Source organism: Erinaceus europaeus, chromosome 17, assembly GCF_950295315.1.
Source record: "Erinaceus europaeus chromosome 17, mEriEur2.1, whole genome shotgun sequence".
In the NCBI taxonomy this organism is placed as follows: Eukaryota; Metazoa; Chordata; class Mammalia; order Eulipotyphla; family Erinaceidae; genus Erinaceus; species Erinaceus europaeus.
The window spans coordinates 80,080,383-80,151,570 of record NC_080178.1 but is presented as its reverse complement, the minus strand read 5'-3'; the positions used below and the strand labels follow the sequence as shown (position 1 = coordinate 80,151,570).

At 47.7% G+C, this 71,188-nt stretch overlaps 1 protein-coding gene, 1 long non-coding RNA gene and 1 pseudogene across 2 annotated transcripts; 2 read left to right on the top strand and 1 right to left on the bottom strand.

The window, feature by feature from the left end:
- Nucleotides 1-24,558: 24,558 nt before the first annotated feature.
- On the bottom strand, nt 24,559-26,109 carry LOC132533687 (uncharacterized). The gene is made up of 2 exons (XR_009545536.1): nt 25,137-26,109; nt 24,559-24,866 (listed from the first exon to the last, which is right to left on the bottom strand). It is a non-coding gene; the product is annotated as an uncharacterized LOC132533687 (long non-coding RNA).
- A 9,741-nt stretch (nt 26,110-35,850) lies between these two features.
- Nucleotides 35,851-36,390, top strand: LOC132533803 (ferritin heavy chain-like; annotated as a pseudogene).
- A 5,368-nt stretch (nt 36,391-41,758) lies between these two features.
- On the top strand, nt 41,759-64,604 carry CTR9 (CTR9 homolog, Paf1/RNA polymerase II complex component). The gene is made up of 25 exons (XM_060177155.1): nt 41,759-41,981; nt 43,278-43,376; nt 45,539-45,778; nt 46,483-46,600; nt 47,225-47,314; nt 48,454-48,602; nt 49,446-49,553; nt 51,785-51,892; nt 52,003-52,239; nt 52,412-52,501; nt 52,611-52,739; nt 52,841-53,024; nt 54,410-54,498; nt 55,447-55,632; nt 55,718-55,805; nt 56,402-56,550; nt 57,461-57,577; nt 58,131-58,276; nt 59,506-59,577; nt 60,069-60,204; nt 60,693-60,839; nt 61,600-61,757; nt 62,856-62,949; nt 63,130-63,245; nt 63,559-64,604. The coding sequence occupies exons 1-25, from the start codon at nt 41,937-41,939 to the stop codon at nt 63,968-63,970; spliced, it is 3,507 nt and encodes a 1,168-aa protein (XP_060033138.1). The 5' UTR covers nt 41,759-41,936; the 3' UTR covers nt 63,971-64,604.
- Nucleotides 64,605-71,188: the final 6,584 nt, after the last annotated feature.

Below are 71,188 nucleotides of genomic sequence, written 5' to 3'. Positions count from 1 at the left end.
GAGCACACACATGACGTGCTCAAGAATGAGTGTTCAGGCCCTCCGTCCCCACCGCAGTTCAAGCTTCACAAATAGAAGTGGAGACTTTGGAAGCAGCAATCACCTGGGAAATCCTGCAGCTCTGACTTGTTGCTGATGCCAGAGGAAGCCATCCCATAGCTATCTGCCTTCCTTTGGCCTCCGGAGTGCATCTCCCAGCACCCTTTATGTTGCTTGGGGACATGTGACCAGCTCTGCCCACAGAGGCAGTACCACCTGTGGGCTGAGACCTGAGAGAGGCTCTTCCTTGCATGAGTCTCATCCTGTGCGGAGGCCCGGTGTCTCGTGACAAAGTACACGTGCCCTCTCCTGCTAGGCCTCACTCCCCACTGGGACCGGGAGTGCATGAGAGGGGAGAATAGCTTAGGCAGGTGTTGACGCAGGGACTCCTGGCCTCTGGACAGCCACTTACTGCTACGTGCTACGTGCCTTTCCCGTGGAGGTTTGTGCTACTAAGCTTCCTGCTGTGGACTGCAGCCTGTGACTCAGGTAGTCCAGGTAGTGCTGGGGACAGTGCGGCAGGCAGGGTGTCTCAGACCTTATTCCAGGTAGTGCTGGGGACAGTGCGGCAGGCAGGGTGTCTCAGACCTTATTCCAGGTAGTGCTGGGGACAGTGCGGCAGGCAGGGTGTCTCAGACCTTACATGCACACAGATCGCCGGGAGTCTGTGACCCACTAACCCACGAGTCTGCGTTTCAGCAAGCTCCCAGGCTATCCCGATTCTAAGGTTCCGTGACCATGCTCTGAACAGCATGGTGACGGGCAGGGATGACCTAGCCACTAAATACAGTAAGAACAGTGCCTATGGGGCTGGGTGGTGGTGCCCCTGGTTGAGCGCACATAAAGCAATATGCAAGGACTCAAGTTCAAGCCCCCAGTCCCCACCTGCTGGGGGAAAGCTTCATAAGTGGTGAAGCAGGGCTGCAGGTGTCTCTCTGCCTCTCCCTTCCTCTCAATTTCTGGCTGCCTCTATCCAATAAATAAATAAAGATAATTTAAAAATTGAAAAGGGGGCTGGGTGATGGCATACCTGGTTGAGCACACATATTGCAATACACAAGGACCCACGTTTAAGTCCCCACTCCCCGCCTGCAGGGGGAAAGCTTCATGAGGGCTGCAGGTGTGTCTCTGTCTCTCCCCCTTGCTATTACCCCCTTCTCTCTCAATTTCTGGCTATCTCTATCCATCAGATAAATAAATACAATAAAAATTAAAAAGAAGAACAGTACCTAGCACCCACAGTGGTATTTTAGTCTTTTTTAAAATCAGGAGAGAAAAAAGAACTTTTAAACAAATGAATTGTTTTTCGCTAGATAACATCAATGCATCCGTGTTTACACCAACAAAGTGAGACGGCGTTAACAGCCCTATGAAGAGCAAAGATGCCTACAGACCACAAAACTGGGTGTGGCCTTCAGGGCAGGGCAGCTGAGGGAGGGTGGGGTTATGCTACCAAGGGTGCATGTGGCCGAGACATTCGGGTGATCGATGAAGAATTACACAGGTAGCATGGCCATCTGGAAGACGCAGTCTGAGAACATAGCGTGTAGGTGATAGGAAGCTACTGCAGCCATTTTCCTGGGTCTCCTCAAGTTTTTCACAACACTTCCCAAGCTTTAGGGAGCTTGGTGAGTTTCCAGTGCCTATTACGCACCCCCACACACACACACACAGACACACACACATGCACACATGAAGGGCATCTGTGTGTCTGTGAAGGGCATCTGTTCTGAAACCCAGGTTCTCTCTTCCTCTTTCTTTATCTCTCTCCCTTTCTTTCTTTCTTTCTTTCTTTCTTTTCTTCTTCCTTTCTTCCTTATTTTGTTCTACCCTCCACCCTGTGGGACACGCCCACCTTCTCCCAGAGCTGGAATGGGGGCAATGAGGGAAGAGAGAGCTGTCTCTAGAGACTTCTTCTGTTAGAAATAAACACAAAACCAGCCTTTATGATCTGAGCAGCAGATATCCAAAGTTGAGTCAAATGCCTTGTTGATAAGAAAAAGAATGAATAGATCTTCCCTTCAGAAGAAAATAAAAGTTTTCTTAAAAACACAGCCTTCCGGGAGTTGGGCGGTAGCACAGCGAGCTAAGTGCACATGGCGCAAAGCACAAGGACCGGCGTAAGAAGCCCGGTTCGAGCCCCTGGCTCCCCACCTGCAGGGGAGTCTCTTCACAGGCGGTGAAGCAGGTCTGCAGGTGTCTGTCTTTCTCTCCCCCTCTGTCTTCCCCTCCTCTCTCTATTTCTCTCTCTCCTATCCAACAACGACGACAACAACAATGACATCAGTAACAACAATAATAACTACAACAATAAAACAACAAGGGCAAAAAAAGGAAATAAATAAATATAAAAATATTAGAAAAAAAAAAACACAGCCTTCCATTTACTTTGGGCCTGATGGTGGTTCTGACTGTCCCCAAAGGCACTGCCTGGGCTTTTGGTAGCTGACTCTCTGATACACCTGCAACTCTCCTGTCCTGTCACAGACTCAGCGCCTGCCAGGCACCAGGACGATAGGGTTCCGCACCTGCTGGCCTTTGAGTGTGAGCCATTCACAGGTGAGAGAGCCAGGCCAAGACCTCATAAGGGAGACGTGATCTGCTCCAGGCCCCGAGCCCGCTGGATAGGCACTGCCTTCACTGCAGCTCTGAGGGTGACCCAGGAGGATTCCTGCCTTCACCCACTCACTCAGTCTCTTCCACGAACTCTAAACTGGCTGTGATACTAGCTTCCCCTAACTCCTTTCTCTACACCCATAGTGACCTGACCTATTTTAAATCATCACTGGCCAGTCTCTGCTCCCTGCTGGCCTAATATCCACAAGCGTGAGATCCTGCCGGCAGACGGTTTGTACCCAAGGCAAGCCGGCCTCATGACCCCGAGTGACCAACGGACCTCACAAAGCCTCAGTGATCTCCTCAGCAAGACAGGTGTCGCAGTGCTGCTTATCTCACAGGCTACTTCAAAATAGGATGTAAAAATAAAATAGGGGTTAATGCCTGCAGCCAGTAATGTTATTCAGTGGCTGGAACACAGGATCCACATGTATGAAGCCCTGGTTCTCAGTAAATGCCAGAGCAGTGCTCTAAGCTCTTGCCGTCTTTCTCATGAAGCAAATAAATCTTAAAAAAAAAAAAAATGTGTGATACTGGCCAGGCTTAACAAGCATGAGGTCCTGAGTTCAATCCCCAGTATCTCATATGTCCTCTCTCTTTCTCTCTCCCCTTTCCCTTCTCCCTCTTCTTCTTCTCTTGTTAATAGATAAGTAAACAAATCTTTAAATATAAATATGAAGTAAAGTATGTAAAGAACAGCTGAGAAGATAGCTGGCTTTCAACAAATGATAGTTGCTGCAGTAATCGCAACAAGTGCGTTGTTACTATTATTATTATTATTATTACTCCCGTTATTGTCAAGTAAAACAAGACCCTGGAGATTTCAGCAAATTTAACTTCCTTTCCAGGACTGAAGTACCTTTAGTGACCTGGAAAAAATGATTATACTAAGATGTCTAGTTTTTGTTTTTTTTTTTTAAGTGACTAGGGCCAGGGAGATAGGTCAGCAGGTGGGGCCCCGTCTTCACCATGTGCATGGCCCCCAGCTCAAGCACAGGAGGTGCTGTGACACCAGAGAAAGCACTAGTGCTTTAATCCTCTCTCTCTCTCTCCCTCTGAGTTAAAAAAAAAGCCCAAGCAGTGGAATTTCACAAGCATGAGACCCCAACTACCCCCACCCTGGTGGGCGAGGGGGAAAGCAGATGAAGGTCAGTAGCCCACTAGCTAGAGTGCACACCTTACTATACACCGGAGCCTTGGGTTTGAGTCCCAGCACTATGTGAGAACACTAGCAGGAGCTCTGCGGATGGTGGACAGGGTCGTGAGGCCCCTGCCTTTCTCTCTGTCTGCTAGACAGGTGCTTCGACCAGCTAAGCTAGGGCACCACACATGCTCTTTTTCTGTCTCAAATTTTAAGATGAAAAGGTCTGGGGCGGGGATAGTGAGCATAATGGTTATGCAAAGAGACTCTCATACCTGAGGCTCCTAAGTCCCAGGTTCAATTTCCCCGCACCTCCATAAGCCAGGGCTAAGCAGTGCTCTGGTTAAAATATATATGTATATATATATTTGACTGCCATTCGGTAGTGGAATATTAGGCGAGTAATATTCCCAAGCGCCACCACCACACATAGATCAAGATGCTCTGTAGTAGGTGATGGGTGATAAGCTGTGGCGATGTGGTCAGCTGGTTCTCTGGAGTCAAGTCTCCATCAGAACCGAAGTCTCCCTGGGCTGTGCAGTAACCTTTGCAAGGCTGCCTCCAGGTGCCCGTCTGAACCACTGACTGAAAATAAATAAATTGTGGTAGAGCTAGAAAATTAAATACTATCCAAAGATTAAGACATGAGCTACTGGGGGCCGGGTGGTGGTACTCCGGGTTAAGCGCACATGGCGCCAAGCATAGGGACCAGCGCAAGAATCCCGATTCGAGACCCTGGCTCCCCACCTGCGGGGATGGGGGGTGGGTCACTTCTCAAGTGGTGAAGCAGGTCTGCAGGTGTCTATCTTTCTTCCCCTCTCTCAATTTCTCTCTGTCCTGACCAACAACAACAACAGAAACAACATAATAACAGCAACAATGAAAAATATATATGTGGGAGGAGCCGTGGATTCCTAGTGTAGTCACCAAGCCCCAGTGATAACCCTGGGGGCAAAAAGAGAGAGAGAGAGAGAGAAATGAGGTATCACTGTGTGAAAAGACACGTGGAAATTTAGATGTATATTATGTGTGGAAGACAGGGAAGATGCCCTCTGTGGGCTGGGTGTCGGTGCACCTTAGAGCACACACACTACAGTGTGCAAGAATCTGGGACTTCAGAGCCTCACGCATGACAGTCTGTTTGCATAACCATTGTGCTATCTACCCCACCCCTGAATGATAAGAATTCTTAGGGTATTTAAAATTACTACAGTGATGGAAATATGACATGACTACACATGTGAGAGTGCAGGGTCATATAGAAACCTTGTACCTTGCTCTCATTTTTTCTATGAACCTAAAACTGCCCTTAAAAATTAAGTCTTTAAAAAATAAAAATGAAGACGACAAAATCACATAGACAGTAAGAATCTATTTGCATAAAATATGGAGAAATGTACAGAGGCATACTGCAGGGCTGAGTGGTGGGAATCAGCGGGGGTGGATTTGTTTCTGAGTTTCTTACACCTATAATATAATTTCTATATTTTCCAAGAAAATTTGGCAAGAAATATACATTGCTTTTAGTACTAGGGAAAAAAGTTGTTGAAAGTGTAAGTGGAAAGGTACCAAGGAGAAAGTAACCGGAACCGACAGTGTTCCCCCTCAGAGCAGGCCGTTCCACATCTGTGGACAGCTAAAGAGAGCTCTTCTGTCCAGCAGAGTGGCCACCACCTGCTCGCCAGCCCTGGAGAGCACCAGGCAGAGACAGCAGGACTCAGTCAAGGTCATGGACCCCTGACTGGACTATCCAGTGAGGCTGCTCTGGGCTGTTGCCTGAATCGGGGGGCCGGCTTCCGAGGCCTATGGGGCCAACTCAGTACCTGTTTTCCCTTTTTAACTCAAGTTTATCATCTTTTGGCCTGTGACACTTGATGGCATCTGGGTGTTTTTATGCAGGAAGTGCTGTTGTGGACCCAGGCTCTCAGCTGGGCCCTGCTCCTGTCCCTAAGAGGCAGCTACGTGCTCTTGGGCAGCTTGTTCCACCCCCACGGGCTACCACATCTTCCTCTGGGACACAAGGAATAAATCCACTCACAGTTCTAGCGCAGATCCTGACACAAGGACTGAATCCACTCACTGTTCTAGCACAGATCCTGACACAGGAATAAATCCACTCACAGTTCTAGCACAGATCCTGGCACAAGGACTGAATCCACTCACTGTTCTAGCACAGATCCTGACACAGGAATAAATCCACTCACTGTTCTAGCACAGATCCTGGCACAGGAATAAATCCACTCACAGTTCTAACACAGATCCTGACACAAGGACTGAATCCACTCACAGTTCTAGCACAGATCCTGACACAGGAATAAATCCACTCACTGTTCTAGCACAGATCCTGACACAGGAATAAATCCACTCACAGTTCTAGCACAGATCCTGGCACAAGGACTGAATCCACTCACTGTTCTAGCACAGATCCTGACACAAGGACTGAATCCACTCACTGTTCTAGCACAGATCCTGGCACAAGGACTGAATCCACTCACTGTTCTAGCAGAGATCCTGACACAGGAATAAATCCACTCACTGTTCTAGCACAGATCCTGACACAGGAATAAATCCACTCACAGTTCTAGCGCAGATCCTGACACAGGAATAAATCCACTCACAGTTCTAGCACAGATCCTGACACAAGGACTGAATCCACTCACTGTTCTAGCACAGATCCTGACACAAGGGCTAAATCCACTCACAGTTCTAGCACAGATCCTGACACAAGGACTGAATCCACTCACAGTTCTAGCACAGATCCTGACACAGGAATAAATACACTCACAGTTCTAATACAGATCCTGACACAGGAATAAATCCACTCACAGTTCTAATACAGATCCTGACACAGGAATAAATCCACTCACAGTTCTAACACAGATCCTGACACAAGGACTGAATCCACTCACAGTTCTAGCACAGATCCTGACACAAGGACTGAATCCACTCACAGTTCTAACACAGATCCTGACACAGGAATAAATCCACTCACAGTTCTAATACAGATCCTGATACAGGAATAAATCCACTCACAGTTTTAGCACAGATCCTGGCACAAGGACTGAATCCACTCACTGTTCTAGCACAGATCCTGACACAGGAATAAATCCACTCACAGTTCTAATACAGATCCTGATACAGGAATAAATCCACTCACAGTTTTAGCACAGATCCTGGCACAAGGACTGAATCCACTCACTGTTCTAGCACAGATCCTGACACAGGAATAAATCCACTCACAGTTCTAATACAGATCCTGACACAGGAATAAATCCACTCACAGTTCTAACACAGATCCTGACACAGGAATAAATCCACTCACTGTTCTAACACAGATCCTGGCACCAGGTAAGAATTCAATATCAATTTTCTCTCCTCTTCTTGATTAGTCACATGAGAGTTCAATTCTCCCTATACCTTCCCTGACCCAAAGGGCTCCCCAAGGGACGGGGACGGGGCAGAATCTGGGGGCGACACGACCTCGCCTACCCTTTCATCTGGTCCTTTGTCCCCCTTTGGTCAGTAAACAGAATCTGCCTGCTGACTGTCACACCACAGTGTGACAGCTAAGGGACAGCCCAGTGGCTCCATGGGCCACTCACAAGAGATGACAGTTTGGGGAGGGGGTAGACATCTTGAGACTCCCACCTTACACCCTTACGTCCTGACTAGAAGGTGATCATTTGGCAAGCGTGCGTCATAACCTAGAGCCGCATCTCACCAGAACTTATCACATGAGCATCCGGTCCTGGTTTCCATTAAAATAAAAAAGGGCCTGAGTACTCGGCATACCCTTGGCATCAATGTGGGCACAGACACACAGCGGCAAGATGAGGGTTCTCTACCGCCACAGGGTCAGCAGAGATCTGGGGTGCATCACCCCGCCTCTTATAAGACTCAAAGGAAAGAGACAGAGACTCTGGGAAAATGGACAGCTTGTATCTGCAGCCCGTCACAGACCCACAGAATCCCTCACCCTGAAGCTATGAGCCCACCCGTTCCCCTGGGAAGTGCTTCAAACAGAAGCTATTGCATGGCCCCAGCTATTCTCGCTCAAGATACTGAATCCACTTCTCTGTCATTTGGCGACTGGTGACTATTTAATACTGCCTGGGCTCACCTGTAAAACTGAGGTAAAGACACATCCTTCACAGCACTGCTGCAAAGAGGATGGAATCATGGGTAGAAAGCCTTGGGCCCAACCTGAGAAGAGAGAGAGCCTGTGCCTCCCCACTGCCCTCTCAGGGGGGCCGACGAGAGGAACAGAGCACGGCCTCCACAGACGGCCACCCAGCGTCAGACACCACACCAACTGTGTGCCACCTTGGTGCTAAAAGTCCCCCGTCTTTGAGGAAAGGGTGGTGGCTGTACCCCTAGCTCACAGGGTGTTACGACTCACAGTAGGGTTCCATGCGTGATGAAAACTGAGTGTTTGCTTCTTTGTATTTTTGTCCAGAAAACTTTTTTTTTTTTTGCCTCCAGGGTTATTGCTGGGACTCGGTGCCTGCACTACAAACCCACTGCTCCTGGAGGCCATTTTTCCCATTTTGTTGCCCTTGTTGTAGTTACTATTGTTGGTATAGCTGTTATTGTTGTTGGATAGGACAGAGAGAAATCGAGAGAGGAGGGGAAGACAGACACCTGCAGACCTGCTTCACCACCTGTGAAGTGACTCCCCTGCAGGTGGGGAGCCGGGGCTCAAACCAGGATCCTTATACCAGTCCTTGTGCTTTATGCCACGTGCGCTTAACCCGCTGCGCTACTGCCCAGCCCCCCAGAAAACGTGTTTACAGGGCTTCTGATCATGCAATTAGTTTGTGGTTATACCTCCCAGGTAATCTTAGAGAGTGTTCAGGAACATCCAGGGAGGCAGGCACGTCAGTCCTGTGTACAAGCAGCATCCACACACACACACACACACATATATATACCACTGACTCCCAGACTGAGAAAACATAATGATAAGAACTATGTTCTTCATCAGGTCAAAAAATGACAAAGCACTAATCAAGGCAAGCGCATACACTGCCCCCTGGAAGCCCTGTTGGGGTCAGGAGTATGGAAGTTGGTCATACAGGGCTGCTTTGAGCCCCAGCGCCGCTCTTTTTCAATAGTATAACTTTAGGCAACTGTTTGGCCTGAGTTTCCTCTGGGCAGTGTTGGGGTAGAGTTGGGGACGTTGCCATGACCACCTGCCTCCCCAGAACATCACTGTCCCCTGGTGGGGACCGCAAAACCCTTAGCAGCTTCTGACTCCCAGAGCTCCAAGTCTGTTCTGGAAAGCTTCCCCTTTTTTCCCCTTAGATAACTCTGCTTAGACAAGGCTGTGGGTTGCTTTTCTCCTAAGTCCCAATGCCACCAAAAAGTTGCCTAGAAAATGTTAAGAGAGGGGCCAGTTGGTGGCGCACCTGGCTGAATGTTACAGTGCTCAAGGACCCAGGTTCAAACCCCCAGCCCCCACCTGCAGGGGGAAAGCCTCACCAGTGGTGAAGCAGGGCTGCAGGTGTCTCTCTGTTCCTCTCTCCCTCTCTATCCCCCCTTCCCTCTGGATTTCTGTCTCTATCCAAGAAACAAAACAATACAGAGTGTTAAGAGAACATCAGGTGCTGAGGTCTGGGAAGCTGGAGCAGTAGTCAGAGACCTCAGACCCCAGCACCCAGTTCACTCAAACTGCAAAGTACTTCCAGATACTGGCCTTTTCTTTGGAGGAAGTCAACCCCGTAGCCATTCAGTCTGACAGCAGCTGAAGTAGGGAACCCAGCATGGGGCACAGGACGCAGAACCCCCTCCGGGAAGGAGAGATTAGTGACAGATGAGATGGGAACAGAGGTGAAAGCAGGAATGGCTGCCACCAGAACACAGGACGGTACCAGCTGGGGCAGAAGCAGAGTACAAGGTCAGGGTCCTGGTGAGTGAGGGGCTTGGCCAGCACAGGGTACAGGCAGCCGGAGCAGGGCTTCTCAGAGTTAGTGAGGGGCTGGGCCAGCACAGGGTACAGGCAGCCGGAGCAGGGCTTCTCAGGGTGAGTGAGGGACTTGTCCAGCACAGGGTACAGGCAGCCAGAGCAGGGCTTCTCAGGGCGAGTGAGGGGCTGGGCCAGCACAGGGTATAGGCAGCCAGAGCAGGGCTTCTCAGGATGAGTGGGGGGCTTGGCCAGCACAGGGTACAGGCAGCCAGAGCAGGGTTTCTCAGAGTTAGTGAGGGGCTGGGCCAGCACAGGGTACAGGCAGCCAGAGCAGGGCTTCACTGGGTGAGTGGGGTGTGGGGGCCAAGAGAGGGACAAGGAAACACAAAGCCAGTTGGGAAGCAGGAGAGCTGATTCTGGAGCCCTGTTTGGAGGGTGTGTGATCTGGAAACTCGGTTAGCCCTAAGAAGCCTACGGGGAATTTGGGGGTGGTCTGTTCAGTCAGACCCCACACTTGCGTCCTACACTGTGTGTGCTTTCCAGCAGCAAGCCAAGGCACTCAGACGCGTTGTCAGGGCTGGCAAAGAGTCACTTACTTAAACATTAGGACAGTAACAATACAAATACTCTGCAGAAATGCCACCCAACAAGGCTACCAGCCCTGGAAAGTTAACGTTAAGTACCCCCATCCCAGCACCCTGTACCTTTAAGGAGGAGAAGTTTCCCTCTTCTTCCCAGCTGAAAAGGCAGGTTATTCTTGGCTGTAAGGATGACTTAGATGACTTACCTAAAACTGAGTTACTCCCCTTCCCTCCGCTGGCCAGGCTCGCTTCACTCTGGGGAGCTTTTACCATTTAAGGTCAATGTTACATCTGGCTCTGGAGCTCCAAGCTGAGAAGCTTCTGGCTGCCTTGCTGCTACCCTCCTCCTCGGTGAGGGGCTGGGCCAGAGGTCCTGGAGGACTCGGGCCCTGCCCAGGGGGCCAACAACGGTCCCACAAACCAGCCTCTCCCACAGACACCCACATAGCAGACATCAGTGCCCGGGGCTCATTGAGCCCTAGCCTGGGCCAGCAAGGACCTAGCAGAGGGCAGATTCCTTCCCAGTCTGGAATCTCCAGCAAGCCTGTGAGCCTGGAGAAGGCCCTGGCCCAGCGCCAGCAGAAATTAAGGACATTTCCTGGTGTTTAGGGGCTTGAGGACGGGGGCTGTTCCCACCTTAAGCCTTTGGCATCTCTGCCTGGGAGAACTGCCAGCCCCAGGACACCAATTCCAGCTCCTCCAGTGAGTGGCCCATGGTCTTCACATCAGCCTCAGCTGTGTATCTGAAGTGGGGACCTGGTGAAAGCCATCACTTAGGGGCCTGTTGGAGGATTACATGAGAGACTTGTCAGAGCGAGTGCTTAACACAGTGCCAGCATCTTACAGTGTCGATTGGCATGAGTTCACTTCTGGCCCTGCCCAGACACAGGCAAGGGAAGCCACATGCCACCCATGCTTGTTCTTCACCCACTTTGGGCACAGAGCCCACTTAGGGCCAAGATCTCAGGGTGCCTGCTCTGGGCAAGTTACATAAGGGTTCTGTCTCTCTCCTGCAGTGAGAGGCAGCCCTGGGGAACCCTGAGTAGGGTGGCCAGATAAACAACAGGGGAACCTCTTACATGTGAATTTCAGAATGACGATACATCAGACTTTAGGAGCAGGCCCCAAATACTGCATGGAACACTTTTATGCTAAAATAATAATAATAAAAATTTAAAAAGCGTACTTTTGTTCTCTGCAACTGTAATCTAACTGCACATCCTGTGTTCTCACGTGCTAAATCAGGCACCCCTCATCCTAAACCCTCACTTGCTGCCCACTGGCCAGTCTTGCTTAGAGCCCTGGGGACCGGCGCATCAAGACCTGGGGCCTCTAGCCCTCCTGGTGGCATCCCATCTACACACACACTCAGCTGCACACCACAGGGCCATGGTTCAGTCACTTCAGTCAGGAAAAGCATTCTCCACTGAATCTGATCCATGCACCTCCATCCCAGCCTCTCCCCCGGGCTTCTCGCCTCTCCTCCCGAGTTGTGAAGAGAGAGACTCCAGATGACTGTGCAAGGCATGTTCTGTTACACCTATAAATCGTTGTGGTTTCACCGCTGAAGCCAGAGAATGCTGCCTGGGAATCTAGTCCTATTTTTCCTCCACTGTCTGTACCAGTCCATCTGCTGGGTCTAGGCTCCCACTGGCAAAGCCATGTGGTGCTAAATACTAGAACTGCAGGTATAGAAGGAGTTTGCCAGACTCTTCAGCACTGTCTGTCAGACTTTTATCTTGCATTAGAACCCCCAAGTGTGATACTCCTTACACCTCTCCCAGATATTCTGATTCCACGCATCTAAAGTAAGACTCAGAAATTGCCAGGATAGCCTGAGGGTGCTTCTTCCCGAGCAAGTGCTCTCTGGGTTGGAGAGAACTCAACTGGAGCCAGCCTAGGCTGCTGCGCGGGAGAGGGATCAGGAACTCGCACCGAGCTAATGTTGCAGGAGAGAGACTCTGGAACTCTCAGAGCCGAAAAGCAATTCCAAGTGTGTTTACTCAGAAAAGCAGCTTGTATATATACTCGCCAAGTAGGGTGGGAACAGGATGTGACGTAGAGAGGGTGGAGTGAAAAGAGATTGGTGCAAATCAGGGTGTGACAAGGAGAGGGGCCTGAGCAAAAAGACATTGTGAACCAGTGGGGATTAAACCAGTGCCCTGCAGGCAGGGTGGTACTTAGTTAACAGTGGTTATGTAAATAGAATACAGTGTTAAGCAGGGGGGATTAAACCAATGAAACAGAAGGGGTTTAGAAGCAGAATTAGAAGCAGAACAACAAAAAAATCTGCATTTTAATTAAGACTCTTGGGTCTTTCTTATGCAATTGGTCTAAGGGCTCCTGTTTGGAGATTGTGTCTCCAAAAGATAATCCTGTGAGTCCAGCAGCAGTTATCACAGAAACAACTAAAAATGAAACCTCGCAGTGGGGGAGACAGCATAATGCTTATGCAAAGAGATTCTCATGCCTGAGGCTCCAAAGTCCAGGTTCAATCCCCCACACCACCAGAAGCCAGATCTGAGCACTGTTCTGGTTATAAATAAATAAATAAATAATTTATACTGAAGCAAATAAATAAAAAGAAATGAAGCCTAAAGCTCTAGTGTGTGCGCAAGGGCGTGTGACCATGTGCATACACTCAGGTACAAACCATGCACTGAACACCTGCTCTGCTATGCTAGATCCCCCACATAAACGTGTAGACAGATATAACCACTTACGAGACCCCTACAGGACAGAGTCACATCTTTCTTTCATAAGGAAATGGAATCTCGGGAAGTTTGACATTTGCCCGTGTTCTTTATCTCGACGGGTGAGAGCTCAGAGGTGTATTGAGATGTTTAAGCGCTAGTGTACCACACTCACTCACCTTCAGCCGTTCATGGATGAACTTGTCAGGGGTCTGTGAGTCGACTGAAACAATATGCAAAATACTACTATGTAATTGAGGATTTTTCATTAAAGTTAACACAGTAAATGAGTCGCATTAACATTGTTGTCTGTAGGGAGGGACTCCAAATGATCAGTACATCATGTATGCATGTAAAGCTTTGAATCCTATGAATAAAGCATCATTAACATTCAAAAGTAATAACGGAACCTTGGGCCCCGAGCTTTCACCAGACTTCCAAAGGGATCACCAAATAACTTTGATACTTGCTGGACGAACACAAGCATCTCGTAAAATACATTACTGGCACGTGTGTAAAATGGAACGGTTCTACAGAAGACAGCTTAGAATTCTCAAGGTTGTAAGGCTCATCTTTTGATTCAACTCCACTTCTAAGAATTTATTCTATAAACACATTCCCACACTTGGGAAAAAATGGCAAATGAACAAGTCTGTCCACTGAAGATCCGTCTCCAAAAGCTGACGGACTGGAAGTGACACGTGTGCACCAGCTGGAGACCGTAAGTCGGAGAGCCTGCTGTAACAGAATGAGGGCACGTTTTTGTGTGATAATAGGAGAGACGTCCAATACATACTCTCTAGTGGAGTAGTGGAGGACAGCATGGTTATAAAACCGGATACATGCATGTGCGTGTCTATGTACATGCACAAAAATCTTTTATAATGCACGCACACAAATGTGATGCGTGTGATTGCACTGACGTTAACCCAGTAAATGAGTCGCATTAACACTGTTGTCTGTAGGGAGGGACTCGAAATGCCGGTACATCATGTATGCATGCAAAGCTTTGCGTCCTATGAATAAAGGACCATTAACATTCAGAAGTAATAACAAAACAGAAACATTGCTGTGAGTAGGGCTTTAACCCCTGTGCTTCACCAGGTTATTGATAGGAAACTGATTAAAAGTCACTATTAGGGGGGCAAGCGATGGCACACCTGGTGAACTGCATGTGTCACCACATACAAAGAGCAGGGTTCAAGCCCCTGGTCCCCCCCTGCAGGGGAAAGCTTCAGGAGCTACGAAGCAGTGCCGCAGGTCTCCTCTCCTCGCCTCTCTTCAATTCCCCATTTCTCTCTGTCCTATCAAATAAAGTAAATTAAAAATAAAGGGGGGCAGGCAAGTGGTTAAGTGCACACACTACAGTGCACAAGGACCCAGGTTCAAGTCCCTGGTCCCCAACTGCAGGGAGAAAGCTTCACAAGTGGTGAATAGGGCTGCAGGTATCTCTCTGTCCTTCTAGCTCCCCCTCCTTTCTCAATTTCTCTCTGTCTCTATCTACTTATTTAATAATAAATAAATAAATGTTTCTTTTTAAATTTACTTATTTATTTATTTTTTTTTTACCAGAGCACTGTTCAGCTCTGGCTTAGGGTGGTACAGGGGATTAAACCTGGGACTTTGGAGCCTCAGGTAAGAGAGTCTCTTTGCATAACCATTATGCTATCTACCCCCACCCAAGTAGATAAACTTTAAAAATAAAAATAAAAGCCACTGTTTTGGACTGGGAAAATAGCATCCACACCTGAGGTTCAAAGTCCCAGGTTCCATCCTCAGCACTACCATTAAGTCATAACTGAGCAATGTTCTGCTTCAATAAATAAATGTCACTATATTTTTTTTTGTATTTTCTATGTTGGGGTAATAAGATAATTATTTAAAATAAAAATTAAAACAGAGGGGGCCGGGTGGTGGCGCACCTGGTTGAGCGTACCTATTACAATGCACAAGGACCCGGGTTCGAGCCCCCGGTCCCCACCTGCAGGGGGAAAGTTTCACGAGTTGTGAAGCAGGGCTGCAGGTGTCTCTCTGTCTCTCTCCCTCTCAATCACCCCCTTCCCTTTTGATTTCTGGCTGTTTCTAAAAAAAAAAATTAAACAGAGGAAGTGACTACCCTTCTCCCACCTTCCATTGCTGGTGACATCTCATCTACTGTACAAACCCAAACCAGGAAGTTGGTGTTGTCATGTTACTGTTAACTAGACAACAGCTCTTACTCTAAAGGTTATTTTTTTATATTTATTTATTCCCTTTTGTTGCCCTTGTTGTTTTCTTGTTGAAGTTCTTGTTGTTGTTACTGATGTTGTTGCTGGATAGGACCGAGAGAAATGGAGAGAGGAGGGGAAGACAGAGAGGGGAGAGAAAGACAGACACCTCCAGACCTGCCTCACCACCTGTGAAGTGACTCCCCTGCAGGTGGGGAGCCGGGGCCCAAACCGGGATCCTTACGCCAGTCCCTGCGCTTTGCGCCACGCGCACTTAACCCGCTGCGCCACTGCCCGACTCCCTAAAGGTTATTTTTTTAAAACATAGCCTTCTCAGAGTTCAAACATTCATTTAAAATCCCTATATGTCCGCCTGACAGAGTGATGGGACATGATCCTCAGACCCATCCTTATCCTCATGGGGCACAGCGGCTAGTGGAAGTGACCCCTTTCCTCAAGTAGAAATAGCATCATGGAGGCCCAGGATCCAGCAAGGCACAAGGAGTACTGACCACAGCTCTAAAAAAGGCCGTGTGTGTCCCTTGCTGTCCTGCCCACAGCACTTCACAGCTTGCCTGGAAGCTGTATTTTAATCCTTAAAAGAGCATGAACAATTACTCAGGCTATATTTATCTTGTTCCTGGAGCCACACAGAGATTTGGCCTTGCTCTACCAAAACCTTCAGCTCATCACTCATTCCCATCAGGGACAATCGTGTGTCCTCAGCACAAAAGCAGAGAAGCCAAAGGAGGCAACTGGCACACAGCGGGAGAGGTTCTCCCAGCAGACCGTCTGACTCGAGGCCAGGGCAAAAAAAAAAAAAAAAGTTTAAATCCCCGGGCAAAAAGCTGGTGCTAGGACCCAGGGAAGTCAAGTAAGGAGAAGCGGCTTCTTGCCAACAGCTCTGCCAACCCCAGAACCGATTGCCAGACTGGCTGCACTCCGCATTTGACCTCCCTGTCTTTCTCATACTTTGGGACTCTGAGTAACGTCCAGAACTTAGTAGACCCTAGAGGAATATGTGAGTAAGCAAGCAGCCACATCCACAGTATTTGCAGCATGTAGATGCCAATGACAGATGTCATTCACTGGGCACAGTGTCAGGCATTGTGTCAGCCATTCTGCGTACGAAACTTACTCCAGCCTCACCAGATCCGCGTGAAGCAAGTGTCTCACTTCCATGTCCTATATGAGGAATCTGAGACTTGGGAGAGGTCGAGAAGTCTGTGTACTATGTCTAGTCGAAAAGCTGTCTTAAATTATCATATACAAACAAATATTGAATAGACTTCTTTTTCACAGACTTATGAATGAACAGTTCTCAAAATACTTTCTGTGCAGTCTAGGATTTAGTAAGTAATATATTGTTAGTAATGAAAATCAAGTCCCTGTCAAAAGTGGGAGTTACTAATCTAGAAAAGAGGAAAATAAATAGAATGAATCATGCAAAGCAGCTTTGTGTGGGAATTGTAGGTATTGGAATGAACTGGATAGACAAGTAGGTGAGTGGATGGATGGGTAGACAGACACCGACAGGCAGATGGATATGATACATGAACAGGTATATTTGCATGTGTATACACAGACAAATTTTCTATCTAATTTTCTAGCTCTGTCCATGCAGAAGGACTAATGATGTTCCTATAGCAATTAGCTCATTTTGCTTGGTTAGAAGGACCTAGGACCTCTTAGAGAAATAGGTAACTCTAGGATTGGGACAGGCAAAGTACAAGGTGAACATGCTACCAAAAAGTAAGACAGCGCTTCCGAAATTATGTCGGCATACCTAAAGGACAGAGAGTCACCTCGAGGTGACTTCTTTTAGCCAAATCTCAGACAACATGGGCATCAAGGTAACAAATAATATGAGAGGATTATAGCTCAGGAATAAAATAGAAATCCATGGGCCCATTCTGTTATTTAAAGAATGGAGAAAGGAAAGCTCTTTACTATAGCAGGGTGCAAACTTTAATAAATATGGAATTAGGTGATTAGAAAACCACCATTGGCAATGACTACATTAATCATTAATTCAGAGAATAATATGTTATGATAAAACTCGTAATTGAGGGCTGGGAAGATAGCATAATGGTTATGCCTTTCATACCTGAGACAACAAAGGTCCCAGTTTCAATTCCGAGAACCACCATAAGCCAGAGCTGAGTAGTGCTCTGGTAAAAAAAATAAATAAATAAATACACTTGATTCACAGTTAAATGTATAAGAAATAAAAAATAGGCTGGAGAGATAGAATAATGATTATGCAAAAGGACTTTCATACCTGAGACACCTAAGGTCCCCAGAGTCAATCTCCAGCACCACCATAAGACAGAGCTGAGTAGTGCTCTGGTAAAAATAAATAAATACACAAGATTAAATGTTTAAGAAATTTTTTAAAAGGCTAGGGAGATAGAACAATGGTTATGCAAAAGGACTTTCTTTTTTTAATTTTTATTTATAAAATGGAAATATTGACATGACTATAGGATAAGAGGGGTACAATTCCCACCCCAGAACTCCGTATCCCATCCCCTCCCCTGACAGCTTTCCCATTCTCTATCCCTCTGGGAGCATGGACCCAGGGTCACTGTGGGATGCAGAAGGTGGAAGGTGTGGCTTCTGTCATTGCTTCCCCGCTGAACATGGGTGTTGACAGGTGTATCCATACCCCGAGCCTGTCTCTCTCTTTCCCTAGTGGGGCAGGGCTCTGGGGAGGCGGAGCTCCAGGACACATTGGTGGAGTCGTCTGTCCAGGAAAGTCTGGTTGGCATCATGGTAGCATCTGGGACCTGGTGGCTGAAAAGAGTTAAGATATAAATCCAAACAAATTGTTGACTAATCATGAACCTAAAGGCAAGAGTATTGCAGATAAAGATTTGGGGTCTCCATTTTGGAAAAATCTAGTAGGTTTATTTTAAGTATTTCAAGGGGCCCATGACTTTACTAGTTTTTGCCTGAGCCTGACAGCTAATATGCAGGTGGACCCAAGTTATTGTCTGGGGAGATGGTGTCATAGGTGGAAAAAGGACTAGAAATCTGGATCAGGGGGGAGAGTAGCTTCCAAATATGGGGAAAGTATATAAATATTATTAACTGTAAACCCCTTTGATTTGACCTGGGGCCCATATTCAGCACAGGAGCCTGTGTGACCTCTGCATCCCTGTAGGTCTGAGCTCACATTCTGTGGTCATGGCCAGGAACACTCCAGGCTGCACTAATTTCAGGACCCATCTTCCTCGGGTGGTAGGTAGAGTATGTTGTCCAACCTCCCTTCGGAGGATGGAACACTCCCTACCCTTGTTGATCCACAATGAGGGCAAGGTCCTATAGGGCCCACAGAGGGGTCCATTATGTTGTTCCTGATGGAGGTGAACAGTGACAGTGGAGAGAGGGATCTGTTAGAGGTCTAGGCCCATCATGTCTGTGTGGAATCTCAGGACTCCTGACCAGGGCCCCAGGTGATGGGGTGGCCTGGTAGTGACTAAAGAGCCATCATTGAAGTGTGCCAGTCTCTTGCGCTTATTCAGCTTTTGTGGTCCTTGCTTTATCTGACAAGGTGACCACTGGCGTGATTGAAGGACATGTAATAGGAGGTAGGTGAGTATCTAGGTCTAAGCAGTATCCATGTTTCGTTAAGTACTTTACGGTGTCTTTTCAGGTCTTTCTACTTGCTTGCTTCATTTATGGACTCTGCAAACTATAGTTCACTTTTGCTTTAAGGTATACATGTTCCCCCAACTTGTGGATACATGTACATATGCCCTATCCCCTGGGCCCTCGTGTATATCTAGGTTTTGAATTTTTGTTAAGAAGTGTGCCGCCCGAAATGGAGTTAAGGAGTCCTATGAGCTAGGAAAGGTCTCACCAGAGTAATGAAGCTGAAGGGTTGACATTCCACACCTGATGTCTCTTGACACAGTCCAAAGTGTAACATGCTGAGGTGGTACTGGCTGCCTTCATTGGGTTGGGGGTCAGCAGATGCAGTGTCAGTTGGTGTGAACTGGAAGAAGCAGGCAGGAAAGTGAGCCCCACCTAGAGGTCCCAGGCCTGGGAGAAATATGGGCTTTATAGAGGAAGGGGAAGGCTCCTGTGTCTAAGGGTTTAAGAAGACAAGAGGGGAGTCGGGCAGTAGTGCAGCAGGTTAGGCACACCGGACACGAAGCGCAAGGACCAGCGTAAGGATCCCAGTTCGAGCCCCCGGCTCCCCACCTGCAGGGGAGTCGCTTCACAGGCGGTGAAACAGGTGTGCAGGTGTCTGTCTTTCTCTTCCCCTCTCTGTCTTCCCCTTCTCTCTCCATTTCTCTCTGTCCTATCCAACAATGATGACATCAATAACAACAATAATAATAACTACAACAATAAAAAACAAGGGCAACAAAAGGGAAAATAAATACTAAAAAATTTTAAAAAACAAGAGATAGTTATTGCTGTAACCAAATTATTTGGCAATTGGGTTAACCTTGAAAATCCCTTTGTTAGCATTTGCCGTATCATACAAGTCCTCATCTTAATTTATATCCACAAAAGGACTATCATACCTGAGGCACCAAAGGTCCCAGGGAGAGAGAAGAAATAAAAAATAGCGGGAGTTGGGCGGTAACACAGTGGGCTAAGCGCACGTGGCGCAAAGCGCAAGGACCCACGTAAGGATCCCGGTTCGAGCCCCCGGCTCCCCACCTGCAAGGGGAGTCGCTTCACAGGCGGTGAAGCAGGTCTGCAGGTGTCTGTCTATCTCTCTCCCCTCTCTGTCTTCCCCCTCCTCTCTCCATTTCTCTCTGTCCTATCCAACAACGACAACAACAATAATAACTACAACAATAAAACAACAAGGGCAACAAAAGAGAATAAATAAATAAATAAATATATTAAAAAAGAAATTAAAAATAGCTACATAGTCTCAAAGCACTTCAAAATATACTTACTAATTGTAAATATGGGAGTAGTTAATTACAACATGAGGAAATCTGGCACACGTTACAGGGCATAAAGCCATGGGTTCAAGCCCCTGGTCCCCACCATCAGGGGGAAAGTTTCACAAGTGGTGAAGCAGGGCTGCAGGTGTCTCTCTGTCTCTCTCCCTCTGTATCTCCCCTTCTCAATTTCTCTGTCTCTATCCAATAATAAATAAAAACTTTAAAAAAGGAAATCTGGCATGTGAACAAAATTGCTTTTGAAAAAATATGCAGACAGAATATCAGTCTTCCCTTTTCCTCTTTCCCTTCTGCTACCTCGGCATGCAGATAACTAGCGGAAAACACAGACAGAGAGAGAGCTATCCTTCCCTTGGCTTCCCCTAAACTTCCCTGAGTCGCACTGTAACCTCAGCTTGTTCTTCAAAGGCAACATTTCTGTGTTGGTGCCATGATACAACAGACTGTTTTTCTCAGGAAAGAAAGAGTCAAACCTTTCTCATGTTCTCTCTCCTGGCTTTGTGTAGTTTTTTCTTTGGGATGAAAAGGGAAAGAGACATGAAGCAGAGAAAGACTCTTGAGGTTTGCAAGTTGACATTCCACCATTAGATTAATGCTAACAAAAGCTCATTTTCACTAATCCTGAAAGGCACGTCATCCCCAGATGCACTGGGCTTTCTGGTTCAATGCGTGAATCACGAGGGCTCTTCCATAGTTCAGAGATGTGTGTGTTTCCTTTTTTAAAGACTTTGAAGTTGCAAAGAGCGTATATCACTTTTTTTTTTCCTCCAGGGTTATTGCTGGGCTCAGTGCCTGCACCATGAATCCACTGCTCCTGGAGGCCATTTTTTCCCCCTTTGTTGCCCTTGTTGTTGTAACCTCATTGTGGCTATTATTATTGCCATTGTTGATGTTGTTCATTGTTGGATAGGACAGAGAGAAGTGGAGAGAGAAGGGGAAGACAGAGAGGAGGAGAGAAAGACAGACACCTGCAGACCTGCTTCACCGCCTGTGAAACGACTCCCCTGCAGGTGGGGATCCGGGGGCTCGAACCGGGATGCCTACGCTGGTCCCTGCGCTTTGGGCTACATGCGCTTAACCCACTGCACCACCGCCCGACCCCCTATATCACTTTTTAAGAGCAAACCCAAAAGAAGCTGTGTGAGCATCACTGTCGAAGTGAAGGTTGACTGAGTTAAACTAAACGGGCCCCTTCCATCCATGATGCTCAGACAGCTCAGAGGGGCACATATGTTTCCTGTCCTCAGACAGCTCAGAGGGGCACATATGTTTCCTGTCCTCAGACAGCTCAGAGGGGCACATATGTTTCCTGTCCTCTCCCCAAGGGGCCTTCAAGGACTTAGTTCTGAGACCTGGTGCCTTTTTTTTTTAATCTGCATTCACTCCCAAAAGGATCTTGTCTTGAACTCATGATTTAAAATATCATCTATACTCTGAAGATTCCCAAAATGTTATGTCTAATACTGACGAGACTCTCCTCCAGAGTCCAAAGTCATAAGTCCAACTGCCTATTGAGTAACTCCTCTGTCCCGTCCAACTCCCAACACCTGCTTTTCAATCAGTCTTCTTATAAACCAGAGCACTGCTCAGCTCTGGCTGATGGCGCTGCAGGGGTTTGAACCTAGGACTTTGGAGCCTCAGGTATGAGAGTTTCTTGGCATAACCATGATACTGTCTACGTCTGCCTCAGTCACTCTTCTCTAAATTGAGTACATTTAGATTGAGTGAATTGAGATTGAGTCCATCCTTCAGTCTACTTAAACACAAAGCAAGAGTCATGGGAGTCGGACGGTAGCGCAGCCGGTTAAACACAGGTGGCACAAAGCGCAAGGACCAGCGTAGGAATCCCGGTTCGAACCCCTGGCTCCACCTGTAGGAGAGTCACTTCACACGCAGTGAAGCAGGTCTGCAGGTGTCTATCTTTCTCCCCACCTCTCTGTCTTCCCCTCCTCTCTCCATTTCTCTCTGTCCTATCCAACAATGACATCAATAACAATAGCAATAAAACAACAAGGGCAACAAAAGAGAATAAATAAATAAAATATTTTTCAAAAAAAAGCAAGAGTCACTCAGGCTTTGCTCCAGCTCTCCATATCTCTCAGGGAACCCAGCAGAAGATCCTAATGCCTCCACCCCCAAAATGTGTCTAGAACCTGACCATTTCTTACCGCCCTGACCCTCCTATCCTGATCTACTGACCTCAACCCCCTGGTGTGTCATCAGTTCAATTTCTTGCTCTCCTGCTACTCTTCTGCCCACCAAGGAAAGTAGAGTCATTCTTTTAGTTACCAGTTACGCCGTGTCACTCTTTTTCTGATCACCCTCCAGTAGTTTCCTGTATCATTCAGTATAGTATAAAGCCAGCATTCTTTCCGTCCTGATCTCTCAAACTCACCAGCAGCCTCTCTGTCTCCTTCTTTATCCCTCCAAGCTTAGTTCTGTCCTTGTGCCTTTTTTCTTACTGTTCCTCCACTTGAGATGCTCCCCTGGTTTTCATCTGCTAGACTTGCTCCCTCTTTATTTTTACGTCTGTTCAAACGTCTCCTTATTCAGGGACACTTGCCATGGTCATTGAAATGAAGTATCATCCTCTAAAATAAAAATAAAAAATAAAAAATTAGTAAGTGAACTTATTTAAAAATAAATAAATAAAAATTTAAAAATGGAGCAGGGAGGGCAGTAGGCCACCCTGCAGGTGCCGGCCTCTCCACTTCTCTACTTCTAACGAGTGAAGAAGGCCCCAGTGATGTTGGAGCGTGCAGCACAGCACAAGGCTTCTTCATAGTCTTGGGTCGGGGTAAGATGAGAGAGAGCAGACGTGGCTCTGGCCCTAGTCCCTGAGGATCCCGTGTGCCCCTCAGGTTCAGGTATGACCTCTCTGATCCTTGTGAATCTACCTACCATCACTGACACCTCTTTATTTTTCTTTTTCTTTTTTGCCTTCAGGGCTCGGGGCCTGCACCACGAATCCACTGCTCCAGGAGGCCATTTTTCCCATTTTGTTGCCATTGTTGTTGACGTTACTGCTGTCGTTGTTGGATGGGACAGAGAGAAATGGAGAGAGGAGGGGAAGACAGAGAGGGGGAGAGAAAGACAGACACCTGCAGACCTGCTTCACCGCCTGTGAAGTGACTCCCCTGCAGGTGGGGAGCTGAGGGCTCAAACCTGGATCCTTATGCCTGCCCTTGTGTTTCGCGCCACCTGTGCTTAACCCACTGCACTACCGCCTGGCCCCCACTGCCACCTCTTTCTAGGACTAGCTGCTACGTATGGATTTGGAGTGGAGGCTTGTGGGGCCATACACAGACCTGCCTCTGCCAGGGTGTCGCTGATACACCAGGTAACGCAAGGAGAAGGCAGCTCACTGCGTAAGGTAAGATGGTCACCACTGGATGTCTCTGAAGTCCCGTCAGTAGTCAGGGCTTTATAAGAGTTGCTGACAAATAAGGATAGACTAAACTGTGTCACCCTAAACTCATATGTTCAAATCCTAATACCCAAAACCTCAGAAAGTGGCCACATTTGGCAACAGGATTGGTGCAGATGTAATTAGTTAAGATGAGATCGCTGGGGGCCGGGCGGTAGTGCAGCGGGCTAAGCACAGACGGCACGAAGCACAAGGACCGGTGCAGGGATACCGGTTCGAGCCCCAACTCCCCACCTATAGGGGAGTCGCTTCACAAGCAGTGAAGCAGGTCTGCAGGTGTCTGTCTTTCTCTCCGCCTCTCTGTCTTCCCCTCCTCTCTCCATTTCTCTCTGTCCTATCCAACAACGACAGCAATAACAACAGTAATAATAACCATAACAATGATAAAACAACAAGGGCAACAAAAGCAGGGAAATAGCCTCCAGGAGCAGTGGATTCCTGGTGCTGGCACTGATCCCCAGTGATAACCCTGGAGGCAAAAAGAAAAAAAAATGAGATCACTAGGATATGCCCAAATCCCATAACTGATATCTTCATTTTTTAAATGAAAATCTGGACACAGAGACACACAGGGAGAGCAGCAGTTGCAGGGAGAAGACAGCTGCCAACAAGGAAGGAAGGAACATGTCTTTCCTTCAAAACCCTCATAAGGAACCAACCCCACAGGCATCTTGATTTTAGATTTTCAGTTTTCCAAACCGGGAAACAAGGAATTTCTGGTGTTTAAGTTAATTTGTGGTGATTTGTTATGGCAACCCTACAACTGTCACTTTTAATTTCCCACAACAAGGCATGGTCACTTAGTTCAGTTCACCCCTACAAGAAAATGAGTGGATATTTATATCTGTCCTCAAAATCTGCCCAAAGTATTACCTTCCCAAACGAGACTTGAACTCTGCTGCCTGACTCTGAAATCCCTGTTATTTTTGTTTGTTTGTTTTGTTTTTTAAACACACACACACACACACACACACCCGGCTGTCCCTATGAATGATGACATCACACGCCTGGGCTCCTGTGAGCTGTGCCTGGAAGTTGTATTCTACTAAGTCTACTGATGAACATGCCTGACCTGCTGCTGTCAGTACACGTGGCAGGGGGTGACACGCTATTCCGTGGCTCCCCAGGTGGCCACTAAGGGGCCACCAAGGACTGGTAGTCACAGCCCAGCCGGCAGGAAGAATCAAGAAGGGGGGATGGGGACATTCACATGCCTGCCGGGCTCAGTTCTCAGGAGTCGGGTTCAGTGCACTCAGAGAGGCCGCCGAGAGTCAGGGCATCAGGGCAGAGCGGCAGGAAACGACTGGCAGCTACGTGGACTTAAGTCTGGAGAGGAATAGGAATGCAGGATCTGAGAGGCACAGAAAAAAGAAGGCCCCTGCACCGGCGCAAGGCAGCCGAGGAGAAGGCACAGGATTCCCTGGGGCAAGACACCGCCCCAAGGTCCCCAAGGTCGGGCTGAAAGTCCCTGGGCTTTCGTTTGAAGGCCCTGGCCCTGTTCCTGATTCAAGTCCACGGGTCCTGAAAAGACTTTACAGCTCTGGGCAGAATGCTTCTTCCTCATTTCCCTCCTCGTCCTTGGCCCCGACTTCCTACCAGAGAGCAGGAGGCCAACGGGCCCCACAGACGATCCCAGTCACTTCCGGAGGGTTTCCCCAACAACTGTCAGTCAGCCACCATTGCTTCTTCCCGGAGTCTGAGGTGCTTAGATAAGGGTCCAGTCCAGCTTCAGGAAGCTGATAGAAAGGGGCTTGTCTGCCCACTTAGCTCTGCTCACTCTTCCCCATTCCTCGCACGTCTGCACACCAGCCTTTGGCGTGACCAGTGTGAGCGTTGTGAATGTCGTCAGCCCCGTGTCCCAATGCACATCTCAGGAAACTGAAGTTCACTCCAATCTCCCCGCAGAGAGAAACACTAAAAACAGCATAATCCTTAGCATCCTTGGGGAAAACTGTTTAACAAGAACCACAGAGAAATCCCTACCCTATGGTCCAGTAATAGCATTCCCCCAATGTTATATTCTAGGGAAACACTAAAAAAAAAAAAATAGAAGACATATTCATGCTGTAGACTTGCTGAGGCTGCAGGGACTACATAGAAAGGTCTTTCATGGGGAATTGGGCTGTAGCACAGCGGGTTAAGCGCACGTGGTACAAAGCGCAAGGACCAGCGTAAAAATCCCAGTTCGAGCCCCCGGCTCCCCACCTGCAGGGGAGTCGCTTCACAGGCAGTGAAGCAGGTCTGCAGGTGTCTGTCTTTCTCTCTCCCTCTCTGTCTTCCCTCCTCTCTCCATTTCTCTCTGTCATATCCAACAACAAGGACATCAATAACAACAACAATAACTACAACAATAAAACAACAAGGGCAACAAAAAGGGAATAAATTAATAAATATTTTTAAAAAAAGAAGAAAGGTCTTTCATGTTCCATGCGATCAGCAGACTCCCACTCCTCACGTTCTCCCTCTCCCCTTGTCAGTGTTCCATCCAGAGCACCCACAAACTCCAAATCCCTCTCCCTCTACCATAAAGTGGCTCAGCTCTCCACAGCACCTTCCCTAGCACTCAGCCTCCCTAGACCCATCGAATACTCTCGTCCCCACCCCATGAAAGGCAGTGCAAAGTGATTATTCTTTTTTTTTTAATTCTTTATTGGGGAACTAATGGTTTACAGTCGCCAGTAAATACAATAGTTTGTACGTGCATGATATTTCTCGGTTTTCCACACGACAATTCAACCCCCGCTAGGTCCTCTGCCATCATGTTCCAGGACCTGAACTCTCCCCACCCACCCCAGAGTCTGTTACTTTGGTGCAATATGCCACCACAAAGTGTAGCTTTCTTCTCCCCTCACATATTCCACAGAATACAAGGCAGTTATTAGGAAAGAGAAAAAACAAAAAGCAGGTGGGTTAGATCTTTACCTTCTGATGCCAGTGATTCATCATCAGAGGAAGATGAACAAATGTGCACACTACAGGGCGACACGTGAGGTGGGGCTCCTGTGGGACTCTGGTAGCCGAGTGTCAGTCACACTGAGAACCAGAGGCACCACCTCTAGGAAGGACCACGGATCCGGGGGGGCAGACTGTGAAGGACATTATTCTCTCTTTTTTTTTTTGCCTCCAGGGTTATTTCTGGGGCTCGGTGCCTGCACTACGAATCCACTGCTCCTGGAGGCCATTTCCCCATTTTGTTGCCCTTGTTGTTGCTCTTATTATTGTTGTTGTTGTTGGATAGGACAGAAAGAAAATGAGAGGAGGCGAAGACAGAGAGGGGGAGAGACAGACAGACACCTGCAGACCTGCTTCACCGCCTGTGAAGCGACTCCCCTGCAGGTGGGGAGCCGGGGGCTCGAACCAGGATCCTTACACTTTGCACCATGTGTGCTTAACCTTCTGCACTACCGCCCAACCCCCCCCCAATATTCACCTCTTATTTGACAAGCCAGGGGTTGTACAGTTGCCACTTCACTGTTCCTTGTTTGCTTTTCCTGTTGTTATCCTGCACGCTGACACACCCTAGGCCTACTTTTTCAGACAGAGAGAGAGGAAGAGAAACAGCACAGCAGTGAAGTTGCTCGCAGGGTTACGGTGGTCCCATGTGACAGGGGCCGATGGGGGTTTCACTGTGGGTCACCTCCGGCCCTGGGTCATGTGCATGGCAGAGCTGGCCCCTTCCCAGTGAGCCCAACATTCATTTTTCCTGCTCCTCTCTCTGTGTCGTGGAAGTGGTTTTTAACTGACGGTGAAGATGTATTATTGTTCAACTGAGACGCTCCTTGGAAGCAGTCTAGCCTGGGTCCCACCAGGGAGATGTGCATACACACACACTCACACACACATACACACTCACACACACACACATACACAATCACACACACACTCTCACACACATACACACTCACACACACTCACACACACATACACACTCACACACACATACACACACACTCACACACACTCACACATACTCACGCACAGACACACACTTGCACACACACACACACTCACACACAGACACACACACTCACACTCACACACAGACTCACACAGACTCACACACACACACTCACACATACTCACACACACTCACACACAGACACACACAGACACACACACATACTCACACACATATACACACACAGACTCACACATACACACACACACACACACACACACACTCACACATACTCACACACACACACACACACACATACACACACACTCACACACACACGTACACACATGAGGGCAGAAGTCGGGCCTGGGCCCAGCCGCCATCCGTGTGCTGTTCTCACTGGCACGTCCGCGTAGAGGCGTCTGCTTTCCCTGCAGCTCAGGAGTCAGTCGGCGGCAGCAGCACTCAGACACCAGCCTCGGCCTCGGCCTGGTGGGCTCGCAGCGGGCAGCGAAACGCCCTTTGACGACAGAGATAACAGCAGCCTCACTGGCCTGACGCTCGAGTGGCAGAAGCATTTCCTGAGAGCAGGAAACAAGCACGCCTTCCGGACCCTCTCCTGGACTGGGCGAGGGGGGACTGGGCACCTGGACGGACAGCTTTCCTCAGACCCTCCCCCTGTGTTTTCCTCCTGACTGACTCCAGCACTCACATGTGATGCTGTGCGGGAGAGGCCACCCCTTTGTAAGCTCTCAGAGGTGATCTGCCTGTGGAGAGTGCCAGAGTCTTGACGTCTTAGCCATAGCGGAGGGTGAAGCAGTCTCATTTTAACTACCAACTACACCCAGCTAAAAATGATCACATGCCAAGAAAAGTCATTTGGACTCTCTCCAGTCTAATAGCGTCTGCCTCCCTCATCAAATCCATCTGCACACCCACAGCCAAAACTGTCAGCCAAACGGAAGTGTCACCAGATTCAGTCAGGAGATAAATATGGGGACTTGGGAAAGTTTGTAAATGTCGTTTATGTCAGCAGCCCAGCGTGGCTGCACCGATGTTTGCCTGGGTTTCTTGGCCGAGATGTGCAGGTTAGCACCAGGCCCGCCTCCCTCCAGTCCTGTGCTGCAGAGATACTAACTCACGATGAGTTTCTTTATCACTCTTGCCTTCAGTGCTTAGCACGTCAGTATCACATGCCAGCCTCTGCGGGGCTCGTGTTCTCCCAGCAACACCACCCCCAACACACTGCCTCAAACACTTCTTGAAGACTGACATCTCCACACTCACCCAGTAAATATTTATAAGCACAGGCTTGAAAGCACACAATAGCCATGGATCCCACCCACAGTGGGACTCGCCTGGAGTCAGTTCAGCTCATTAGAGTCTCTGAGAGCAGGTCAACTTGTCCGGGGAGGAAGACATATCATGTACTGCTTGACTGAGCCCCCAGAGGACAGACTCTTGAAGGAAGAAACTCTTCAAAGTTTCCTGCAAAAGCTGTGAGTTTTAGGGCCTCAATGGAAAACAGAATGAGGACAGAGTGGATTTTGGCTTTTCAAGACCAAAAGCAGGCAGCACAAGGCTTCTAAATGTTGTCTAGGTACTGGACATCTTTCAGAATCATTAGATCTCTAGTACTGTCACCAGAAAGGTGTACAGTCACAAACACTGTGCACGTAGTAACTTTCGGGGTTAAAAGGTTAATTAGACCCACATCTCTTGTTTTCCAGAAGTTGACGACCTTACAAAGAAGAACAAACTATATAGAAAATATGACCAGGACTCTGTTTCATAGTTAACCATTAATAGTTTCATAGTTCATGGACAGAGAGAGAGGAAGTTGTATCGTGAATGTAATCCTAAACGCTACAACAGATGTCCACTGAGGACGTCTGTTCATTGATTGATTGATTGATTGATTGATTGGAGACAAATTGAGAGGAGAGGGGAGAGAGACAGAGACAGAGACCTGTATCATTGCTTTACTTCTTATGAAGCATTCTCCCTGCAGGTGGAGACTGGGGCTTGAACCCGGGTCCTTGCACACCGTAACATGCGTGCTCAACTGGGTGCACCGCTGCTTGGCCCCTGGGCCTTGTTATCTAAGGAAGGTGACTCTGGACTTGTGAATCCAATGACTAATCCAGTGGTTCCCAGTGGGGACGCGTGACCTTCTGGCCCTCCTACCTCTCAAAATTGTAGCTTTGTCATAGCCGGTCTGACGCGTCTCCCCACACTACAACTCCAGTAGTGTGGGATTCAGTCATTCCTTTGGCTTCCAAGGCAAACCATGCATTCATGCACACTGCACAAAGTCTGGAGAGGCGGGGCTTGAACCTGAGTCCTTGCTCACTGTAGCTCTTAACCAGGCGCACCACCGCCTGGCCTCTGTTATATTTCATGTCCTAGAACCGTTCTTCTTCTGTCCCTCCCTCCCTCCTTCCCTACCTTCCTTTCTTTTACTGATCACTTTTTTGGGAAATGTTGATTTACTCTTTACTCTTTACTCCACTTAGTACAATTGCCTCAGTCCATTTATTTTGGAGGCTCGGGAACTTTCTGAGTTGCTTCTGGAAAGGAGGGGCAAGCGTACGAGGTGAAGAGAGGGCTCGGCGGGTGGCAGGAGCCCAGTGCTCCCCTAACATGGACTTTTTCTAGGTCCTCTCCCCATAGTTTACATCATATGCCCACCATGTCACAAGTGTGCCACCCCGCGGTCCCTCCTCCACAGAGTGGGTGAGATGTGCGTGGATACATGGTTCAAGCCCCTGGTCCCCACCAGCAGGAGCAGGGGGTGAAGCAGGGCTGCAGGTGTCTCTCTGTCTCTTTCCTTCTCTATCTCCCCCTCCCCTCTCAATTTCTCTCGGTCTCTATCCAATAATAAAGATTTTTTAAAATATTTATTTATTTATTTTATATTTATTTTATTTATTCCCTTTTGTTGCCCTTGTTGTTTTATTGTTGTAGTTATTATTGTTGTTGTCGTTGTTGGATAGGACAGAGAGAAATGGAGAGAGGAGGGGAAGACAGAGAGGAGGAGAGAAAGATGGACATCTGCAGACCTGCTTCACTGCCTGTGAAGCGACTCCCCTGCAGGTGGGGAGCCGGGGTTTGAACCGGGATCCTTATGCCGGTCCTTGTGCTTTGCACCACCTGCGCTTAACCCGCTGCGCTACAGCCCGACTCCCAATATTTATTTATTTATTCTCTTTTGTTGCCCTTGTTGTTTTGTTGTTGTTATTATTGCTGTCATTGTTGTTGGATAGGACAGAGAGAAAGGGACAGAGGAGGGGAAGACAGAGGGGGAGAGAAAGACAGACACCTGCAGACCTGCTTCACCACCTGTGAAGCGACTCCCCTGCAGGTGGGGAGCCGGGGGCTCGAACCCGGATCCTAACGCCGGTCCTTGTGCTTTGCACCACCTGCTACCGCCCGACTCCCAATAATAAAGATTTTAAAAATGTTAAAAAGAGATGAAATGTAACTATTGTTAGTTTTGTTCAAATGTGGAATGTAGAGAACCAAAGCAAACCAACTTGCACAACGGCCTCCCAGATTTTGTGAAAGCTATGCTGGTTATGAGAAGAAGCAGGCACAAAACTCTGATGCTGAGTTTGGGTGCACACACACACACACACACACACACACACACAAACGTGAGAAACTGTATCCCCCAGACCCTGTAATATTGCAAACTAATATTAAATCACTAGTAATTTTACAAAACAAAACAAAAAGTTGGTTGGATTAGTTAGCATAATGGCTTAATGGCTATGCAGAGACTTTTGTGCCTGAGGCTCTAAGGTCCCAGGTTTAATCCCTAGCACCACCATAAGGCAGAGCTGAGCAGTGCTCTGGTAACAAACAAAAACAGGAAAGAAAAAAAATAATCCTGAACCTTAGACTTGGCTGACAGCTAGACCCCGGGTGCAGGTGAGGTGAGGGCTGGCGGCAGACTGGTGGCCACCCTCTTTCCAGGCACCTGTCAAGGCATCATTCCAACACACGCCCCTGTGCTTTCATTAAGAGGAATTCAGCAGTAAAAGTTTCTCCCTGCCACTTTCAGTGGCTAGTTGAGGAAAACACGATCCTTTCCCACTAGATTAAGCGAGAAAGGACTTATAACAGGACATTAGGTGTCTTACAAAACTACTAGGAAGGACTGAGAAAGATTTAGTGTTGAGCCTTCAGAAACGTTGTCCAAACCCTACGCCTATAGACAGCTAACCTTTGATAAGGGGGCCCAAGTATTAAATGGAGGAAGGAAGCTCTCTGCAATAAATGGTGCTGGGAAAACTGGGTTGAAACATGCAGAAGAATGAAAGTGAACCACCTTATCTCACCAGAAACAAAAAAAATCAACTCCAAATGGACCAAGGACCTGGATGTTAGACCAGAAACTATCAAACACTTAGAGGAAAACATTGGTGGGACACTTTGCCACCTAAACCTCAAGGACATCTTTGATGAAACAAACCCAATTGCAAGGAAGACTAAAGCAGAAACAAACCAATGGTACTGCATCAAATTGAAAAGCTTCTGCACATCCAAAGAAACTATTAAACAAACAAAGAGACCCCTCACAGAATGGGAGGAGATTTTCACATGCCATACATCAGACAAGAAACTAATCACCAAAATATACAAAAAACTCAGCAAACCTAGCAACAAAAAAAGCAAATGACCCCATCCAAAAATGGGCAGAGGATATGAGCAGAACATTCGCTACAGAAGAGATCCAACCAGCTAACAAACATATGAAAATTTTCTCCAGGTCGCCGATTGTGAAGTGACTCCCCTGCAGGTGGGGAGCCGGGGGTTCGAACCAGGATCCTTACGCCCGTCTTTGCACTTTGTGCCACGTGCACTTAACCCGCTGCGCTACCGCCCCACTCCATCCCTTTCTTTATAGCTGTTTGACAGTGAGCAGGTAACACTCTTTTATTCACCATCTGTAAAGTGGGGACCCTTTTTCCCTAAGCAGGACAATAGGTCGGAAATTTTAAAGACTTTACTGCAAGAGTAAAAAGAAAAAGATGGTGATGAAGCAGAAGAAGGAAAGGAAAAGAAACAGTTCAGAGAGCTATTTCTGGCATGTCCCTCACAGAGCCAATAATTCCCTCCTATCTTCCACAAGAGCTTCCTGCAGCCTTTGAGCCTTCCTAGCTCCTTCTGCCTTTGGCTGGCCAACACCACCTTTCTGCCTGCTTTGTAGAATGGACCCTGGCAGTCAAGGCCAGAAAGGGGACTCACGGCCCTTCCTCCCTCAGCCTTTCTCCCTCACTACTGCAGAAGATTGCTCTGGGCCTTGCCAGTGAGGAGCCGGTTGTAGGCATGATGGCTTCATTCGGCTCTGTGTGCTAAGAGTCACCATGGGCAGAACACAAACAGAAACCATATCTCACACTCTCTGCCAGTGGCCGCACTTTGGGAGCCTACAGAGAAGTTGCCAGAGGGCTCTTTTCTCCCCCCAGCCCAAGTCTTCAGCCACCTGCCTTTCAAAGCTCAGTTCCAGACTAGGGAGCCGCTGTTCTCTGTCGGCCTCTGCTGCCATCTGCTGGGTCCTGCGTACACAGCCCTGGGGCTCACCAGCAACTAGGACCAGGGACCTTTTATGCGAATTCCCTTTTGGGCTGGTCACTAAGAAACAACTCACTAGGGAGCTGGGTGGCAGAGCACCGTCTGTCTGCAGGTGTCTGTCTTTCTCTCCCCCTCTCTGTCTTCCCCTCCTCTCTCCATTTCTCTCTGTCATATCCAACAACGAGGACATCAATAACAACAACAATTAACAAGGGCAACAAAAGGGGAAAAATAGCCTCCAGGAGCAGTGGATTCCTAGTGCAAGCACCCAGCCCCCAGTGATAACCCTAGAGGCAAAAAAAAAAAAACCTCATTAAATTTTCAACCTACCCATGGCTACTCAGGTAATCAATTGTTTAAAAAAACAGTATGTGGGGAGTCGGGCTGTAGTGCAGCAGGTTAAGCGCACGTGGCGCAAAGTACAAGGACCGGGGTAACGATCCCCATTCGAGCCCTGGCTCCCCACCTGCAGGGGAGTCGCTTCACAGGCGGTGAAGCAGGTCTGCAGGTGTCTGTCTTTCTCTCCCCCTCTCTGTCTTCCCCTCCTCTCTCCATTTCTCTCTGTCCTATCAAGCAACAACAACATCAATAATAACAATAATAATCACAACAATAATAACTACAACAGTAAAACAACAAGGGCAACAAAAGGGAATAAATAAATCAATAAATATTTTTAACAAATAGTGTGTGGAGCTTACAGCTGTCACCTCACAGACCATGGTGAGTATTGAGGAGATAGAGTTCATTCCTTCCTGAGTCAGATATCTATTGTATGTCCACTGTTTGCTGGACACTGTGTTGGTGCTAAAGATAAAATGGGACTCGTGTGTTCCTCTGGGTGAGCTCCAACCCAGCCCCCAAAGGGCGCCTCAAAACTGGCAGTCTCACCCTGGGAAACTATGGGCCCCAGGCAAGCCAGGGGCAGGGCGGGAGAGGGAAAGAGGGGTGGAGAGAGAGAGAGGGAGAGGGAGGAAGAGAGGGAGCGGGAGAGAGGGAGCAGGAGGAACTGGAAGGTGGTGCCCTGGGTTGAGCACACATGTAACCAAGTGCCTGGGTTCAAGCCCCAGTCTCCACTTGCAGGGGAGAAGCTTCATAGGCAGTGAAATAGTCTCTCTTTCTCTGTCTCTTCTCTCTCAATCTCTCTGTCTTATCAAGTTAAACATAAAAATAAATCAATACCAGAAGAGACGGAGACTTACCATAGCACTGAAGCTTTTTTAAAAAACTGTTTATTGCACAGGAGTAGATAGCACAATGGTTATGCAAAGAGATTCTCATGCCTGATGCTCTAAAGTCCCAGGTTCAATCCCCTGCACCACCATAAGCCAGAGCTGAGCAGTGCTCTGGTAAAAAAAAAAAAAAGAAAAAAATGTTTATTAAATGTTTCCCTTTTTTTTTTTTTAGTATTATCCTTATTTATTGGGTAAAGACAGCCAGAAATCAAGAGGGAATGGGGTAATAGAGAGGGAGAGAGAAACAGAGAGAGACACCTGCAACTCTGCTTCACCACTCACAAAGCTTTCCCCCCACATGTGGGAACTGGGGGCTCGAACCTGTGTCTTTGCTCGTTGTAATATGTACAATATGTAAAAGACTCTCATGCCTGAGGCTCCATGGTCACCGCAGGTTCAATCCCCAGCATCACCATAAGCCAAAACTGAGCAGTGCTCTGGTTGTTCAGTCTCTCTCTCTCTCTCTAAAATAAAATTTTAAAAAATGCAATATTTACAAAGAAAAAAACAAAATAAACTAGTGGACATTGACAACAGAAATAAAGTTATGGGGGTCAGGCGGTAGCAAAGCAGGTTGAGTGTACATGGCGCAAAGAGCAAGGACCGGCATAAGGATCCCGGTTTGAGCCCCCGGCTCCCCACCTGCAGGGGGGTCGCTTCACAGGTGGTGAAGCAGGTCTGCAGGTGTCTGTCTTTCTCTCCCCTCTCTCTCTGTCTTCCCCTCCTCTCTCCATTTCTCTCTGTCCTATCCAACATCAAATGACATCAACAACAACAACAATAATAACTACAACAATAAAACAACTAGGGCAACAAAAGGGAATAAACAAATTAATAAATATTAAAAAATAAATTTAAAAAAAATAAAAATATAGGGAAAGATTGGTGCTTCCCACAGTGGAGGGGCCACCTTATATAGCATAATTAATTAGTGGAAAGTTATGGTACACACCTAGATATAATGGGCCTGTTAATCTACCACCCACCACTATGCTCCCATGCCAGGCTAACGTCGCAGGAAAGAGAAGAGACCAGGAACTCGTGGCTGAGCGGGAATGCGACGCAATGCCTTTATTGATCAGAGGCAACACTTTTCATATATCTCTTTAACTGGAGTGGCCAGTGGGCGTCAAGAGAGAGTACAGGCAGCCCTGCATGCTTCAGGAGGCTGTGCTGTGGGCTAGCAGGTGTTTCTGCCCGGGCACGTGCTCTCCGGGTTGGAGAGAACTTGACACCTGGGACATGGGAGAGAGGAACCAGGAACTCGTGGCAGAGCGGGAACGCAATGCGTCTTTATTGATCACAGACCGCGCTTTTATATATTAGCACTGGAAGTGGCAAGTCGGAAAAGGAAATGGCTAGGAAAGGGGGTGGAGGAAAGGAAAGAGCAGGAAGGTAGCAAGTCCCTCAGCGACAGTTTTCAGGGAGAGTCGCCACCCGCGGTTTCCTGCTTCAACAGTGCTTGGACTGAACCGGTGCTAGTCCCCACCACCACATCCCAACCCACCCCCGACCGGCCACCCCCAACTAGCCATCCACCACTTCGTCACAGCTCCAGGCCTTCGCCATCCCCGTGCCCGTCGCCTCCACCGCCACGATGACTGCATCCTCCTCGGAGGCAGCCATCAACCACCAGATGAACCTGGAGCTCCACTCCTCCTGCGTCTACCTGTCCGTGTCTTTCTTACTCCTCTGACCCAGACGACGTGGCTCTGAAGAACTTTGCCAAGTACTTCCTTCACCAGTCCCACGAGGAGAGGGAGCAGGCGGAGACACTGATGAAGCTGCAGAACCAGCGTGGCGGCCGCATCTACCTGCAGGACGTCAAGAAGCCAGAACGAGATGACTGGGGGCACAGGCTGAACGCCATGGAGTGCGTGCTACACTCGGAAAAGACCGTCAGTCAGTCACTACTGGAGCTGCACAAACCAGCCACCGAGAAAAACGAACCCCCACCTGTGGGATTTCCTCGAGACCCATTACCTGGACGAGCAGGTGAAATCCATCAAGGAGCTAGCGGGGTGACCGCGGGACCAACCTGCGGAGGATGGGTGCCCCCCAGTCTGGCCTGGCAGAGTGTCTCTTCGACAAGCACACCTTGGGAGACAGTGACGAGAGCTAAGCCTCCGGCTGGCCGGTCACAGACGCTGCGTGCATGCCGGGGTGGTCTTTCTTTCCCTTTTCTATAAGCTGTACCAGAATTTGGTAAACCCCCCCCCAAAAAAAAAAGAAAGAAAAAAAAAAAACTCCCTTAGCAACTGTTGTGAAGGTTTTGACAGGAGGGATTCATTAATACCCTGCAGGCAGGGCAGGTCTCAGGCAAAACAATGATTATGTAAATAGACCACAGCATCAGCTATGGAGCATGGAGCAGGGGGGCTGCCTGACACTCTGCCATGGGTTTAAGCCTTAGCCATCACAGAGGAGCACTATGCAAAGGAGAAGCTTCACAATCCATGAGTGGTGCTATGGGATGTCTCTGTTTCTCTATCTCCAGAAACAGAGAGACAGAGAGAGATCACTCGGAGTGGAGAAATCATGGCAGACTTGAAGCACTCACTAGTAGCAGGGGGGGAAATGCAAAATTCCTCCTACTAAATAAGAAACATATGGGGCTTATCTCTTTTGCTAGGAGGTGGTTGTTAAACGAGTGTTGAAGCACTGCTCCAAGAGGTAGTCCTGTCTCTCAAACACAAAAATGGAAAATCTCTTCAAAACTAGCTCTCTGTTTATTCCATCACAAAATAGTTTTAAGATGAAAATAGTACTGAAACGCTGATCCCAGTGCCCACCACCACCACCCCTTTTTTAAACAATTGCCTTTGTAACTGACCTCACAGAGAGGCGTTGCCTCAGCTCTGGATAGATATGTCAGTCTGACCTGACCTTGACATAGCTTCAGCCAAAAAGTACTGATAAGGAGGACGCTGTTTGGTTATTCTGTGTCAGCCACTAACTTGACCACTCATAAACTACAGCGAGGCTGATTTTCCATACTGATAGGGAGACAGGATAGTCGGGAAAGAATATCTTAAATTGTTATAGCATGCTTCTTTAGGCATAAAGTCACCCCAAAGTAAGTAAAAGGAATTCACTGGCATACACATGATTTTCTTTCTCTCTACCCTAACAAGTCCCAGAACATAGTGATATGTTTATAACTTAAAGATAGACAAAGAGTCAGGTAAAAGTATTTTTAAACAATGCAAAACTCATTTTATAAACAAAGATCATTTAATATACAAAGCCTATGATAATTCAGTCAAGATAATCCACTTTTTTTTCATGAGTTTGAAATGTTTCCAACAATTCTAGCAATGAATGTGAAGGTCAGTCTTTTCTCCTCAAGGTTCTAGAAATATCCTCAAGCCACATATTTATTTAAGCACTTAAGTGAAGCATCATCTACACAAAGCAATCACATGCAAAGTCACACAAGGGTTGACCTATTGGTTTTCCCTTTACTTTATAGTCCCATTATTCCCAGGAAACAGATACGACCAACTACATTGCTCCCACCCCCCCACAACCAATGACAAATCACTGTACCCATGCCACTGAACATTTTTGAAAACTAAGAGTTTCAGCACCTGACATGATGACAGAAGTAAATCATCAGTGGTCTGGGACTTTGGACTCTCAAGCATGAGGTCCTGAGTTCGATCCCTGGCAGCACATGTGCCAGAGTGATGTCTGGTTCTTTCTCTTATCTTTCTCATAAATAAATAAAATCTTTAAAAAAAAAAAAAAGGGGGGGGGATCAACTAGGAATACCAAAGGAGACCACCTACGACCAAAACAAGATAGGACTAGAACGACTTCAGGAACCCACCAAATCACTGGTGAGAGCAAACACATGTGGCTGGTGGTCAGAGAGGAGCCTGGGGAGAGATTAAGTGGCTGGTAACAGTCCGGCAGTTTACCAGTTGAGACACCACCTCCAGTCTGTTTCACCAACAAGGGACGGCTGAAGGGAGGAGGAGACTCACCAAGTGCAACTCTGAGTCTCCATTGCTACTGCCCTCAGAATCTGGAGCAGTGGCAGGGAGGGACACCAGGGGACAGAGATCTAAAGAGGAAACTCTGGAGAAGACCTATACCTCGGTGGCATAGTGGTGGGACTGTGAGAGTCTCTTTGCATAACCACTGGATTATCTCTGCCACACCCTGCCTTATCTCTTGGTCAGGAGTCAGTGATTAAGCTAAGAAGCCTACTTATAGTTTAAAAGCCCTCAGGCTCCCATAGCCTACAGAGAAGAAAAAGCACAAAAGAGGCTTTAAAGCAACTGAACTCCAACTCAGGGATTGAAATACTATTGAAACAACTGTTAACTTCCACCACTGTGAACCCTTTAATTACCTTACTTAGACACAAGTCAATCCGGGCAATAGTGATGGGTAATTTGAAAAGTACTGAGAGAGGGAACTCATAACAATATATATATATATATATATATATATATATATATATATATATATATATATAATGGTTAAACCAACAAGAAGAAATATTGGAGAAATGAACCATGACAAGAGTCCACCTAAAAGCCCCCCATACAGGGCTGCCCACTATCACCATTACTATTCAACATACTGTTGGAAGTTCTTGCCATAGCAATCATGCAGGAGCAAGGAATTAAAGGGATACAGATTGGAAGAGAAGAAGTGAAACTCCCCCTATTTGCAGATGATATGATAGTATACATAGAAAAACCTAAGGAATCCAGCAAAAAACTTTTGTATATCATCAGGCAATACAGTAAGGTGTCAGGCTACAAAATTAACATTCAAAAGTCAGTGGCATTCCTCTATGCAAACACTAAGTTAGAAGAAATTGAAATCCAGAAATCAATTCCTTTTACTATAGCAACAAAAACAATAAAATATCTAGGAGTGTGTTGGGCATTACGCCAGCTCCCCCCTGCTCCATTACTTGATGCTGTGGTCTATTTACATAAAATCATTCTTTTGCCTGAGATCTGCCCTGCCTGCAGGGCATTGGTTTAATCCCCACTGGTTAGAAGCAAGCTTGCTATGTTTCCCTTCTCTCCACCCACTCTCCTACGTATATCCTCTTCTGACCTAACACTTCTGCTTCAGAAGATATAATAAATGCAGCCCAATATAGCCAGCATGGCATTGTGTTCCCACTCAGCCACGAGAGTTCCTGGTTCCTCTCCCATGTCGCTGAGTAAGCTGTAGCCTAGGTTGGCTCCAGCTGAGTTCTCTCCAACCCAGAGAGCACCCACGGGGAAGAAGCACCCTCAGGCTAACCTGGCAGGAGTAAACCTAACCAAAGAAGTGAAAGACTTGTATACTGAAAATTATGAGTCACTACTCAAGGAAATTGAAATAGACATAAAGAAATGGAAAGATATTCCATGTTCATGGGTTGGAAGAATTAGCATCATCAAAATGAATATACTACTCAGAACCATCTACAAATTTAATGCTATCCCCATCAAAATCCCAAGCACATTTTTTAGAAGAATAGAACAAATGCTACAAATGTTTATCTGGAACCAGAAAAGACCTTGAATTACCAAAACAACCTTGAAAAAAAATAACAGAACTGGAGGCATCACACTGCCAGATCTCAAACTGTATTATAGGGCCATTGTCATCAAAACTGCTTGGTACTGGAACATGAATAGACACACTGACCAGTGGAATAGAATTCAGAGCCCAGAAGAAGCCCCCACACCTATGGACATTTAATCTTTGACAAAGGTGCCCAGACTATTAAATGGGGAAAGCAGAGTCTCTTCAACAAATGGGTTGAAACATGCAGAAGAATTAAACTGAACCACTATACTTCACCAAATACAAAAGTAAATTCCAAGTGGATCAAGGACTTGGATGTTAGACCACACACTATCAGATACTTAGAGGAAAATATTGGCAGAACTCTTTTCCCCATACATTTTAAGAACATCTTCAAAGAAATGAATCCAATTACAAAGAAGACTAAGGCAAATATAAACCTATGGGACTACATCAAATTAAGAAGCTTCTGAACAGCAAAAGAAACCACTACCCAAACCAAGAGACCCCTCACAGAATGGGAGAAGATCTTTACATGCCATACGTCAGATAAGAGGTTAATTACCAAAATATATAAAGAGCTTGCCAGACCCAACAACAAGACAACAAATAACCCCATCCAAAAATGGGGGGAGGACATGGACAGAATAGTCACCACAGAAGAGATCCAAAAGGCCAAGAAACACATGAAAAAATGCTCCAAGTCTCTGATTGTCAGAGAAATGCAAATAAAGACAACAATGAGATATCACTTCACTCCTGTGAGAATGTCACACATCAGAAAAGGTAACAGCAGCAAATGCTGGAGAGGGTGTGGGGTCAAAGGAACCCTCCTGCACTGCTGGTGGGAATGTCAATGGGTCCAACCTCTGTGGAGAACAGTCTGGAGAACTCTCAGAAGGCTAGAAATGGACCTGCAATTCCTCTCCTGGGGAGGGATAGATCCTAAGGAACCCAACACACCCATCCAAAAAGATCTGTGTACACATATGTTCTTGGCAGCACAATTTGTAATAGCCAAAACCTGGAAGCCACCCAGGTGTCCAACAACAGATGAGTGGCTGAGCAAGCTGTGGTATATATACACAATGGAATACTACTCAGCTGTAAAAAATGGTGACTTCACCGTTTTCAGCCGATCTTGGATGGACCTTGAAAAAATCATGTTGAGTGAAATAAGTCAGAAACAGAAGGATGAATATGGGATGAGCTCACTCTCAGGCCAAAGTTGAAAAACAAGATCAGAAGAGCAAACACAAGTAGAACCTGAACTGGAATTGGCGTATTGCACCAAAGTAAAAGACTCTGGGGTGGGTGGGTAGAGGGGAGAATACAGGTCCAAGAGGGATTCAGAGGACCTAGTGGGGGTTGTATTGTTAAATGGGAAACTGGGGAATGTTATGCATGTACAAACTATTGTATTTACTGTCGAATGTAAAACATTAATTCCCCAATAAAGAAATTAAAAAAGGAAAAAAAAGAAATGTTATTTTTATTTTTTTATTAGCTTTATTTATTGGATAGAGACAGCCAGAAATGGAGAGGGAGGAGGAGACAGAGAGGGAGAGAGACAGCTGCAGCACAGCTTGACCACTTGCAAAGCTTTTCCCCCAGCAGGTGGGAGCCGGGGGCTCGAACCCGGGTCCTCGAGCGGTGTAACGTGTGCGCTCCACCAGGGGCGCCACCACCCGGCCCCTTGTTGTTAATTTTTCTGAAGCACTGCTCAGCTCTGGTTCATGCCGGTGTGAGGGATCGAACCCGGGGCCCTGGAGCGTCAGACACGACCGTCTGTCTATAACCACTGCGCTGTCCACACCGCCGCCCGGCCTGCGGCTCAGACCCGGTTCCCGGCAGGGTGGGTCTCGGAACCTTTGTTCCTGAGCCTGGGAAACCCGAAGCCGAGCCCTGGGATTGGCTGGACCCGCCCGCGAGGAGCGCTTCCGGGTCAGGGGGCGGAGCCGCCGGAAGTAGGCTGTCTCCACCCGCCTCTCGTTGTTTATAAGCTGCGGGCGGACGGGGAGCCGCTCACAGGCCCGGCGACGCGCAGCGCAGGAGTCGGATCGACGGCGCGGAGTCCCGGGAGGACGCGGAAGGCGGCAGCGGGCGGAGGGGGCGGACGGCCCGGCCTGGATCGTCGCCATGTCGCGCGGCTCCATCGAGATCCCGCTGCGGGATACGGACGAGGTCGGTGCGGGGGTCGCGGTGCTGGGCGGGGGTCGCGGTTCTGGGTCCCCGGTGCTGGGTCGCGGTGCTGGGCGGGGGTCGCGGTGCTGGGTCCCCGGTGCTGGGCGGGGGTCCCGGTGCTGGGTCGCGGTGCTGGATCCCCGGTGCTGGGTCCCGGTGCTGGGTCCCGGTGCTGGGTCCCGGTGCTGGGTCCCGGTGCTGGGCGGGGGTCCCTGGTGCTGGGTCCCCGGTGCTGGGTCGCGGTGCTGGGTCGCGGTGCTGGGTCCCGGTGCTGGGTCGCGGTGCTGGGTCGCGGTGCTGGGCGGGGGTCCCTGGTGCTGGGTCCCCGGTGCTGGGTCGCGGTGCTGGGTCCCGGTGCTGGATCCCCGGTGCTGGGTCCCGGTGCTGGGTCGCGGTGCTGGGTCCCCGGTGCTGGGTCCCGGTGCTGGGTCGCGGTGCTGGGTCCCGGTGCTGGGTCGCGGTGCTGGGTCGCGGTGCTGGATCCCCGGTGCTGGGTCGCGGTGCTGGGTCGCGGTGCTGGATCCCCGGTGCTGGGTCGCGGTGCTGGGTCGCGGTGCTGGGCGGGGGTCCCTGGTGCTGGGTCCCGGTGCTGGGTCCCTGGTGCTGGGTCCCGGTGCTGGGTCGCGGTGCTGGGTCGCGGTGCTGGGTCCCCGGTGCTGGATCCCCGGTGCTGGGTCCCCGGTGCTGGGCGGGGGTCGCGGTGCTGGGTCCCCGGTGCTGGGTCGCGGTGCTGGGTCCCCGGTGGTGGACCCCCGGTGCTGGGTCGCGGTGCTGGGTCCCCGGTGCTGGGTCGCGGTGCTGGGTCCCCGGTGCTGGGTCGCGGTGCTGGGTCCCCGGTGCTGGGTCCCGGTGCTGGGTCGCGGTGCTGGGTCCCGGTGCTGGGTCGCGGTGCTGGGTCGCGGTGCTGGATCCCCGGTGCTGGGTCGCGGTGCTGGGTCGCGGTGCTGGGCGGGGGTCCCTGGTGCTGGGTCCCGGTGCTGGGTCCCTGGTGCTGGGTCCCGGTGCTGGGTCGCGGTGCTGGGTCGCGGTGCTGGGTCCCCGGTGCTGGATCCCCGGTGCTGGGTCCCCGGTGCTGGGCGGGGGTCGCGGTGCTGGGTCCCCGGTGCTGGGTCGCGGTGCTGGGTCCCCGGTGGTGGACCCCCGGTGCTGGGTCGCGGTGCTGGGTCCCCGGTGCTGGGTCGCGGTGCTGGGTCCCCGGTGCTGGGTCGCGGTGCTGGGTCCCCGGTGCTGGGTCCCGGTGCTGGGTCGCGGTGCTGGGTCGCCCGCCGTCCGTTCACGGCTTCCCGCTTCCCGCAGGTCATCGAGCTCGACTTCGACCAGCTGCCCGAGGGCGACGAGGTCATCAGCATCCTGAAGCAGGAGCACACGCAGCTGCACATCTGGATCGCGCTGGCGGTCAGTGTCGGGCGGGGCCGCGGGAGGGTCCGGGTTCGAGCCCCCGGCTCCCCACCTGCAGGGGGGTCGCTTTACAGGCGGTGCAACAGGTCTGCAGGTGTCTGTCTGTCTCTCCCCCTCTCTGTCTTCCCTCCTCTCTCCATGTCTCTCTGTCCTGTCCAACAACAATGACAGCAATAACAACAATAATAATAACCAGAACAGTGAGAAAACAACAGGGGCAACAGATTGGGAGAAATAGCCTCCAGGAGCAGTGGCCTGGGTGCTAACCCTGGAGGCAAAGAACAGAAACCGAGAAGCGGAGCATAAGTGCTCCCCCGGATACTTGCTTCCCACTCAGCCATTGTAAAAGGCACCTGACTGACTGGCAGAAATTAGGCGGGAGACTTCCGTCTCTTACTTTCTGTGACATCACTGGAGAGTCTTAGGAAATTCGGGGCAGAAAGCCTAGAATCCCCGCCCCAGCCCCTGTACAGGGGCAGGATAAATGACTATGTGCTGCAGGAAGCAGGAGTGCACAGGACATAGGCCGCCGTGAACTAGGTTGCTGAATGTTGTCGTAAAGGGCCAGAGACGTAGGTCTGGGATTGGCACGTAGCTCTAACTGAAAGTCTCTTACTTGTGGATTTACAGAGACGCACTTTCAGCAGCTAAGTTTTCCTCATCTGTGGAGAACAAGCCAATAATGCTTGTCACATTTTTGAAATCAGAAGGGAGCTTAGTATTTTTTCCCTTTATTTTAGTGCACACGCCTCTCTAGCATTTACGCACAAATCAGGGTATGGGAGGCTTAGGCTGGATTGAGTGTCAGAGTCAGGCAGAGAAACATGGACTGTATAGCTTGTTGGGCTTTCCGGCGACTGAGGCCGTTATTCAGGTTCCAGCTTGGCTACTGACTGTCTGTGTGACTTTAGGCAAATCTCTGAGCCCGTTTGGTTATATATCTTCAATATGGAGGTATTGGTGTCCACTTAAAGATGGCCATGTATAAGTAGAGGTATTATGTGTGGAGCTCCTGTTGTAGTATTTGGCCCATCGTAGAAGGCGAATAAATGGCATTTCTTTATTAGCAGTAAGTGAAACAGGTGCCCAGGTCCTTGCTCACAGATAATTATTTTTGTCCGTTTTGATTCCCCCCTTTTATTCTTGACATCCCCTTGAGAGGGGATGGGGAAACAGAAAGAAAAAGAGACACACCTGCAGACCTGCTTCACCACTAGTGAAGTGACTCCCCTGCAGGTGGGGAGTGGGGGCTCAAACCTGGGTCCTTGTGCTTGGTAATGGGTGTGCTCAAGCAGGTGCGCCCGCTGGTAATGTCTGACATCCGTATGACCAGACCTGTGTTTTCTGTTTAGAATTCTTTATGCTTTTCATCATTCCTTCCCCTTTGGACGCTGACTCTGAAAAGCTCAGTCTGTAGTCAGCTATAGAAACATCTTGTTGGTGGGAACGGCCTGTAATGAGTCGAGCATAGTTGCTGCGCCCGCGTCTCGGCACATGTGGGCACCTGCGCAAGCAGCTCGCAGCCACGGCAGTGAATAAAATGCACATCACTCCCCGAAACTGCTCTCCTGACTGCTTGCAGTCCTGTAGTGCCTAGGCAGCAGCTGAACTGTACTTTTTAGAGTCTAAAATTCAGGCAGTTTTAGAGTTTTCTGTAAAAAGAATTGTATAACGGGGGCCAGGCGGTGGCGCACCTGGCTAAGCGCACACATTACAGTGCACAGGGACCCGGGTTCAAGCCCCCTGGTCCCCACCTGCAGGGGGAAAGCTTCACAAGTGGTGATGTAGGGCTGCAAGCGTCTCTCTGTCTTCCTCTTCCTCTCTAACTCCCCCATTCCTCTCGATTTCTCTCTATCTCTATCCAGTAATAAATAAAAATTTTTTTAAAAGAATTGTACGTCATGTACTTCCTGCTCTGCTTTTTTTTTTAATGCAGCATACTTATTTTGAGATGTACCTGTGATGTGTGTATCAATACTTCCTTCCTATTTATTGCCAAGTAGTCATTGTACACATATGGCACCTTATTCATTCACTTGTTGGTGAGCGCTTGCGTTGCTCGTAGCTTTTTACTTTATAACTAAAACGGCTGTAAATGTGCGCAACCTTGAATACACTCATATGCTTTATTCATGCCAATGTGCTTCTCTGCCTTGTAGCTGGAGTACTACAAGCAAGGAAAAACGGAAGAGTTTGTCAAGCTACTGGAAGCAGCGCGTATAGACGGTAATTTGGATTATCGAGACCATGAGAAGGACCAGATGACCTGCTTGGACACGTTAGCAGCCTATTATGTCCAGCAGGCCAGGAAGGAGAAGAATAAGGACAATAAGAAGGACCTTATCACACAGGCGACTCTGCTGTACACTATGGCTGATAAGATCATCATGTACGATCAGGTAAAAACGTAAACCCAACTCATTGAGAACTTTTGAAATGGAAAAAGTGGTACATGGAAGCAAAATATATGTACTAGAGAACTTGTAAAGATTTACTTCTTAGAGAGGAAGGGAGAACCAGAGCATCACTCTGGCTCATGCACCGCAGGAGAATTAAGCTCAGCGCTTCATGCCTGAGGGCCCAGTGCTTTACCAGCTATATCACCTCCCTAGCTGCAGATGACAGACTTTTTTTTTCTTTTTACATAAATAGTTAAACTAATCAGAAAGAAGAATTCTTTAAAATTAGAGTTTCTGAGTCAGGGTTACACATGCATTGCATGTGTGAGACCCTGGGTTTAACCATAACTACTAAAACAATCACTAAAAAGTAAAATTTCTTTCGTTCTTGTGGTAGTGAAGTAGTATAGACAAATTTAGGTTATAAAATTCTTTCATATGGTGAGCTAGTAATTCAGACATTTCAGGGAGATTTTCAAGCATATTTAAGGAATTGTAACCTTTTTCTTTGTCATTACTGGCACAGAGACGTGCATTTTCAGATAGCGTCTCAGTTTGGAATTAAGAACTACTTGTTGGTAGTGTAAATGCGCTAGAGGTGGTGGAGGGATTGTGTTGGATGTTCTAGCTCCGGCCTGTATCTTCGTGTTAGCGTGGTTGGCCCTTGACAAAGTCAAGTCTAAGATGTCGCCTTACTTTCTCAGAACCACCTGTTAGGAAGGGCCTGCTTCTGCCTACTTGAAGGAGATAAAATGGATCAGGCTGACGCACAGTTTCATTTTGTGCTCAATCAGTCCCCAAATAATATCCCAGCCCTTCTTGGTAAGTCACCTTTGCCAATCATTTACGGAACCTCTTTCTTTAAAGCATATGATTCGAACATAACTCTTTATACTAGTTCCTTAGGTACTAGACTAGTCAGTAAACTAAAAGAAATTTTTACCTTATTAAAAACAAGACTAACTGGCATCTATACGACAACTCCAAGCTGTTTTAATTGCCTTATAACATTTGACATAGGGCTATTCTAGTTATAGGCACAAATCAATATAGCCTTATAGAAAACATTTTCTTTTCTCTCTCTTTTTTTTTTTTAATTATTGGGGAATTAATGTTTTACATCTGACAGTAAATACAATAGTTTGTACAGGCATAACATTTCTCAGTTTTCCATATAACAATACAACCCCCACTAGGTCCTCTGTCATCCTTTTCCAGGACCTTTATTCTGCCCCCACCCACCCCAGAGTCTTTTACTTTGGTGCGATACGCCAACTCCAGTTCAGGTTCTACTTGTGTATAGAAAACATTTTCACTATGAAATCATTTTCAGTATTTTCAAGTATCTTACTGAGTGATGTATTTGAATTAGGTATATCAGTGTAGATTATATAAGCTTGTGCTTTTAATGAGATAATGCATGCGCATTTCTACAAATCGTTACAGGTAAAGCTTGTATCTCATTCAACAAGAAGGACTACAGGGGAGCCCTTGCTTATTATAAGAAAGCGTTACGCACTAACCCAGGATGTCCAGGTGAGAGCAACACTGTCGCGATCATGTGTAATGCAGCTTAAAGTCCTGAAGACATGTGGTTTCTGTAATGGCAGAAGGAGCTAGCACAGTGGCTACAGCGCGGGCTCAGGCATGGGGCGTTGCATGTGTGATCGTCTAGTTCTGTCTTGCTCTCCTTTCTCTCTCCGCCATGAATAATAACAAATAGGTACTATTTTAATGAAGTTGATGGTGGAAAGATAGTTCACTTTGTACCAGGGAGAGCTCCACAAATGTGAAGCAATGTTGTGATTACTCTCCTCTCTTATCTGTGAAATAAAAGATAGGAAAGAAGCCAGTCTGGGGAGATACTACAATGGTTATGCAAAAAATATCTTTGTGCCTGAGACTCCAAGATCTAGGTTTGATCCCAGGCACCACCATAGGCCAAAGTTTGAGTGATGCTCTGGTTAAAAAATAAATACGGTGGCTGGGCAGTAGCACACCTGATTAAGTGCACATATTACCGTGGGTTCAAGCCCCGGCGCCCCACTGGCAGTGGGGACACTTCACAGTCAGTGAAGCAGGTCTCTCTCTTTTTCTCTACCTCTCTATCTCCCCTTCTTCTCAAATTTTCTCTGTCCTAGCCAATAAAAGGGGAAAAAATGAAAAAGAAAAAGGGGGAAAAAATGGCCACCAGGAGTGGTGCGTTCCTGTGTAAGAACAGAGCCCCAGCAATATCCCTGGTGGCAGAAAATAAATAGGTGTCAGCAAAATAGCTCATTGGCTAGTGTGACGCTCTGTCTGTTACCAGGTTTCAGCCTGACCATCAGCACATTGAAGGGAGCATTGGTGCTGTGACATCTCTCCCTCTCTCTCTTTCTGCCTCTACCTCTCTAAACAGCAACCTGGGTGTTGGCACAGTGGGTAGAACTTTTAAGCATGATGTGTGTGTGTGTGTGTGTGTGTGTGTGTGTGTGTGTGTGTGTGTGTGTGTGTATTAATAGTTAAAAAAAATCAAACCAAAAACATTAGAGTCATGAAGCTCTAATGTCTCTAGAAACAAACAAGATTTTTACAATGTAGTTATACTAAGGCTAGGGATTTTTTGGAGCTTATAAATGTCTGAATATTTGAACCCTAAAATGTCCAAATTGACTGATTTGATTGTACTTTTTCAGCGGAAGTTCGCTTAGGAATGGGCCATTGCTTTGTGAAACTTAACAAACTGGAGAAAGCTCGTCTGGCGTTTAGTAGAGCCCTGGAACTGAATTCCAAGTGTGTGGGCGCACTGGTTGGACTAGCTGTTCTAGAACTCAACAACAAAGAGGTGAGAGAGTGGGAGATGAGCTGTGGAGCCCATAGTCCCTTGTCTAAAATTCTGGAGCCCTGACTGATGTAGAAGTTAAGGTCGCAGACTACATCACCCAAGCTATCAGGATACCACCCAAACACAAATTTGTATTTCCATGTAAAATACTAGCTTACAGGAATCAGGCGGTAATGCAGCAGGGTAAGAGCACGTGTCACAAAATGCAAGAAGCAGTGTAAGGATCCGGTTTGAACCCTACCTCCCCACTGCAGGGAAATTCCTTCACAGGCGGTGAAGCAGGTCTGCAGGTGTCTGTCTTTCTCTCCCCCTCTCTGTCTTCCCCTCCTCTCTCCATTTCTCTCTGTCCTATCCAACAACGACAACATCAAATAAAATATTTTTAAAAGGGAAAATAAATAAATATAAAATAACATGTTAAAAAAATACTAGCTCACACTAATAAATAGCATCACAATGGGAGTCGGGCGGTAGCGCAGCGGGTTAAGCGCACGTGGCGCAAAGCACAAGGACCGGCGTAAGGATCCTGGTTCGAGTCCCCGGCTCCCCACCTGCAGGGGAGTCGCTTCACAGGTGGTGAAGCAGGTCTGCAGGTGTCTGTCTTTCTTTGCCCCCTCTGTCTTCCCTTCTTCTCTCCCTTTCTGTCCTGTTCAACAACAATGACATCAATAACAACAACAATAACTACGACAATAAAACAAGGGCAACAAAAGGGATTAAATAATAAATATTAAAAAAGAACTGTGTCTTGGAATACAAACTTTAATTTTTATAACCTTACTGCTTTAAAGTAAAGAAACATTGGGGGAAGCATTCATTAATGTGTCTGCTCTTTTCTTTCAGGCTGACTCCATCAAAAATGGAGTCCAGCTTCTTTCCCGAGCCTACACTATTGACCCTAGCAACCCGATGGTGCTGAACCACCTGGCAAATCACTTCTTCTTCAAAAAGGTAGGAGAGGTTACTTACCATCCTGATGTTTGCTTTCCCATACTTCGACCGATAATACTTTTCTTTTAACTTGGAAAACAGTTTGAAAACATCAAGGCACTTTTATTTTCTCAAATCAGAATTTGTGATAGTTGTCGAGGGTGGGTGCTTAGTCCTTCACTCCCCGTATGTCTGTCTGCCCTTTGTAATCTACCCAGAGTCACAGTATGAGATGTGGAAACAAATCTATGATTTTCACACTCAGAAAGCACTCTAGAACTTCAGTATTATAGAAAACACAGGCAGGGGGTCGGGCGGTGGTGCAGTGGGTTAATTAAGCGCAAAGCGCAGGGACCGGCGTAAGGATCCCGGTTCGAGCCCCCGGCTCCCCACCTGCAGGGGAGTCGCTTCACAGGCGGTGAAGCAGGTCTGCAGGTGTCTGTCTTTCTCTCCTCCTCTCTGTCTTCCCCTCCTCTCTCTATTTCTCTCTGTCCTATCCAACAACGAACAACATTTAACAACAATAATAACCGCAACGAAGCTACAACAAGGGCAACAAAAGGGGGGAAAAAAAGGCCTCCAGGAGCGGTGGATTCATGGTGCAGGCACCGAGCCCAGCAATAACCCTGGAGGAGGAAAAAAAAAAAAAAAAAATAATAATAATAAAAAGAAAACACAGGCATATAAAGAAATGTAGACACTACAGATAATGGCCACTATTATGCTGCGGTAAAAAAATGAAAGAAATGATGTGTGTGATTAAGGAAAGCTTTCACTGAAAAGGAAAACCTCTTGTCCGGGTTTTAAGAAGGGAGATAGCTCAACATGCCTGCCTGCTCCCCAGGCACTGCCCCAGCTCAGTGGCACACTGTTCTTTCTCTTGCTGGAAAAAAGTCAACATTTTAGGTTTCAGGAGGTAGTCATTTGGGGGTTGCAAACAGAAAGACAAGCCTATGAAATAGTATTTGGTTTAGTGAGAGCCTATGGTGGGCTTTTGAGAGTCCTTAGACACATTCGGTCCAGGTAGGGGCATATGTCAGAGGTTTGGACATAGGCAACAAGGAGTCGTTGAGAGTTTTGGTTTTTTGTACATTAAACATGTAATTTTACAGTTGCCACTAATTCTGTAGAAGCAACACAATTTTAAGTTTCTTATCAAATTAAATCCAAGATTTCAAGACAAAACTTTTGTACTTATAAGCATGACAATGCATAGCTAAACAAAGTACTAAATTATATTGAAAACTTAAAAGTTAAGTAGCAATTTTAGAAGTTTATAGTAGCCCAGGAGGTGGCACAGTGGATAAAGCACGGGATTCTCATGCATGAGGTCCTGAGTTCAATCCCTGGCAGCACATGTACCAGGCTGATGTCTGGTTCTTCCTTTCTCTTCTCCTTCTGTCTTTCTTATTAACAAATAAATAAATCTTAAAAAAGAAAGAAAAAGAAGTTTACAAAACTGAACTATTATTAGTGGATAACATTTTATTGCTCTTTGATATTAATGTACACCCAGTGTTTACTAAGTACCAGGCACTGTTAAAAAAGTATATCCTTGAGGCTGGACAGTGGCTCACCCAGTTGAGTTTACACATTACAGTTCACAAGGATCCAGGTTCAAACCCCTGGGCCCTAACTGCAGGCTTCACAAGCTGTAAAACAATGCTGCAGGCATCTCTGTCTTTCTTTTTCTCTTTCCATCTTCTCCTTTCCCTTCAAGTTCTCTCTGTCTCTATCCAAAATAAATAATAAAGTAGTTTTTAAAAAGTACATTTATGAATGTGCTTCTGTACTGTTCACAACTGTCCTGTGAAGTAGTTACTATAATTCCCATTTTATTGATGAGTAACTGAGACGATTAGCAGCCACAGGTGCTGACCACAGTGCCTTCTTCCTCTGGCGTGATAAACGGTTGACTAATCCTTAGGCTCAACGGTTCTATTTCTGAAAGCAAACCATTCAGTAACAAGATAGCAATGTGTCTATAAGTAAATTAAACATAACTAGTTAAGATAAAGACAATGATTTTTATTAATGAGTAAAAACCTGGTTTTTTTGTTATGTCAGAGCACGGCTCAGCTCTGGCTTTTAGTGGTGTTGGGGACTAAACCCAGCTCTAGTTCATAGTCTCAGGCATTGGACTACCTTCCCCCACCCAGCAAGACTTTTTAAAATGAAAGTTGAAGAAACCTTGCTAGGACTGTGCGAGTCCTTTGCGTTCACTCATTCAGCGTTGGATTCTCATTATTCAGGATTACAGTAAAGTCCAGCACTTGGCTCTTCACGCCTTCCATAATACAGAGGTGGAGGCTATGCAGGCGGAAAGCTGCTATCAGCTGGCTAGATCATTCCACGTTCAGGTAATGTAATCTTGCCCATTCTCTACATAGCTAATTCTTTGGTCTTATTTGTGATTTTTTGAGTCTTTAAAACTTTGATACCTATGACTTGTTTGGTTTTTATCTTTCAGGAAGATTATGACCAAGCTTTCCAGTACTACTATCAAGCCACACAGTTTGCCTCATCCTCTTTTGTGCTCCCATTTTTTGGTTTGGGACAAATGTATATTTATCGAGGTGACAAAGAAAATGCATCACAGTGCTTTGAGAAAGTTTTAAAAGCTTACCCTAACAATTATGAAACTATGAAGATTCTTGGCTCTCTGTATGCTGCCTCAGAAGATCAAGAAAAGCGAGACATAGCCAAGGTGCCTTTTTTGTCTTTAATAGTAGAGACATGATGGGAGTTGTTGGTGTTAGTCAAGCTTATCTAGTTGAAATAGCAGGCATTTTATTCACTGAACAGGTTAGAATAGCCACCACCTTTAACTGACGTCCTGTAACTGAAATGCCACAGCTTACTGGTCTCTTTCATCCCAGGGCCATCTGAAGAAGGTCACAGAGCAGTACCCTGATGACGTTGAAGCGTGGATCGAGCTGGCGCAAATCTTAGAACAGACTGACATACAGGTATTTCAGCTGCGCTTCTTATCTCCTGCCTCATGTGTCGTTGGTGTGCCTAGAGTGGTGTTTTCTTACATTCTATCTACACCTTATTCTGTCCACCATGAAAATACAGGGTGCCCTCTCAGCCTACGGAACTGCCACACGGATCCTTCAAGAGAAAGTGCAGGCTGATGTCCCCCCGGAAATTCTGAATAATGTGGGAGCCCTCCACTTCAGACTTGGAAATCTGGGCGAGGCAAAGGTAGGGAATTGGAGACATTCCATCTTTCAGTCTTTCAAGTTGAAAACATACTTTTCAGATGTAGCCACTGCATCTTTAACAACCTGGCTTTCTTTTCTCAGAAATACTTCTTGGCATCGTTGGATCGAGCAAAGGCAGAAGCTGAGCACGATGAGCACTACTATAACGCCATCTCCGTTACGACGTCGTACAACTTGGCGAGACTGTATGAGGCGATGTGTGAATTCCATGAAGCAGAGAAGCTGTATAAAAACATTTTACGGGAACATCCTAATTATGTGGACTGTAAGAATAGGCTTTTTATTTATCTTTTTAAAGATGTTTTTATTTATCTATTATTGGATAGAGACAAAGAGATTAAGAGGGTAGGTGGAGATAGAGAGGGAAAGAATCAGTGGGAATAGATAGCATAAAGGTCGTGCAGAGAGGCAGAGGCTCCAAAGTCCCAGGTTCAGTCCCCTGCACCACCATAAGCCAGAGCTGAGCAGTGCTCTGGAAACAGAAGAGAGAGACCTGAAGCCCTATTTCACCACTCATGAAGCTTTACTCCTTCAAGTGGGGACCAGGGTCTTGAACCTGGGTCCTTGCACCTTGTAATGTGTGCACTTAACCAGTTATACCATCACCTGCCCCCCTTTTTTATTATTTATTTATTACATATGATATATGTTTATGTATTACAATAGTAAAATTTCAGCCTAAAAAAAAATCTTAGAACAAATAGCAAAAAAAAAAGAAAACGCTTTGAAGATTATAATTTCTTCTTTTCTTCAAGACAAATTCATTGTCTTAAAAATTTCATCTTTGTGGGGCCAGTGCTTTGAGAAAGTTTTAAAAGTTTGCCCTAATAATTATGTAACTCGCCCACTGAAGCGCACACATTACAATGTTTGAGGACCCAGGTTTTTTTTTTATGTTCTTGTATATGCATTTTCGACAGAGACAAAGAAATTGAGAGGGAGGAGTAGGTGGGGGAGAGAGGTGCCTTGCAGCACTGCTTCACCAGTCTGAAGCCCCTCTGCAGGGGGGAGACCAGGACTTGCACCTTAGGCGGAGTAATGGTGTGCACTCCCCGTGCACCACTGCCCCGTCCCTCTCCTCTGTTCATCTGACAGTCAGTCTGGAGAGCGTGAGTCCTGGTGACAGAGGGTGGGCCGTGCAGAGAGAGAAGTCAGAACAGATGGGCTCTAAGCTGGGCAGAGAGCCTGGCAAGAAGCTCACTCACACCGGGGTAGAGTGGAAGGCATAAACCTGCCATTCCTTCCTTCCTTTTTTAAAAGTTTTATTTCTTACTGGATGGAGACAGAGAAATTGAGAGGGAAGGGGAAATAGAGGACGAGAGAGACAGACAGACAGTCACCCGCAGCCCTGCTTCACCACTCGTGAAGCTTTCCCTCGACAGGTGGGGACCAGGGGCTTGAGCCCAGGTCCCTGCACACCACAGTGTGTGCGCTTAACCAGATGCGCCACCACCCGGCCCCCTGAACCTACTATTTCTTTGGTGATGGAGTTGCTATTTAGCTCATAGATTGTTAACCTCACCTGTGAAACTTTGCTTGTTCCTGTGCGAAAGTATTAACAAAAGATAATTGTTTCAAAAGTATGACTTTAGAATTGTGACCTTTCATAGCTGGTATTTTAAGTCAACAATTCCAAATGTCTACTTTTAGGCTACCTGCGCCTAGGAGCCATGGCAAGAGACAAAGGAAACTTCTATGAGGCTTCAGATTGGTTTAAGGAAGCTCTTCAGATAAATCAGGTTGGTGACGTTAGCTCTTGGGCTTGAAAAGTGATCGTTCTTGCACTTTCCACATAAACAAGTAGATTTACCCTTTTAATGACTACCATGTTTCTAGTGTCCTGGATTTGTTTGTTTACTTAGTAAAGAATTTTAAGTATATATGTCATCTAAAGTTTTCAGTTTTGTGACCCGCAGTAAAACAGATATTGGGGATCTGGGAGGTAGGGCAGTGGTAGAGTACAGGACTTACAAACATGAGGTCCTGACTTTGATCTTCAGTACCACATATGTCAGAGTGATGCTCTGGAATCCTCTCTCATTTTCAAAAATCATTGTATTGATTACTTACAAGGGAGAGAAGCTAGAGTGTCACTCAGGTACATGTGCAGGGAGGATTGAGCTGGGAGCCTCAGGCGTGCAAGTCCAGTCTTTACTTCCTTAGCTGTAACCACTTATTAATGCATAGATGGGGAGTCGGGCTGTAGTGCAGCGGGCTAAGCGCAGGTGGCGCAAAGCACAAAGACCGGCATAAGGATCCCGGTTCGAATCCCGGCTCCCCACCTGCAGGGGAGTCGCTTCACGGGCGGTGAAGCAGGTCTGCAGGTGTCTATCTTTGGAAAACGCTAGAAGAAAAATGCATAGATGTCTTTAGAGGCAGATTTCACATAGCTCACCAATCCTGCTCAGCCTCTCAAGTGTATTGTGCCATCAGTAATTGTGGAGAGACGATCGAGCTCTCTGAATTCACATTATAGATTTGGCTTTTTTTATTTTATTTTATTTTTATTGGTGATTTACAAAATTGAAAAGATAATAGGGGTACAATTCCACACTGTTCCCACCACCTGAGTTCTATATCCCACCCTTTCCCCAGGACACAGACAGAGGTTGACTGTCGTTTCTGTAACAATATCTACCTAGCTGTGTATTTCTTTTCCCTCACCTGATTGTTTGCATGTGTTTCAGGACCATCCAGATGCTTGGTCTTTAATAGGTAATCTTCATTTGGCCAAACAAGAATGGGGTCCAGGCCAGAAGAAGTTTGAGAGAATTTTAAAACAGCCGTCTACACAGAGTGACACTTATTCCATGCTGGCCCTTGGCAATGTCTGGCTCCAGACTTTGCATCAGCCCACCCGAGATCGAGAAAAGGTAATACCCGTTTGTCTCTTTAAGCAAAACTGATACTTGTTTGAGTCTTATTTGACTATTTTTTAACGTTTGGTTCCTTTGATAGGAAAAGCGTCATCAAGATCGTGCTCTGGCCATCTACAAACAAGTACTCAGAAATGACGCAAAGAATCTGTATGCTGCTAACGGCATAGGTAACTGAATGCGGACGCTCACATCAGTGATGAGTCATGAAGTGGATGCTTCTGGAAACGTGTTTGAGGGCCGGGCGGTGGCGCGCCAGGTTGAGCACACGTCACAGCGCAGAGGACGCAGGCTTGAGCCCGGTGCCCACCTGCCAGGGGAAAGCTTTACAAGTGGTGGAGCAGGGCTGCAGGTGTCTCTCCGTCTCTCTCCCTCTATCACAGCTTCCCTCTCAATTTCTGGCTCTCTCTATCCAATAGATAAATAAAAATAATTTTTTTAAAAAAGGAAAGAGAAATGTTTGCAAAGCCAGGCAGTGGTGCGCCTGATAGAGTGCTCACAGTACAGTGTGAGAGGACCTGGGTTCCACCCCCGTCCCCACCCGCAGGTGGAAAGCTTCACGAATGGTGAAGCAGGTCTGCAGGTGTCTATCTTTCTCTCCCCTCTCTGTCTTCCCCTCCTCTCTCCATTTCTCTCTGTCCTATCCAATAACGACGACAACAACAATAATAACTACAACAATAAAACAACAAGGGCAACAAAAGGGAATAAATAAATAAAATAAAATATTATTTTAAAAAAAGACGAACTTTGTTTATAACTACAGGAGCTGTTTTGGCCCACAAAGGCTATTTCCGTGAAGCTCGTGACGTGTTTGCCCAAGTGAGAGAAGCAACGGCAGACATCAGTGACGTGTGGTTGAACCTGGCACATATCTATGTGGAGCAGAAGCAGTATATCAGTGCTGTCCAGATGGTAATGTATCCCAGATGTTTTCACATGTTCACTGTTGACCAGCTGTTTTCTTGAGCATCCTGGCCCTGTCGTCAAGTGCTACGCCCTCTGAGACTTAGAACCTCGTCAGCGCAGGTCAAGCTTTGGTGTCGGACAGAGATGGAGCCCTGGCTTCACTGCTAAGGGCGTGAGTGTCTGAGTCCTTCCACACATAAAATGGAAGCGACTCTTCATCCCTTTGTCCTTTCCTTCTCTCTCTCTTTCTCCCTCCCTCCCTTTGTTTCTTCTCTATTAAAAAAAAAAAAAAATCACTAAATAGAGGCCATAAAGTAGCTCATGTACACGGGTTGGGGTTTGAACTGGAGTACTGGCACTGCATGGAAGGGCCGCAGACAGCTCCGGGGTCATTGCCGTGATCAGTTTATGTTGTAAAAAATATATATCCTAGAATATCCAAATAACCCTTTTTTTTTTTTTTAATTAACCATTCAGAGGGTAAGATACCATTCACGGGAGTTGGGCGGTGGCGCAGCGGATTAAGCGCACGTGGCGCAAAGCGCAAGGACGGGTGTAAGGATCCCGGTTCGAGCCCCCGGCTCCCCACCTGCAGGGGAGTCGCTTCACAGGCGGTGAAGCAGGTCTGCAGGTGTCTGTCTTTCTCTCCCCCTCTCTGTCTTCCCCTCCTTTCTCCATTTCTCTCTGTCCTATCCAATGACTACAACAATAAAACAACAAGGGCAACAAAAAAGGGAATAAATAAATTAATTAAATTAAATAAAAACAAGTGATGTATACATATGTGTATTTGTTAGTAAAAAAAAAAAAAAAAAAGATACCATTCACAAAAACTTTAAAATCACTGGAAATGTTTGTATAGTATGGTAATATCATTTAATCCCTGTTGTATTTTAACTTACTTCTTTTATTATAGTATGAAAACTGTCTCAGAAAGTTCTACAAGCACCAAAACACTGAAGTTGTGCTCTATTTGGCCCGGGCCCTCTTCAAGTGTGGCAAGTTACAGGAATGCAAACAGACTTTGCTGAAGGTAAAAAGAACATTAATATCATTATCCAATTATGTATTGCATTATATATTTTTATTTTTCCTATGTGTTCACATAAAAATATTATGTCGGGGAGTCGGGCTGTAGCGCAGTGGGTTAAGCGCAGGTGGCGTAAAGCACAAGGACCGGCATAAGGATCCCGGTTCGAACCCCGGCTCCCCACCTGCAGGGGAGTCGCTTCACAGGCGGTGAAGCAGGTCTGCAGGTGTCTGTCTTTCTCTCCCCCTCTCTGTCTTCCCCATCTCTCTCTATTTCTCTCTGTCCTATCCAACAACAAAGCAACGTCAACAATGGCAATAATAACTGCAACGAGGCTGCAACAACTAGGGCAACAAAAAGGGGGAAAATGGCCTCCAGGAGCGGTGGATTCATGGTGCAGGCACCGAGCCCAGCAATAACCCTGGAGGGGAAAAATAAATATAAATAAATAAATAAATAAATTTTAAAATATTGAAAAAAGATTAAAAATTTTTTTAAATATGTTATTAGGCCATATGGAATATTTTTCTTTTCTTTTTTTTTTTTTTACTCATAGGCTAGACATGTGGCACCTAGTGATACCGTTCTTATGTTTAACGTGGCTTTGGTCCTCCAAAGATTAGCTACCTCTGTCCTGAAAGATGAAAAGAGTAATCTGAAGGAAGTACTTAACGCTGTGAAAGAACTGGAGCTTGCACACAGGTAAAGATTTTGTAGAAATAATCTTTGAAATGCTTTGGGGGTTTTAACTTTTATGTCTACAAAGGGGCCGGCAATACTTCCCACAGTAGAGAGGCACTCTGGGCTGGCGGAATTGCTTCCTGGACACTGTGCTCCTTTGGCTTGTATGTGACCCAGGCTCAAGTCTGGCTCTCACAGCGCTGAAGGAAGCTTTCATACTGAGGCCACGTGTCTCTCACTTCTTCCTCTCTGCTTCTCCGTTTCTATCAAAGGGAGAGAGGGACGGATCATTCCAATCATTCTGGGGCCAGGGAGACAGCCCGGCCTGTTAAGAGTACCAGCTGCGTGCCTGAGGCCACTTTATGCCTCGGCCAGGCCGTGCTTCTCTTTCTCTCCCTGTCACAAACACGTGTGTGTACCTGCTCTGCTTTCTTGTCATCAATACAGAAATCGTGTTGCAGTGTTAAACGTGTTAAGGCAGGCAGCCACCACTAGGGGACACTAAACCGTATCCAGAATCCTACTATTAAGATTGGGATCAAGCATCCTGGAACCGTCTATTTTGCGAGCTAGTCCTAGCTTATCTTAATAATACGACCAAGTATTTTACACATGTGGAAATTTTAGACTCCACTTATTTTGTCTGCTGCGTGATCTGTTGTGCTCTCTCTGACTCTTACTCTGCTTATCTTGACGGACGCTACTTAGTTCAGCAAACTGAGTGGCGGGCCTGCAAAGTAACTACACAGCCTAGATCCAGCCCAGCTCCCATCACATTGCAGGAAGCTTCGACGCTGTGGTCTCTTGCATTCTCTTTGTCTCTATCTTAAAAAAAAACAAAGAAAAACAAAAACTTGGGGCTGGGCACTGGCGCACCCAGTAGAATGCACTTGTTAGATAGAGCACACAGCGGCCGAGATTCAAGCCGTGGTCCTCACCGGCAGCCAGGAACCCTCAAGAGCAGTGCTGCAAGCATCTTGTCTCCCCTTGCCTCTTCATTTCTGTCTCTATCCAGTAACTAAATAAGATTGTATAAAGCCATATTGAGTGGTCTATTAATGAAAGCCTTTTTAATTTTTATCTGGATGGCATGTGTGACTTTCCTGTTGAGATGATAACCTTTTGTGTGTATCATGTAAGTCAGTCAACATATGTATTTTCTCTATTTTTTGTAGAATGTATTGGAAAATCTGCAGATCCTCTTTCACTAGAATACTTCAAGTAATTTTTTTTTCTCTTATTTCATTTAGATACTTCAGTTACTTGAGTAAAGTGGGCGATAAAATGAGATTTGATTTGGCCCTTGCTGCCACTGAAGCCAGGTAATGTTTCTATCTATCTATGGAAGGTGACTTTGAGTCATTGGTGTCACTGTGAGTGGGCCCCTTGCCTTCCAGAGGGCAGGCCTCATATCTTCTCTGGAGCCCCCTACAGCCTCCCCCCCCCCCCCAGTGGCCCTGCCAGAGAATATAGCAAAATTGACTTAGTGCAAATTACTTAAAGTATATGGGATGAAACTTTTATCAGCATTAGCCAATGTTGCTAGAGTTAAAATGTGATTCCTGACTCTGAGTCACACATGAAGACAACACCGGAAACCTTTTCAGCTGGCCTTTAGGAGGACATTTATATTTTGGAAGTGTAACATATAACAGAATTTGACTTATGAAAAACTAAGATAATTTTGCTAAAATGTCCCATAATTCTTGGCTGATGATCCTGCTTCAGAACTTACAATTTGTGTGTGCTTTTTTTTTTTTTTAATATATAAAATATATTTGCTCATTCATGTTTCTCTAAATCTGAAATCTAGGCAGTGTTCTGACTTACTGAGCCAGGCGCAGTACCACGTGGCGCGGGCACGCAAACAGGATGAAGAAGAGAGAGAGTTACGGGCCAAACAAGAGCAGGAAAAAGAGCTGTTGAGACAGAAACTTCTTAAAGAACAGGTATTTATTGTCTTCTCAGATATGTTAAAAGTGAAGCATTGTGTGATAATTAAATTGCATGATCACACATTATAATAATTGAATCGTATAATAAGATTATAAGAACAGGTATTTATTGTCTTCTCAGATGTGTTAAAAGTGAAGCATTGTGTGATAATTAAATTACATGATCACACATTATAATAATTGAATTGTATAATAAGATTTTAAGAACAGGTATTGTCTTCTCAGATGTGTTAAAAGTGAAGCATTGTGTGATAATTGAATGACATGATCACACATTATAATAGTTGTATGAGAATTGAATTACATGATCACACAGTATAATAAATGAATTGTATAATGAGAGTATATGACTACATGTGCATTTTTATGTTCTTCTGTGACATAAAAATGTGGATTTCTTCGTCCTAATAGGATACCTTCATGAGATTTTGGGGCGTTCCCAACCCCACCCCCACCTTTTCTTAATACTTTTTTTCCTGTAGGAAGAGAAACGTCTCAGGGAAAAGGAAGAACAGAAGAAGCTTTTGGAACAGCGGGCCCAATATGTGGAGAAGACCAAAAATATTCTTCTGTTCACTGGAGAAACTGAAGCAACAAAAGAAAAGAGGCGAGGTGGCACTGGCGGACGGGTAAGAGCCAACTGACGGCACCAGTTTCTGTCTTTGACTCTCAGAGACTGGAAATAAGTAGTTTAAAGTAGCTGCTCAGCACTGAGCTTTGACTTGCTGTTTTGCTGATAGATAGCCTCTCAGCACAGAGAATGCCAAGGGATGTCCGCGCTTGAGAAATAGCTCACACAGGACATGTATCTTGCCGTGAATAAAGCCCTGGCGCCACATACAGGTGCTGTGGTATCTGTCTCTGCCTCTCTCTGTATATCCAAATTTTAAAAAGAGAAACAGAAACCAGCCTGGGAGCAGTGAGATCGTGTATGTATGAGATTCCCCAGTTTTGAAAATCACATAATATCCAGTACTTAGGAATGTGTGTCAGAGGCCTGAGAGATAGGTAGGGTGCAGACCTGGCGGTGTCCCTCCCTCCCTCTCCTCTCTGAAGGAAAAGCCAGCCCAGGAGCAGTGAAATCATTTCTGTACAAGGCCCCTGTTTTTGCAAGCAGAAAGGAATAGAAATGCACTCCAGTGCTGAGTACATTCTGCCTCGTATTAGCCTTCAGAGGTTGCTGGTTTCTGCCGTTAGAGACAGTCATTCCACGTAGAAGCTTTAACATTGCCAGCCTCACCAGTCATCTTCACCATGTGACTTTGTAAAAGATCCTTTATTTGTCAAAATGGCTAAGCAGAATGTGGCTTGTCTCCGTACCTTGCCATTCTAGCCACATTCTACCAGCCAGGAGAGAACTGATCATACAATGTTCTGTTTGGGTTTCAGCGTTCTAAGAAAGGAGGAGAATTTGATGAATTTGTCAACGATGATACTGATGACGACCTGCCTGTATCCAAAAAGAAGAAGAAAAGAAAGGGCAGTGGTAGCGAGCAGGAAGGTGAAGAAGAGGAAGGTGGTGAAAGAAAGAAGAAGAAGAGGAGAAGGTATGACCAGTAGCGACTGTGACTGAGGAATGCCGCCTTCCCTCTCCCTCTCCTGTTTGGAGTGTTTGAGCATCTGCTAGTCACTGGGCTTCCCAGATGCTACCGTGTTTGTTCCCCGCTTCCTACTTTAATTCTTCACGAGACCCCGCTACCAGATCTTCTGAGAGCTACAGATGAGTGACAGTTGTCTTTTTTTTTTCTTTTTTTATTTTATTTATTTATTCCCTTTTGTTGCCCTTGTTGTTTTATTGTTGTAGTTATTATTGTTGTTGTCGTCATTGTTGGATGGGACAGAGAGAAATGGAGAGAGATGGGGAAGACAGAGAGGAGGAGAGAAAGATAGACAGACACCTGCAGACCTGCTTCACCGCCTGTGAAGCGACTCCCCTGCAGGTGGGGAGCCGGGGTTCGAACCGGGATCCATACGCCGGTCCTTGTGCTTTGCGCCACCTGCGCTTAACCCGCTGCGCTACAGCCCGACTCCCAACAGTTGTCTTTTAAGTGACAGTATTCAATGTGAAATCTATACAGTGGACCGTGAGAAGGGCTGGAATGCTCACACTTACTGTTCTTATGTACATTTGTTTATCATTTCACTTGATTTTCCCAGAGCACTGCTCAGCTCTGGCTTATGCTGGTGTGGCCGAATGAGCCTGGGTCCTCAGAGGCCAAGACACGAAATTCACAGACTCTTGAGTCGTGTGCTGCAGGACATAAAGTATGACCTGGAGTGTATAGTACGTATGAGAATAGGGTGATAGAGAGGAGTATCAGAAAGAATAAGGTGATGGAAAGTCGTCTTCATGCGGCCAGGCGGTGGCACACCTGGTCAAGTGCACACATTACCGTGAGGAAGGACCCAGGTTCAAGTCCCTGGTCCCCACCTGCAGGAGGAAAGCTTCACTAGCGGTGAAGCAGGGCTGCAGGTGTCTCTGTCTCTGTCTCCCCACCCAACTTCTGTCTCTATCCAATAGTAAAAATGAATCAATAAAAATATCTAAAGATAGTCTATTAAACCCTCTAAGGAGTGAAAAGAAAATAGTCTTCGATTTTAGACGTGAGTGAGTGTTGACGAATCTTTTGGTGTCCGTTGTTTAGACCTCCGAAAGGAGAGGAAGGCTCAGACGAGGATGGTACTGAGAGCGGCCCGAAGCAGAAGAAGCGCCGTCCTCACAGGGCAGAGAAGAAGGCTGTAAGTTTCCAGCGTGTTGCTCCGTGTCCCTGGGGCAGGGAAGGGTCGAGCGCTGCAGCTTCTTCAGCCACATTGCTCGTGTTTGAAGTGTCGGTTGCTGTTTCACTATCCCTGCAGTGCAAACTCGATTCACTAAGACGTTCTGATGTCTGGATCTTTTGTTTGATATTCTTTCTCTAGCCCAAACCAGAGCGCCTGCCTCCTTCGATGAAAGGGAAGATAAAATCCAAAGCCATAATATCATCCAGCGATGATGACTCTTCAGATGAGGACAAGCTCAAAATCGCTGATGAAGGGTAAGAAGTTTTCTGCTGTTTTTATTTCTCTGTGACTAAACCCAAAGCGATTGTTAATCACACTGTTTTCTAGAAATATACTACACAAAGTTCAGGGAACCGGGCTTTTTTGAAAATTAGGGGAGGGGCCGAGGGGTGGCATACCTGGCTGAGCGCACAAGTTACGGTGCGCAAGGATCCAGGTTCGAGTCCCTGGTCCCCAGCTGCAGGGAGAAAGCTTCACGAATGAGGCTTTTCTCTTAAGGGTGTTTTCTGCTTATCAGGGTCCCAGTTGACCAAACCCCCAAGTCTGACTAGTGTTTGTCTTTGCCAGGCATCCCCGCAACAGCAACAGTGACTGCGACGAGGGTGACCGGCAGAAGAGGCGCGCTTCTTCAGACAGCGGTTCCGACGAGAACCAGAACAAGTCCGGCAGCGAGGCTAGCAGGCCCCGGAGGCGTCGGTCAGAGGAGGATTCAGACAGTGACCAGCCCCCCAGGAAGAGAAGGCCCTCGGGCTCAGAACAGTCTGACAACGACTCTGTGCAGTCCAGAAGCAGCCGCTCAGGAGCCTCTGAAGTTGATTCTCGCCCGGCTTCTCCCAGTGCCGAGTCAGACAGAGATTCGGAGAGAGGCTCTGATGGTGAGGGTTCTGGCCGGGGCTCTGGAAACGAGTCAGAACCAGAGGGATCCAATAACGAGGCCTCAGATCGGGCCTCAGAACATGGGTCAGATGAGAGCGATTAAGTTTTATTTCTTGAATAAGTTCTGGAGGTAACTTTTTTTTTAATATATGAAAGCTGTGATTTAAAAAAAAAAAAAGTTTCAAATGTCTAGTCAAATGGTGGTGAAAATTTTTCAGAGGCAATGTGTTTTGTTTTCTACCTGTATATTATCAAGCCCCAAGAGCTATTTCCGAAGCTAAAGTTTAACGTTTGAGTCTGTTCTATAAATGAAGAATATGACTATTCTTCGTTATGGTACAATTCCACCTATCATATGTGAGACTGCAGGAAAAATAAAGCCGGATGCTGAGTCACCCCACCCAGGTCTGGCTGAGGCTGAGACCGGCACGGGGCCCATCTGCTTCTGGACTGCTGCAGCCTTTCATCAGGCGGTACGGGAAGCTTGGCGCTGACATCAGTGTGCCAGTTTAAGTCACGATGAAGACCGTTTCACCTTCTGGAGGAAGAGGTGTCTACAGTGTACTTGCACCAAAGTACGAATGAAAGGATGTTTTCCTCTGTAGTGCGGCGCAAGAGCCGTGCAGATGAAGTCACAGACACACAGTCTGCAGCAGACACAGGAGATGCCCTTCTGTTAGTAGAGCACCAAGTCCTACCTGCCTACCTAAGCCACCTAATAAAATTGGTTTACCAACTTCTTTTGGTAACTTTGTGGTTTTGTTTGTTTTGCTTGCTTATTACATTCGTGGATAAAAATTTAATGTAAGGGGGTCGGGCGGTAGCGCAGCGGGTTAAGCGCACGGGGCACAAAGCGCAAGGACCAGCATTAAGGATCCCTGTTCGAGCCCCCGGCTCCCCACCTGCAGGGGAGTCGCTTCACAGGCGGTGAAGCAGGTCTGCAGGTGTCTGTCTTTCTCTCTCCCTCTGTCTTTCCCTCCTCTCTCCATTTCTCTCGGTCCTATCCAACAACGACGACATCAACAAGGGCAACATAATGGGGAACAATGGCCTAGAGGAGCGGTGGATTTGAAGTGCAGGCACTGAGCCCCAGCAATTACCTTGGAGGCAGAAAAATAAATAAAGCAGCCATGTGTGTGACTTGATGGTACAGGACTTGCATGCATGAGGCCTCAGGTTCCAGCCCTGAAAATGCACAGACAGGGTGGTCTCTTTCACTAAATAAATTTCTTTTTTAAAAATGTCATGAACAACAGGGAGTCAGGATGTAGCGCTGAGGGTTAAGCGCACATGGCGCAAAGCTCAAGGACCAGCCTAAGAATCCTGGTTCGAGACCCCGGCTCCCCACCTGCAGGGGAGTCGCTTCACAGGCAGTGAAGCAGGTCTGCAGGTGTCTGTCTTTCTCTTCCCCTCTCTGTCTTCCCCTCCTCTCTCCATTTCTCTCTGTCCTATCCAACAACGACGACATCAACAACAACAATAATAACTACAACAATAAAACAACAAGGGCAACAAAAGGGCATAAATAAATATTTAACAAAAAATCCCGATCCCCTGGCTATAGCTGTGAAACCTGGGTCTGCAGACGGGCAAGCTCCCCTTGGAGAGACAGACAGCTATGGAGCCCCACTGAGTGCGTGAAGGTCGCACCTGCACTCTACCCTGAGCCTCCAGTCTGGAAAGGTTCACAGCAGCCTTGAGGTGGAGGCTCTGGGGTTATTGCTGGAGCTCAGTGCCTGCGCTACGAATCCACCGCTCCCGGAGGCTATTTTTTCCCTTTTGTTGCCCTTGTTGTTTAACATTGTTGTGGTTATTGATGTCGTCGTTGTTGGGTAGGACAGAGAGAAATGGAGAGATATGGGGAAGACAGAGAGGGGGAGAGAAAGACAGACACCTGCAGACCTGCTTCACCGCCTGGGAAGCGACTCCTGCAGGTGGGGAGCCGGGGCCTCGAACCGGAATCCTTACGCCGGTCCTTGTGCTGGGGTTAGTTCTTAATGTGAGAAGCGAAGCAGAGAGGCAGTGGGAGGAGGGGAAACCACAGCGCCAGCAAAGCTGCCTTCAGTGCAGCATTAGCTTGGTTTGGTTTGGTTTTACCAGAGCACTACTCAGCTCTGGTTTAGGGTGGTGCTTGGTGATTGAACCTGGGACTTAGGACCCTCGGGCTCGAGAGTCTCTTTGCATAACCAGTATGTTATCTACTCCCACCCCACCAAGCTTTTAAAGATCCAAAAACACTTCTAACACTATGAACTATCATTTGCATGGCACCTGTTTCAGCAACTGAGGGCTCATCTTGGGAGGTACTCTCGCTCTCTCTCACACCCAAGCTCATTCTGCAGGCCAGTCACCCTAAGGGGCACAACTGAGGATGAGTGAGGGAACCTGAGCCCCCAGAGAAGACCCTCTGCATTACCCAAAGTCTTGTTTTTTTATAATAAAAATATATATTTAATAATTCAGTTATTTATTCATGAGAAAGATAGGCAGAGAGAGAAAGAACCGGACATCACTCTGGTACATGTGCTGCCGGGGATTGAACCTCATGCTTGAGAGTCCAGTGCTTTATCCACTGCACCACCAAAGACTTGAAAGGGCCTCTTTCTGACAAAGATGGACGTGAGTTTCAGCTGCTGTCCGTGAAGTAGCCTGGGGTGTTGATTTGCCAAGAATCGTCTCTGCTGCGGAGAGGAAATCGAGCCTCCTCTGAACCTCGGAGTCAGGAAATCAGCGGATGCCTGTGAGCTGCAAACCGGACCAACACTCAGATAAAACATCCAGTCAGGTGGCTGGGGTGAGGGCTCAAGTGGTAGAGCTGCAAACTTTCACCATGAAGTTCTCAGTCCAGATCCCTGGAGCCCCGCATTCTGTGTTGGAGTTGCGGGTTCTGTGTCTGAGCGCCAGCAGGTGGTGCTGTGAGTGAGGTAGTGGGCCCACAAGCATGAGGCATGAGACCTGATTCTGTCTCTGCATCTCATGGGGGGGGGGGGGGGGCAGGGGTAGACAGCATCACGGTTATGCAAAGAGACTCTCATGCCTGAGGCTCTGAAGTCCCAGGTTCAATCCCCTGTACCACCTTAAGCCAGAGCTCTGTAGTGCTCTGGTAATAAAATAAAATAAATAAAAATAAAAAAAGGAGTAAAATAGGGAGCCGGGTGGTAGCACAGTGGGTTAAGCACAGGTGGCGCAAAGCGCAAGGACCGGCGTAAGGATCCCTGTTTGAGCCCCCGGCTCCCCACCTGCAGGGGAGTCGCTTCCCAGGCGGTGAAGCAGGTCTGCAGGTGTCTGTCTTTCTCTCCCCCTCTCTGTCTTCCCCTCCTCTCTCCACTTCTCTCTGTCCTATTCAACAATGACGACATCAACAAGAGTAATAACAACAATAATAAACAACAAGGACAATGAAAGGGAAAAAAAATGGCCTCCAGGAGCAGTGGATTCGGAGTGCAGGCACCGAACACCAGAGGCAAAAAAAAAGAGAGAGAGGGGGCACAGCAGAGAGGGGCTGCAGAGCACACAAGGGCCCGGCTCCAGCCGGCAGGCCTGCCTCTCTCTGAGTCACGGGCGGTACAGCAGTGCAGGTCTCTCTCCCCATCTCCCCTGCCCCGTCAGTAGTCTCTCAGAAAGAAAAGCCTCTCCCAGAACAGAGTCCAGGTGGTAATCCTGATGGGGGCGGGGGCAATCACTGAAACCAGTTCTTTATTATTATTTTTTTATATTACGTTGCCCTTATTTTTTATTATTGTTGTCGTTAATGATGTCGTCGTTGTTGGATAGGACAGAGAGAAATGGAGAGAGGAGGGGAAGACAGAGAGGGGGAGAGAAAGACAGACACCTGCAGACCTGCTTCACTGCCTGTGAAGCGACTCCCCTGCAGGTGGGGAGCCGGGAGCTCGAACCAGGATCCTTCCATCTGTCCTGGCGCTTTGCGCCACCTGTGCTTAACCCACTGCGCTGCCGCCCGACTCCCTGAAACCAGTTTTTAAAAGACGGTGCCTGAAGTGCCTGGTTAGTGCAGTAGGTAGCGTGTTGGTCATAAAAGGCGGCTCCTGTAACTTTCTACGTCGGGAGGGAGAGCAGGAAGCCGCGAAGAAGGCGACCAGCAGCTTCTGAGTGGAGGGCCAGCCGCCTGGCAGAGGCTTCATTTCATTTTGCTGTTGCCCTGGGGCTTTCGCCACTCTGGGTCAACTGTTTTCGACAGACAGAGGGAGAGAGACAGACAGGGAGATGGGGGTGGGGGGAGGCTGTTGTGCATCAGCCCCAGATCTTTCCACGGCTGCTTCTGCACTGAGGTAAGTTCTCAGTTCTGGGCTGCCCTGCCCACTGGGCTTCCTGGCTGTTAAATGGGCAGGGGGCTCGCCGCTCTGGGGCTCTGGGGCAGGTGTGAAGTGTCGTGGGGGGGGGGGAAGATGCTTCAGCCCCTCCAGCCGAGGCTCCAGGTGTGTGAGGGGGGCTGCGGCCTGTCCGCTTGGCGCAGCCTGGGCTGCTCTCCAGACCCCCCACCCGGTCCTGGAACCCAGGAACCCAGGAGGCCTGGGATGGAGCCTCACTTAGTGACACTGACATCACAGGAACTTGGCAAGTTGCTTTCCTGGTCAGGCTTCTTCTTTTTTTTTTTTTTCACTTAAAATAAGACATTTTTCTTGGGCAAAGGGTAGGTAGCATAATGGTTATGCGCTTATTTATGCAAAGAGACCTCATGCCTGAAGCACCACCGTAAGCCAGAGCTGATCAGAGCTCTGGTAAAAAAAAAAAAAAGAGAGAGAGTTGGGCGGTAGCGCAGCGGGTTAAGTGCGCGTGGTGCAAAGCGCAACGACCGGCGTAAGGATCCCGGTTCGAGGCCCCGGCTCCCCACCTGCAGGGGAGTCGCTTCCCAGGCGGTGAAGCAGGTCTGCAGGTGTCTGTCTTTCTCTCCCCCTCTCTGTCTTCCCCATATCTCTCCATTTCTCTCTGTCCTATCCAACGACAACATCAATAATAACTACAACAATAAAACAAGGGCAACAAAGGGAATAAATAAATAAATAATTTTTTTTTTAAAAAGACATTCTTCTCGAGCCCCAGGCAATGGCACAGAGCATAAAGTGACGAGCTGTACAGCTTGAGGTGCAGAGTTGGATCCCCTGCATCAATGTACCAGAGTGAAGTTTTCTTTCTTGTCACCCCCACCCCATCATCATAATCAAATAGGCTTTTCTAAAAACAGTAAACAGTGGAGGGTAGAGAGCATAATGGTTCTTCAAACTCTCATGCCTGAGGCTCCAGAGTCCTAGGTTCAATCCCCTGCACCACTATAAACCAGAGCTGAGCAATGCTCTGGTTGAAAAAAAAGAAAATAGTAAAAGAGGGAGCCGCGGGTTAAGCGCAGGGACCGGCATGAGCCTCAGGTGTGCAAGTCTTTCGCAGACCGGCCCCGAAAGTCGGTTTCTGCCTCTGGTCTCGAGTGGGCCACAGCCCCACGGGCCCCGCGCCACCCGGCCGGTGCTTCCAGGAACACGGGGCAGGCGAGTGAGTGTCTCTAGACCTGCCGGCCCTCTGCTCGGGCTCCGTGTGCCCGCAGACAGGCTGACGCCACTCTGCCCGCAGACCTTCTTCTCAGGCCACACGGTGACAAGACCCGTGAGCCCGGAGAGCCCGGAGCCGCAGTCCCGGACTGGAGTCGCCCACGTGGGGTGGAGCGTCTGCGATAGAATCTCCCCCAGAGGGCGTGCAGGCCAGGCGAAAGCCTCTGTCCCCTCCTGGACTGTTTTGTTTCCTGAAACAACACGGCTTTGATTCCTGGTGCTCCAGTTTCCTTCGCTGGAAAGACTGCGTCTCCGGCCTGCCTGCGTGTGCCGTCCCCGTGTGCCGTCCCCGTGTGCGCTCAGGCTCCTCGCAGCCTCTCCACCTGCTGCTGCCGGACTGGAGGGCAGCTGAGCGACGTGCGGGAGTGCCGGGCACAGGGACGAGCAGGGTGCTGGCTCCACCACGCTCCTGGCCACGAGCGATGCTGTGAGGAGCAAGCGTGCGGGGCGGTGGAGAGGACATCCAAGAGAGAAGTGGAGAGAGGAGGGAAGACAGAGAGGGGGACAGAAAGACAGACACCTGCAGCCCTGCTTCACCGCCTGTGAAGCGACTCCCCTGCAGGTGGGGAGCCGGGAGCTCGAACCGGGATCCTTATGCCGGTCCTTGCGCTGTGCGCCAACTGCACTTAACCCGCTGCGCTGCCGCCTGGCTCCCTATTTTTTTTTTTTAAAGAATTTATTTATTCATGAGAAAGATAGGAGGAGAGAGAAAGAACCAGACATCACTCTGGTACATGTGCTGCCAGGGATTGAACTCAGGACCTCATGCTTGAGAGTCTAATGCTTTATCCACTACCCCACCTCCCGGACCACCCTATTGTTTTTAAGATAAAAACAGAGAGGTAGAAAGGGCGGTGGGAGAGACAGAGAGACACACACACAGAGAATACAACACCAAGGCTCCCTTTAGCAGGGTAGGGCTCCACTCATCTGGTCGTGTACCTGGCAGCACATGACCCAAGTGGGCTGTCTTGCTGGCCCTCCGACGCTTTATTTTCTCATCCCCCAGAGCATTGCCACTTGCCATATATCATGGCTCTGTCCGACTGTCCTCCCAAGGTCTTTCCATCTCCCTGTAATGTGACCCCAGGCAGCACGGACTCCCTTTCGTCTGAGGCTTGGACTCGTGAAATGAACCAGAACGTCTCTCGGGCTGGGAGATAGCCAACCGGGCAGACGGCCTGTTTTCCACACACGTGGCCTAAGTTCAAGCCCCAGCACCACGTGGGGAGGAACTGTGGGATCTATCTGTCCCTCTCGGCCTCTCTCTCTCTCTGTCTGAACAGAACAGGGGAGTATAAACAGACAGGCCCGTGGCTGTTGGAGCAGGGCGATCACACGTGTGTGAGCCCCGGCCCACAACGCCTCCCACCCCCCATATGCCCTCAGATCGTCACAGTCCTCTCGTGGGTCCAGTCTGCAGGGACCTTGTGATCAGGTTTGTCCTTCATTTTCGCGGTTCACAGAAATCATGGATCTCAGGTTGCCACCCTTCTGAACGCCCAGGAGGGAGTCCGAGGCTAGATTCCCTGCTGGAATGTCACGTGGCAAACAGCTGAGCGTGTCCAGACCGCTCCAGGGCCGCTCTGAAGCTCTCAGCTGTCGCAAGGGCGGTGGATACTTTCACCAACAGCTGTGCCGTGGTCAGCGGTGGGAACAGCAAGTGCCCTCAAGTTATTTTGCCCCCAAGGAGTGGAGCTCAAGAAAGAGAAGGTTGGGCCTTTGGGAAAAGCTAAAAAACCTTCAACCATAGAAGGAGA

Excerpts from the sequence above, each read along its gene's own strand:
- CTR9 (XM_060177155.1), top strand. The coding sequence starts at position 41,937 with ATGTCGCGCGGCTCCATCGAGATCCCGCTGCGGGATACGGACGAG. Across the intron at positions 41,982-43,277 it reads CGCTGCGGGATACGGACGAG|GTCATCGAGCTCGACTTCGA; the intron begins GTCGGTGCGGGG and ends CGCTTCCCGCAG. Across the intron at positions 47,315-48,453 it reads CACTAACCCAGGATGTCCAG|CGGAAGTTCGCTTAGGAATG; the intron begins GTGAGAGCAACA and ends GTACTTTTTCAG.